General features: G+C 30.6%; 7 protein-coding genes and 1 pseudogene across 8 annotated transcripts in view; 1 reads left to right on the top strand and 7 right to left on the bottom strand.

Moving 5' to 3' along the window:
• Positions 1-2717: 2717 nt before the first annotated feature.
• LOC149885389 (uncharacterized) lies at positions 2718-4911 on the bottom strand. Its single transcript, XM_090094679.1, has 4 exons — positions 4561-4911; positions 4000-4234; positions 3624-3752; positions 2718-3365 (listed from the first exon to the last, which is right to left on the bottom strand). The coding sequence occupies exons 1-4, from the start codon at positions 4750-4752 to the stop codon at positions 3001-3003; spliced, it is 921 nt and encodes a 306-aa protein (XP_089950805.1). The 5' UTR covers positions 4753-4911; the 3' UTR covers positions 2718-3000.
• Positions 4912-9143: 4232 nt separating this feature from the next.
• On the bottom strand, positions 9144-13118 carry LOC149885388 (uncharacterized). Its single transcript, XM_090096410.1, has 5 exons — positions 12893-13118; positions 10822-11295; positions 10411-10655; positions 10077-10236; positions 9144-9379 (listed from the first exon to the last, which is right to left on the bottom strand). Exons 1-5 carry the CDS (start codon positions 13116-13118, stop codon positions 9195-9197), a joined length of 1290 nt encoding a protein of 429 aa, XP_089952536.1. The 3' UTR covers positions 9144-9194.
• Positions 13119-20288: 7170 nt separating this feature from the next.
• LOC145185376 (general transcription factor II-I repeat domain-containing protein 2B-like) lies at positions 20289-21778 on the bottom strand. Its single transcript, XM_090094678.1, has 3 exons — positions 21629-21778; positions 20872-21375; positions 20289-20801 (listed from the first exon to the last, which is right to left on the bottom strand). The coding sequence occupies exons 1-3, from the start codon at positions 21776-21778 to the stop codon at positions 20289-20291; spliced, it is 1167 nt and encodes a 388-aa protein (XP_089950804.1).
• A 9551-nt stretch (positions 21779-31329) lies between these two features.
• On the bottom strand, positions 31330-32010 carry LOC149885387 (uncharacterized). Its single transcript, XM_090096556.1, has one exon. It carries the CDS (start codon positions 32008-32010, stop codon positions 31378-31380), a length of 633 nt encoding a protein of 210 aa, XP_089952682.1. The 3' UTR covers positions 31330-31377.
• A 1711-nt stretch (positions 32011-33721) lies between these two features.
• On the top strand, positions 33722-36108 carry LOC149885386 (uncharacterized). Its single transcript, XM_090094677.1, has one exon. The coding sequence runs from the start codon at positions 34102-34104 to the stop codon at positions 36106-36108; it is 2007 nt and encodes a 668-aa protein (XP_089950803.1). The 5' UTR covers positions 33722-34101.
• A 2008-nt stretch (positions 36109-38116) lies between these two features.
• On the bottom strand, positions 38117-40648 carry LOC149885385 (zinc finger MYM-type protein 1-like; annotated as a pseudogene). The gene is made up of 2 exons (XR_016455056.1): positions 38404-40648; positions 38117-38210 (listed from the first exon to the last, which is right to left on the bottom strand). The product of XR_016455056.1 is annotated as a zinc finger MYM-type protein 1-like (transcript).
• A 16396-nt stretch (positions 40649-57044) lies between these two features.
• On the bottom strand, positions 57045-60044 carry LOC149885384 (uncharacterized). The gene is made up of 7 exons (XM_090094676.1): positions 59510-60044; positions 59339-59420; positions 58856-58977; positions 58479-58563; positions 58169-58318; positions 57655-57933; positions 57045-57173 (listed from the first exon to the last, which is right to left on the bottom strand). Exons 1-7 carry the CDS (start codon positions 59956-59958, stop codon positions 57045-57047), a joined length of 1296 nt encoding a protein of 431 aa, XP_089950802.1. The 5' UTR covers positions 59959-60044.
• Positions 60045-60200: 156 nt separating this feature from the next.
• Positions 60201-60948, bottom strand: part of LOC149885383 (uncharacterized) — a 3095-nt gene continuing 2347 nt past the window's right edge. The window contains exons 2-3 of the mRNA XM_090096284.1: positions 60733-60948; positions 60201-60652 (exon numbers count right to left, since the gene is read on the bottom strand). The exon at positions 60733-60948 is cut by the window's right edge and continues 1571 nt beyond it. Coding sequence (XP_089952410.1) covers positions 60279-60652; positions 60733-60948 — 590 coding nt within the window. The 3' untranslated portion in view covers positions 60201-60278. The remainder of the gene's footprint in view (positions 60653-60732) is intronic.

Here is a 60948-nt window from a genome sequence, read left to right as displayed (position 1 = left end):
TATTGGGAATATTTTTAAAAAAGTGTTATTCCATTATTGGGAATATTTTTTAAAAAGTACTTCATATAAATGATATGTATTATCTTATGTTCACTAAGGTGCGCCATCTGTATTAAATTGAAAAATGCCTAATTTACCGTGCTATTAACACAAACTACAGATACGTCATGACAATCTGATACTTCACCATAATCTTAACATAACTTCACCATAATCTTAACATAAATTTCATTTAATAATAGAATTACATTTTTTATTTCAATTGTTCGAAAAGTTTAAAAAAATCTTTTGTGGAAAATATCTTTATGAGTAGATTTCTATTTTGATTCTAGTCTTGTCAATCTCGTAATACAAGTAAGTTCAAAGTCTTCCCTAAGACGCTCATATATAGCACGTGACATTGCAAAGTGCTCATATGCTCTTTTCATTGTTTCATCAGAATATGTTTTCGGTAACAAGTTTATTTCTCGGCTCATTTAAGTGTTATGGTCAATTAAACAGTTCTTTATTTATAAGTCTTTCTTCTGGGACCTTTGTTTCTGAATCGTCCTCATCCCAAAAGATAGCTATGGCAAGTTTTCTAGTAGCCTTTATGAAAATGCCAAAAAAATTAAACTTATGGACTTCATCGACGAAGAAGTCGTTTTTTCGACTTTTAAAGAAAAATATTGGTTTATCATGACTTCGTCCTAGTGACTTTTCAAAGTTCTTTTGTAAAGGAAAAGAATTTCAGGTAATATTATGTTAATAAGAAGTTCAAGTTGTTAACTTTTATGATTTATTTAACATTTTGTCATCTCCCCTTTGAATCGAAGTGCAGCATGTTCGACGAATCTTTGATTTTATTTCCTTTTAAACATTTTCTATTGACTTAAGATTTGGCTGTAGCGGGGCCACTCCAAAACTTTAAATCTTTTGCTCAAGAATCGTGCCATTGATTCTTTTGATGTATAGCAGCGTTTCGATCGTTTTCAATGAATGGCAAGACTTCTTAGTGACAATAATTTGTCTTAGATAGATTTAGGAGTTTTTTTGTAAAATGGTATAATCTTTGATTTTTTCCCTTATGTAAGAAATGTAGCAACCTTGAAAATCATGCACTTAAAAAAGATGCACACTCACTTTTTTGTTCAATGGTTTTTCCACTTTAACAAAAAGTATCTTCCTTAGGATGTGATATTAACTGCGGTAAAGGCTCTTTATAACTCATACATAGCTAAGATTTTATGGTAGTAGCTGACGAACATGAAAATTTATTAGCATTATTTTAATTCATTTGTAGCACTTTTAAAGAACAAAGTTTCCTGAATACTTAAATTTTTTATAAGGACAAGTTTAAAATACTTTATCCTCTATTTGCTTTGTTAAATCTGCAGCATTGCTCACTATTTTGATTAAAATATAGTTTCTACTTGCTGTTGCTCTTTTATGTTACAAAGGATTGGCCAGCCTATCTTTATCAATATCATTTGCATCTTTAGAGACAAGAAAAAGCAGCAGTATTACTTTTCCAGATTAGAGTTGCTGATACATGACAGAGTATATTGGACTTATTAGCCTTCTTCCAAAAGGAATCAAACTTTATTAAAATCCATTTAAGGATTGAAATGAAAAGGTAACAAACAAATTTACATCTGGAATTTACGGATTTGTACCATTAATTTGGGCCACCTTAGCCCTGACAAAGTATTCATAGCATCTCGTTTGACTAATTGATGCAAAAGAAACTGCATGGCAGAACCGTACTTTTGCTTGGTTTTATGGAGTTTTACACTATCTATTTAGAGCAAAAATGAATAAAATATCGAAGAAAGAGCTTTTTAAGACTGAAAAAAAAAGTATAAAATAGCATTTATGCTATCTTAACTAATGTAAAAGTTATTGCGACATAAAGTTTAGCAAAGAAATTTTATAATTTTATTTTCTGATTTAGGAGTAGAATTTAACAATTAATTCTCATTGGTAAATTATGAATCCCCTAGGAAGTCAATACTTGAAAGCTTTTACATTTGAAATTGTAAATCATTGATCTCATAGGGCCCAACAAAAATCTCTCTGCAGCCCATTTTTGGATGGTAGATCACTGATTGTGAACCTGTGCTCTATTTAATGAATAATTCAATGTAATATTTTATGTTTTATTTCATACTTTCATAAGAACAAACAGCAAATTTGACAAATTTTCAATTTCAAAATTAGATTGACAGAAATAGTTCAGTTTAATGCATCACTTTATGAGAATCTTCACTAGATTAAAAAAAAAGAATTTATAAAGTTGCTTGGAGAAATTAAGTAACTCTTGAGTCTTGGCTTGCAGGTTTCACTCTTCTATGACAATACATATTTGCATTTCGTTTAGGAATTAGTTTCTTTGACTCTGTCTAAAGTTGAAATTAAGCTGACTGGAATTGAAGAACTTAGAGGGAATCAAAGCTTGAACAATGTTCGCTGAAAAATTTAAAAAAAAATGACACAAAGAAGAATGAGTATAGTTAGTAAGATGAAGGTCCAGATAGAGCTGTTTGCTTAAATTTAAAAGGGCCAATGTGAGGCACTAGACCTTGAACACATGTCCATGTGAGGACCCTGGTCCTTGCCATTGCAAGAAACCATGTAGCAGTATGGTATTTTTTTACAAAAAATGATTTTGGTGTGTCATCAGTTGAGTACAAAACAAAGAAAACTATGCACACTAAAATATATCATGATTTGTTGTTGTGAAGAAGGAAGATCTATAATTGTTTTAAATTTAAATTACATTTGCTTCGACTGTTTAGCACATTGCATACTACTCATTTGAGAGCACATGCCTGACCAACTGAACCAATATTATTACCATTAATGCTAAATGTAAAATAATATTTGCATTTGTGGTATCTTTAGTTGCATTGAGGTAAAGAATCAATTCATTTTTGTTGGTATACACAGTTTCAGTCCAGACCAAATAAACTGAAACAATCCCATTTTATAGAATTTACTAGCTTGAATGGGTCAATAACCTTATTGTAACAATATGCAAACCATTTTAGTACTAAAAACACTCACTGTTTCTCCTGAGTCTCTGTCTTGAACATGAAGGACAACATCTCCAGAAAGGGAAAAGGTGGCTCTTCGAAAAAATTCAGCTCTTGCTGTAGCTTCTTCAGCCCTCATGTTGGCCTCATTCACTTGAGCTTTGATGAGCTCCACCTTTGCCTCATAGAGTTCAGCTTCAGCTCTCATCAGTCTAAGCCTGGCAGGTCCTTCTTCAAGCTCATATTGTGCTTTCTTCAGTTTGACTTCTTTGTAGCCATTCTCAAACCAAAGAGGAGTGCTTCCAGCTGACTTTTGTTTCTTCCCTTGAGGTTGGTTTTCATCCTGACCCACTGAAAATAAGAAAGTTTTGAGTTGTACCAATCCTGTGATAGTTTGATGAACTGTAATCTTTTACTTATTAAAATAAAATATAGACTTTCTCCTTTTGTCTTCAAATCATGAATGTAACAAATTGTTCTACACAATAGAAATGTTGGACATTCTTTTGAGATTTTATGTCAGATTTGGAAGCATTAAAATTCATACTCATGAGGAAGGTTTGATCTATTTCAGACTAAATCACATGGATTTATTTGAAGTTCTTTTACCTGCTGTCCTGTTAACTTCCAAAGGCTGTTCCTGAGGATCAAAGAAAGCTCTTGAGACACTGGGCACTGGTGATGATGACCTAACATTTCGGTTTCCAACTGGCAAGAGAGGAGCACGAAAAACACTACCTAAAAGTTGTAAAAAAGAAAAGGTATTTTAGTTTCCTAGGTCCAGCTTTTGTGAATAAATTCTTGTTTTACACAAAGTTGTTGATATTAAAGACAAAAGCATGTCTGCATTGCTATGAACATATAATTGGCATTTACTAATATTACAAATGAATGCACTACTGTTTAAAAATCTTCAAATAGTTCCTTTTGTTCAGTTACTTTTGAGAAAACAATAGAACTAATTGCCCATAAAATATTTTTTTACCTGTGATACTCAATGTACTGGTGTCCAAGTCAGGAAGTTGAGGTGGATCATTCTCTGCACTTGGCATCACTGGGAGGTCATTGGGCTGGTTTAGTCCTTTGACAACTGCTGAATCTCTTCCAATGATGTCAAGGACCATATTATCAACAGGAGTTAGGGACAACGCAGAAGCTCCAGTCTGCCTAGCAGCAGTCAACTTGTTGATTGCAGTTCGCCGCATTCCATCCCAGACACTCTATAATCAGATTAGTACCATTAATGCAGTACCTTAATTGAACCTTAGAGTATGCATTACTCTTTGGAGTGTTAAACAAAGAGTGAGATCTAAGCCAAATGGGCAAATAGTATGGCTAATATGGCTAAAAATACCTAAAATGCGCTATAAGAATTTTGGTTTCATTTCATTGCCCAGTACCTGCATGTTTACATATTTATGGCTTCTAATCTGTTAAAATCTATTCAATTGTGCTTGTTAAGTACTTGCTGTGATTACAGTGCCACAAAATGGCAAATGAAAATTAATGTAAGGTAAAATCAATTTCTTCACAAAAATAGACTTACAGTTCGCAGATGATCTTCACTTTTAAGAGGGATTCCCTTTGTCAAGCACTGGTTGTAGATATCCTTCCATGCTAGGGCTTTTGACTTCTTGGTAATGCCTTTTTCCTTGTCAAAAGGCAACAAAATTTGGTCCTTCTTAAGCTTAATCAGCTCAGCAATGTCTTCCTTCTGTTCCAGTGTAATCTGCACCATTTTGATAAATTTGAACTCAAACTTTTACTTCCTTTTTTATTTTAGCTTTTTAAACTTTTCTTTTGTTTACATAAAGAACCAATGGTTTCTATTTTTAAATTTGTAGATTTCTATGGCTCAAAATTTCCATTGCTTCGGCCGAAAATGTTCCAGTGTAAAAAAAAAGTTTTATGTACATGTATATTTTTTTCCTAGAGCCGTAAGCCGGATTCCGGCTAACGGCTCTAAATACGGCGAAATGGTTTCGGCTGTAGTTTACAGCTGTAGAGTTTTTATAACATTGTGCCTTAGTCTTTTTCTAAAACTTCTCATTCAAGTTCATGAATTTCATGACAATAGCTAGCACTCCATTTTTTAATAAAATCTGATAAGCCTTTCGTTGTATTAAGAGTAACTGTGCAATGATAAATAATATGTGATAAATTTTCTACCCAAGAAACTGTCTTTATATCAAAATCTCAATAAACTTAGCCAGAGAACCGAAATATGATTTCAAAGTTCCTTGTAGGAGGCCCATACCAATTTAACCCCTTCCAGAAGCCAAGACCAAGGTAACCACGTTTCTTTGAGAAATTGTAGGTTAAACAGTAGATCAAACGATGTAAGAGAAAGACATACACAGTTTAGAATAGAACTTGATTCTCATTTTGGCTAGCAGGATTTTCTTATTTCCATCTTCATAACCTAATAAATGGTTTTCAAAGGCATTTAAGAATAAACCAACAGAACTTTCAACTATTTCATCAGAAAATTCTTAATCAGATTTATTATCTGATTCAGGCATGTAGTCTGTAACAGTTTCTGAGTTTTTGTCAGAATCTGAAATTGTTTTGCTTTCAAAATGCTTGTATTCTTGTATGACAAGTACAAATACCAAGTGGTTTTACACAGACTCAAAATTTGTCATGCAAACATTTTATTGTTTTCTTGGTATATCTGTTTTATTGTAAACTTTTTTAATCCAGGTTTTGTTTACATCAACTTTAAACCTTTACCTAATACATATTAGACAATTTTCTTAAAAAATAATTTACAAATTGAAATCTGCATACATTTATGCAAAAAGGTATTTAATTACAATTACTAACTCATTTTGAACTTAAGAAATAACGTTAGGAACATCTCTTTAAGTAACTACTTAAAATTCATTATAAATTTTATAGCTTCATACGAGACATATACGAAAACAAAATATTTTATTTTAAATAACAGCTTTTTTGCTTTTTCTTGTCCACCAGCATTGAAAAGATTGTGTATTAAGAAGGCTAAAGTATTAATATTACCTTATATTTTGCAGTAATGATTAATTAGTAACAATTGGTTGACAAGTATTTTAATTTTCAGGGTAATTTTATATTTAATGCATAAAAAAGCTATGCAAAGTGAATTTAACTTCACCAGAAAAAGTTTTCTAAAGTAATTGAGATGCATTATATAAATTTATATAGAGATTAATTTTGGAATACTGAAATTTAGAAAGCTTTTATTTATCCACCAACTTAGTTAAGTCCTTAATATACAAATATAGTTAAACAATTAAAATTGTTTGTTTGAAGAATACCACTTGATTTAACTTTAAAAATGGTTAAATATATAGGCAAATACATTTTTAACTTACGCTATAGGCGCAGCAACTTTATCAAATATTTGCTTATTTAAAACGTAAATTAAATTTTGTATAAAAAGCTATTTTGTATAAAAGCTGTTTTTCTAAAGAATAAAATAAGGGTAATGTTTTGAGTCTTATTACCGAAATACCATTTAAATCTCTTAAAGCTCTTTTCTCTTAAAATCCTCTTTTTAAATCTCTTAAAACTCTTTTCTCTTAAAATCCTCTTTTAAAATCTCTTAAAACTCTTTCTCTTAAAATCCTCTTTTAAAATCTCTTAAAACTCTTTCTTTTAAAATCCTCTTTTTAAATCTCTTAAAACTCTTTTCTCTTAAAATCCTCTTTTTAAATCACTTAAAACTCTTTTCACTTAAAATCCTCTTTTTAAATCTCTTAAAACTCTTTTCTCTTCCTCTCTTTCTCCCCTTTTCTCTCTTTCCTTTTTTTTTTTTTTTTTTTTTTTTAGCTTTTTATAGTTTTCGGTTATTTATGGTTTCGTTACTTATCTTTATTTATTTGATAGACTAAATGATTCTCCGTGTGTACGTCTTTTCTTGGTTGTTGCTTTTTTACTTTCCTTTTCGCTTTATCATGTATTTATACTAGCAAAAAGCAACCCGTAATACGGGTTATGGTCGGCTATTTAATATATAGTGGCCGTTTTCCACAATTTAAAGTTGCGAAACCTTAACTAATACCCTTTTAGAAAAACGCCTTAAAATTGAAAAAATCACACCATCTGTAAAAATAAAATCAAACTATGCGGAGGTATAATAATTTACCAAATATTTAACATTAGTTTAGTAATTTACAATTTACATAAGTGTTATCAATGTAAAGCAAAGCAATTTGCGTCTACATTACTTAGTTCAACATTACGTTCTTAGTTACTGATCACAAAATAACAACGCGTTAACATGCTTTAAATAGACGAAAAAGTAAAGCTGAAATATTGTTGAATTTTTATTAATCAAATTAATGTAAAACGAAAGTAATTTATACATGAGTTATTTATTATTTGGTATACACTTGTTACATGTGTTTTTAAAAGATGATAGCCTTTAAAAAGTTACATGTATACAATTTCATAAATTTATTATAAATAACTAAGCATTCGAGTACAAATACGTTTCAAACAAAAAAAAAGTTATTTTACAATCAATCATCTCTAAAACAAATTTAAAACAATGTAAACTTTCATTTTTTACATTGCATTAATCTGTCATACGATAAGCCTAAATAAAAAATTGTATCAGATAAGTAGACGTAGAAAGAAAAAACAAACAAAAAAACTGGCACACGATATACCTGAGTTTCGGTGACTTGTTTTTATACTTAATACTTAAACTGTCATGATGCAGTTTGTCGGTGTTGTTTTATGAAGTTATTAGATGTTGGCTTTTAGTACTCTTTAGTTTAATTTATAAGACATTACAATAGATTTGATTAAAAGCAAAATAAAAAATGCTTCAAGGAGCCTAAGTATAAACAGATAATAAGATAAAATCAAATTGAGATATAAATAAATTGCATTTATATAGCTAAACATTTTGTTATTGCTTATAAAAAATTTTAAAAGCAAAGAGTTCAGTGAATTAAAATACCAATCAATTATTTTTAGCAATAGATTGTTTATACCCCGGTATGGATGAGGCCTCCATTTAAACGATGGCTCATCCAAACCGCCATTTCTGCACCACTTATTGAAGGACCTCTCCGAGAGAGGCCCTGGGTGTTGGGAGCGATAGCGCTCGTAATTCTCATACGTTAACGGCTCTAAAATTACAAATAGTAGGATATAATAAAAATTAAAAATATTTGCTATTTTATTTAATCAAATATAAAGCATAACCTCAACATTTTCACAGGATTAAGAAAATACTAAAAACATTTTAATTAAAAAAAAAAGAGTAAATTAAAAAGGGTTAAAGTTATGAAAAATTTAATTTTAATAAAAATATGAGTAAAATGCGATCAGTTTAAAAATGTCATATTTATATTTATATTATATTAATAATTTCTCCAGAAAAAATATATTAGATGAAGTTTTAAAATTCAATTTTCAGTACAAATAAACAAATTCCTGTTAACAAACATCTAATAGTAAAAACACTGACTCAACTGTGTCTTCGCTTATGTGCCTAATAATAAAAGCACTTAAATGTACAGACGTTAAAATATCTACTTAACTTTTTAAAAATAAACTCATTTAACTAATGTAACTGATGCCTTTATTATTAGCTCTTTCTTTATCAACTGAAGAAAATAAATCTTAAACTTACTTGATATAATATGATAAAAAGCTGTTATATTGAGAATTTTAAGTTTTTTCTCTTTATTACTGACAATTTTAAGTACCCTAGTAGCAAGCAATATTGGAGCTATATTGGCCCATTATTGGCATCAACATTGGCGCGTTATTGAGTACAATATTGGCACAATATTGAAAAGGGCTACATTGTGCGATATTGCGCCAATATTGATTTATAATATTGTACCAATATTGGCTAAATATTGGTACAATATTGCCTAAATAGCTTAATTTATTAGTGTTCTCAAACATGCGCCAATATTGATCTAAGTATATTTAGATCAATATTGGCACATTAGACCCATATATGGGTCTAATGTTGTTGCTTGTAGTAAAAACATTCGCGCAAACATTCATGAATAATAATGCATCAATTGGTGCATTATTACGTTGACACTTTATTAACACTTTTTTTTATTATTACAATTTCACAATGTTCTTTTAATTATTGACAAGCGAGAAAAATAAACATTTAAATATATATCAATTATTAGACAAAACAAGAATCACAAGCACAATTAATCAATTATTAAAATCAATGTCTATATGTTCATTGTCGATACATTGTCTATCTGGATTAATCGTTGGCACCTTTGAGAAACGATTTTTTCGACCTCCATTCCTATCTCCAGCTTGTGCAAGAAAACAGCTCATCCGATCTCTGATTTCTTTATCTGTACATTTATTAAATTTCTGTTGTACAGCAGCTGTAAGGCAAAAATATTTTATTGGTTATTATTTAACATACTATATATAGTATTTTTCTTTAGCTATTCAATATCTCAATTAACTAAAATATAAACAATAACTTTAGTTACTCTTTACAGCTAAAGAAACATAATGTCTCAAATCTTCAGCTTTAATATTCTCTGAGATTAATGACTATATCTATAATCTATTTATTAAATATTACAAAATTCGATAAAAATTCTACAGTACAATAAATTATAAATTAGATCAAACTATTGTTTTTACAAATCTTTTTCAAAATTTAGATTTTAGCTAATTAGATTATTTTTCTATTCTTCACTTGCCCAAGGCCGAGGGGGCCGCTTCAGTCGAAGAGGCTACTCTTTTTTTTTTCTCTCTTCATCTAAAAAAGAGGTTTAAAAGTTGCAATTTATATTTCTAGAAACAAGTTTTAGATCAGTAAAGATAAATTTTCAAAATAAATCAGAGATTTGTGATTAATCTCAAAAATCTGAAGTTTTGGAAAAGTGTAAAAATTGCCTCCCTTCCCATACAAATAATATAAAATAAACAATATGCAATAATACAATAAATAATTATTATACAATAAATAGTAGATATTAAAACTTTAAATGCAATCATAACTTTTTAAATTTAAGTACCATAAAAATAATAAAAAAATAGGTGGTTAATTTAATAAACACAACATTTTACCTATCACACACTTATATAGCACTAAGCTTATAAAAGACTTTTTGTTCTTTCGGCCTTGCATAGAGTATTGCAGGCTAACCTCTTTTGACAATAAAGAAGCCATCACATTCGAAGTCATCTTTTTATAATCTTCCCCACCGACTAATACCAATCTGAGAATCTAATAGCCAATATGCACAAATAGATTTATTATATAAAACATTTTACTAAATTTTACTAAATTATATTCCACAATAAATTTAGCTGACCTCAAAGCAAATACTAGTTGTATGATTACAAACTGTGTTCACGTTAATGTATATTATATGTGAATATATGAGAATATATAACTTACAAGAGAATTCATTTTGTCTTTATCAGACAATAGCTGCTCTGTGGCCAGCAAATCATCATTTGTTTCAATAGGAATTTCCCATCTTATAATTGGCATTGTTTGACCAGCTGCTGATGATCTAGTAGTACTTGAAGATGATAACGCAATAGTTATCATTCGTTGCTCCATAGAGTTCAATCTTTGGTTAACCTGCTTGATTTCATATTGCATGCTGGAAATCAAGCGCAGACACTTTCCTTGAAAAGCTGCAAATGTAAAATTGATATCATGAATATAATATGGTAACTATAATTCTAATTTCATATTGATTGATTTCTTAATTGCTTTTTTAACATTATGCCATAAAAATATATATAAACAATATACAATAAAACTATAATAAAATAGTAAAAAAAATACACAAATTATTACCAAAAACTGACTTGCAAAGGTCATCTATTGTATTTATGGGTAATGGGAGAGGGATGTAGTCTTCACTACTTTCAGGCTCTTCGAAATTGTTCAATTGAGGAGATGTATTTTTAATTATTGAATCTGACTTCTTAATGCATGCATTAGTAGAGCTGCTTGCAATAAATGTTGGTTCGTAGTTTTCACTTGCCGCAATCGAAGAAATGCTGCGTTCTTCCTGGCTTGTCTGAAAACTTTTCGAACTACCTGATTTTAGATTCTTTGGTTTTCGAAAGATTTTACTCATGGGAATCGCTTCTTTAAATGAAGGCGACATATTGATGTTTTCACAGTCATGAAACTCATTAAAATTTTTTGAAGATTTTCTTTGTCGCTTTTTTAGAGGAGCAATATCAAATTCATTGCTTTCGTCACTTTCTATATTTGAAGTATAAAGAAGCTGTTCTGCTTTTTCATTTGCTCCTAATAATGTATCTACAAAAAAAGTTATATAAAAATATGTAAATAATACCTGCTTAAATAGATAATAATTGCTTAAATAAATTACTAATCTAATACAGTACTACCACTTATATTTTATATTTTTCATTGTCATGCTAATGTCATGCTAAAAGCATTGTCATGCTTTTATTTATTTTTAATATATTCACCTCATGAGTATAGTCAGTAGGGTTCTTATGAGCCCTTATTGTTTTTATACACCTCTATAAATTCTATAGCTACAAGCACAAACCTTGACAAACAAAATGGAAACAAACAAATGGAGCAAATTTGTTTCTCTGCATTTCACAGTAATCTCCTAGATGATATTCATCCTAGTGGTAGTATTGCAATGAAAGTACGCAGACCTGATCTGCATACCAAATTAACATCAGGACTTAACTTCTCCATAATGTCATTTAAATGACATTATGGAAAACCATCCAAACCACAAAAGGATGTAAAACTTAAAATAAACTAAAACATATAATAGGTTTTTTATATACAATATAATAGGTTTTTTAAAAGTAATAAAAATATTTGGAAAACACTTTATATTTTCTTTCTAATGATATGATAATTATCTTTACCTTTTTTGTTTATTTTTCCTTTTTTTTATTATAAATTTTATTTTCATGTTTACTGGTTTATGTGTGTTTTGTATGTTATATGTCTATATGCTTATTATTAGTCATATTATTCCCTTCAATATAATATTATATTCAATACAATATAATATTGTATTCAATACTATATTAAATATAGTCATACAAGCCCTTCTGAAAATAAGTTTGCAGAGCTTTATCAGAAACATTGTTCCACGTCTCTAAAAACAATACTGAAAAGATGCATGCGCAGAATAAATCTATATTTCTCGAAATTGCCTTTTAAACTACCTAGCATTTTAAGGTGCTTTACCTAGCCTTTAGAAGGTACTAATTCAAAAAACTATGTTGTTATATATATTTGAGCCAGTTTTACCTCGGCATGATGCTGCACTGCATAAACCATAATATTTTGGCCCCTTGCTCTAATCATGAGAGGGAAATAAGTTTACAAAATACTTTTTAACTATTATTAACTAAATTAAAATTCATGTACAAATTTAAAATTTCATGCACTAATCTTTAAGTGTTTGAAAATTATGACTATATAAAGTTTGAACGCCCTTTAATTTTAGAGGTCATTAAACTATGGTGGGTCATATTATTTAGTAATATGAAAAATAAAAATAATTTATAGTAATAAAAAAACAAAAACAAAAGAAAAACGTATGTATAAAAATAGTTAATATTATATCATAATAATTATGATATGATATTAACTATTTTTATATATACATTTTTTTTGTTTTTTTTTATATATAAAAAATATTTTATATATATAAAAATAGTTAATATTATATCATAATAATTATGATATAATATTAACTATTTTTATATATAAATTTTTTTTTTTTTGTTATTATTACTATAAATTATTATGATTTTGTAATAATAATAATTATTTATATTATTGTAAAAAATGATTATAGAAAAATAAATATCTTGTTATTGTTGTTATGTTATTGATTACCATTACATATGCTTACTAGAATTTCCCAGCAATCTAACAGGCAGTTTCTCCCATAGACTTTCATTAGGCATCACACAGTCAGATATGAGTTTTCCAACATGTGACATAGACTTGAGGTGACTTGGCCACCAAACTTCGTATGAACTAAGTAACCAACAAGTTGGCACAACTTCCATGAAACCTTTTTCATTTTCTTCAAAGGACACAATAGAATATTTCTTTTGAGAGTTGAGTTTCAGCATGTTCAACTATTACATAAAAACATACAAATTTTAAAAGTGGTAAAGGAAACAATTGACTAAGTTATAAATTAGTAAATAATAAATAAGAATAGCCTCTTTATGTGTAGTGGCTCCATCAGTTTTGGGGAGGTGAATTCAATAAAAACAAATTAAAAATAAAAATAGAATGCCTATATTTACTTTATGAACCCTCTTTAGTACATATTTTTTTACAATATATACACATAAACAAGAATCCCCTAGTGGGTAATTATTTACAAAAATAACTGATGACAATTTTATAACTATAACTTAAGACAATTTTCATACTATTTATAATCATCAATAAGTAATAACAGTACAGTGTGCTGTTTTATGCAATGATAATTAACAGTAATCTTAGTGATCAATGGCTGATCCATGAAGTAGAGGATAAACTACAAAATAATCTTGTTTCTGAAGAACCATACATTTTGTTTTTATTGCATTTAACTGTATGAAAACTAATTTTGAGGATAGCTGTGAAACCTTAAATACATTAAAAGTATTGGACGGACAAGGATATAAATAAAAGTTCATGTGTGTATTAAAATAATGACCAATTAAAATAATTCTGTTGTTCCTACATTTAACAACATTTTTAACCACAAATAATTTTCCAGAATCTAAGAGCACACAGTTGTTACAGGCATCTAGAGTTAGTGTAAAACCACAGTACACAAGTTTTTCATATTGAACGCAATCCATTCCTAAAGTAGGACCTTTAAAGTGCACTTTAGACACTATAGGCTCATAACTACATGGTTTATTAAAGGTATAAGATGTTGTACCTACTTCAGATAATCTTCTGCAAACTTGTTGCAGTGGCAAATTTCCATTCCTGAGTAATTTTTTTAGTCCTCCTAAGGCATTTTCAAAAGGAAACGCACTAAAGTTATGTAATGGTCCATATTTTCTTACATCATCACATATGTGTGTAAGACTATGCAATGTATAATTTACGGAACTTTCACCATACAGTTCAGGTAACTTTTGGACAAATTTATTTAAAAGTTTCTCAGCATAATCTATATAAGTGCTACAATACTCAGAACTTATCAAAATAGACACTGCCACATGTAGTAACATGAAGTGGTGATATAGTCGTGATTGTAGACGTCCTCTCAACACTAATGGCCCTAAATAGCAAAGAAAAAGTCTAAACTCTACTGCCTTCCATCGATCAATATGTTTCAGACTTCTTGGCTTACGTGCAAATTCAAGGCAAACATGTTTTGCTAAAGTTTGTAAATCAATGGAAATATTTTCTGCAATTTGAGCACTTATTTTAATATTTCTATTACCTCGTAGCCAGTGCATAAGCAACCTTTGCATAGCACCAAGACATATCAAGTGCATGTATTCTAGGGGCACATTAGAAACTAATCCAACATTAAGTGGCAATAAGGGTGACTCTGTGTCTTGTTTATGATGCTGCTTTTGTAACTGAGAAGCAAATGATTGATCTGTGCGCTTCTTGGCATTTAACTCTGGAAAGACAATTTTATGTTCCACATACTTTCCTTTTTGCACACATCTTTCACAACCGTAATATGCTGTATGTCCTTTAGTACATTTTATAAAAGCACGAGCTGGTGCATCGCAAATAAAACTATGAATATTTATAGAAAATTGACATCCATTTACATTAATGCCATTCTCTTTAACTGTTAACAATTCAACAACAAATCTTTTAAAGAATTCAGCAGCAGAAGCTGGCTTGCTAGTACCAGCAAAGATAGAAACTACTAACGGCTTGGAAAACATTTGTCCTACTTTAGCAATGAACAAAATTGGCCAGAACTGCTTTGCAGAACTTTTATATAAAGGCAACCCATCAATGTTTATAAGCATTTCAACTATTTTAGAAGTATAAGATGCTGGATGATAACTTGCCAATAATATTTCAAGCTGGTTTTTAATACCTATATGTAAGTAATTGCCATTGTTACCAAAAATATCGTTCATATCTCCAATGCCAGAACATGGTTTTGTTTGTAATAATGTTCTAGCATCTTTAGGTAACGCATGATATGGAGACAAAATTTTTAATAGATCGGTTAAGCTGTTTTGACAAATATTGTGCTTTAATGCCCATTGAACAAGTGATTCTTTAATGCATGGTGTTCTTTTTGTTTCTTCATTTTCATCACTAGATTCTGATGAAAAATATATTATATTTTTATCAATGTGTAGCTGATCATCAGAAAATGATGAAAAATAATCAAATTCTTTATTAGTAATGTCATTTACACTTATCTCATCTTATTTACTATCCCATGTATTATATTTCTCATTGTTAATCACATTAAAAGTACCATCTATCACTTTATTGGTTGTAGTTTCACTTGTTACATTAACCCGTGTAGCCAGGTTATCTAGACTAATAGCATTTTCAATATCCTGAAAATGTCGTTTAACAGCTCTTGTAACAGATTTATATTTTGACCAGCGATTTGAGTTACTTGCATTCATAGCTAGTTACAAACCGGAAAAATAAAAAATAAACTAATAACAAAAATAATAGAAACATATATATATATATATATATATATATATATATACTTTTTCAAATAACCTGAAATTTTTACCGAATGTGCTCTATATTATAATTATTCAAAATCCATTTCACAAAATTTTTAAAACTCACCAGTCAATTAATTTTTATTGTTTTTTTGAAAAGACTTCCGTGCAAAAGTTTAGAAACAGTTTAATTTGGATTATTACTTATTTCTATAAAGCTGAAATATTTACTAAAACTTTCAAAATTTACAATTTTTTAATAAAATAGTTTCAATAAAAAAGTAAGTATTTGGTGGCATATCCATTTGCCTTTAAAACAGCATAACAGCGACGAGGCATCGAATCAACTAAATTAATAAGAACATCCTGAGGAATATTATACCAACATTCTTTAATCAAACCAAATAAACTGTCTTTGTTGGTTGGTTTTCTACTAACTAATTGCCTGTCAATGTACTCCCAAAGATGCTCAATGGGATTGAGATCTGGGGCTCTGTGAAGGCCATTCAAGAACACTGACATTTTTTGATTGAAAATATTCCTTAACAGATCTGGCACAATGCTTTGGGTCATTATCTTGTTAAAAGATCCAATTGCGATTCATTTTGTCCTTTGCATGGGGCAGCATAATGTTCTTCATTATGTCTAAATAAGCTCTTTGGTCCATAATACCTTCTATGCGATGAATGGGACCCAGGTTGTCACGACTAAAACACCCCCAAACCTTAACATTTCCTCCTCCATGTTTAACAGTAGGTAACTGATATTTTGGATTGAATCTGTCTCCTATTGAACGTCTGACATATCTAATTCCGTCACTACTGAATAGCATAAACTTTGATTCATCGGAGAAAAGGACTTTTGACCAATCATTAACTGTCCAGCTGAGATGATCTCTCGCAAATTTTATTCTGGTTCTTAAATTTCTCGCAGATATAAGAGGTTTCTTAACTGGACGGAGATCATACAGATTATTTTGTCGTAATCGATGTTTAGTTGTATCAACGCCTCAGTTTGTGACATGAAACTGATGCATAATTGAATTAAGTTCGATAGCAGTCATGTGAGGATTATTCTTGCAAAACCTTACTAATAATCCATAAGCCTTTTCAGTTGTAACTTTAGATCTTCCAGGGCGAGGCTTGCTTTCAATAGTTTTGCGCTGACGAAACCTTTTCATAATGTGACATATTCCTGGTTTAGAAACATTGTAAAGTTCAGAAATCCTTTTGTAAGTCATTTTTTTCCCCACAGCTTTTATAATTAGTTTCTTTATTTCATCTGAAACTTCCTTAGCCTTTCCCATGCTTTTAAAATATCACTACTTAATTGAATTATAAAACTTCACAAATAATTTCTCAGTTAGTTATACTTAATTGCTTTTGAAATATCTGAAGTTAATTCAAACAATAAATTTCAGAAAAATTTGACCTTTTGTAATGCTTTTGGTTACAAAAAACTGATATAATTGCGGGTTATTATACTGTTTCTAAACTTTTGCACGGAAGCCTTTTAAAAAAAAACAATAAAAATTATTTGACCGGTGAGTTTTAAAAATTTTGTGAAATGGGTTTTGAATTGTTATAATATAGAGCACATTCGGTAAAAATTTCAGGTTATTTGAGAAAGTTTGTGAAAAGTTATGCGTTATAAACTGAAAAAAAGTAGGTGTTTCTAAACTTTTGCACGCTACTGTATATATATATATATATATATATATATATATATATATATATATATATATATATATATATATATATATATATGAACATATATAAATAATTTGTATATTATGTGTAAATTATGTTAGTGTGTTCTAAAATTAGAGTGCTCAAAGAACAGAGCAGTAATAAATTAGTAAAATGAATACAAATTATATTATAATATTTATCTAATTACTAATTAATTCTATATATATTAGTTAAAACTTTAAAAGAAAAGCTAAATAGGTGTTTTTAAAAAACATCTGTATAGCTTTTCTCTTAAAATACAATTTATTAAAAAAATAAATACGAATCTTTTTTACTAATAACAAGTGTTAATTAGAGACAAGGCCTTGTCGCTAAACGTTGGTCTAACGTTAGCAGGAATTATTTTAATTTTACAATGTCATAGGTTTATTTATACATGTCGCTAATAAACCCATGCCATTAAGAAAATTGTAACACTAAATTAAAATAATAAACTCTTTTAAATAAATCTAATTGAGAAAAATGTGAAATATTGTGATGTCTTCAAAAGGCGAAGTGAATAAAAAAAATTATTGCTTTTACTCAGTAATTGGTCAGCTTTACGTAAATAATAATTTTAGCAATTTTGGTTAAGTTTTTATTCACGTTAAGCTGAGCAATTTCTGAGTCAATTGCTTAACTTTACGTGAATGAAAATTTGTGCTTAACTGCTAAAGTTTTTGTTCACGTAAAACTGACCAATTACTGAGTAAAAGCATTGAGCAATTACTGAGTTAAATTGCTTTTTTTTATTTACCCGACCTAATTAGGTCGGGTAATGCGAATTCGCACATTTCAATACTTTAAAGTATTGAAATGTGCGAATTCGCATTTTGCAATATCGGTTTTTTAATAACGAGCCAATATTGGCTTTATATTGCCTAAGTTGGCCAATGTAACTAATATATTACCAATATTGGCACAATATTGCAAATCTTGGCCATTATTAGCCAATCTAAACTATATCGGAGCAATATAGCGCCAATATTGCTTGCTACTAGGGTAGGACCTAAGTTCTTGACCTTATTGTAAAAATTACAAAAACCTGCTAATTTACTTTAATGTCAACAACCTTATTTTAAAAAACATTTTAGTTACTTTATAAAAAAGTAAATCCTTTAAAACTTACTACCTCTCACTTCATTGTTGTCAGCTAAACAGAAAAACAAACAAACAATTGATAGTGAATTATCACTTTGTTAGTAGTTCAATTAGATTAAATTTATCTTTGATCTATTCAATCTGCTCTAACTGTCTACAATCTTTTCATTAGCAAACTTTGGAAACTTCCAAAGGTTGTAAATTCCTGATGGATTTTTTGCAGGCTCCCATATCTAAAAGAAAAGTTAAAAAGTTAATTAACAAAAAAAATTTATATAAAAAAGTGATATGTTAAAAGAAAGAAAGTAAATTTAAAAAATGCGATAAAGAACTAAATTTCAATTTATTAGTTAATTACCTCATTAGAGCTAGAAATAACAGATTCTGAATCAGATTCTGATAATACTTGTTGTAATGATTATTCCATACTTTTATATTCAGTTTTATGTTTCTGTAAAGATCCTTTTCTATGTTCTTTTTTTCTATGATCCTTTTCTAATGTTCATTTTATTTTAAAAAAAGCTTTTATTTTATTTAGCTATCATTAAAAAATAACATACTACTTTTTTATCTGGACTAGATGCGCTTAAAAAAAGAGTATCAGGACAATTATCTTGACTACATTTGATATTTTTATCATTACAATGCACAACTTTAAGATCACATGTGCAGGAACTGATATCAAAAAGCCTATCCTAATACTTTGCATTTTCTTCGGTTAATTAACCTGGATATCTTTAGACGTACTCCGACTTTTTTTTCTACACAATAAATGGACATTAATGGTAGCCGAGTGTTAACTTTTTTCCAAATCATGATTACTTTTTCAGCTATCAGTTTTACAATTACGCTAAAGCAATAACTTGGATAAGTATTGCTAAGAAAATAAAAATCTTGAATAATCTGTTTGTTAGTGGGTGGCTCTGTATTTGCAAGAGGGTTAGAACCACCACCAAACTTGCTTTTTGTGCAATTTCGTGTTTTACGCCTGTTTGTAAACATTCTTTTTCGTCCTACAAAACTTCCTTTTTCCCACACAATTATAACATTTGTTTATTTTGCGTAAGTGCGGCAATCTTTAATTTGCATACAAATGTTAGTGGTAAAGATGGCGTTGCAAAAAAAATTTTAAATAAATCAATATTTAAAATCATTTTAGCTCAACTTAGACTTTATTAAAACAAAAAAAAATTTACCCAACCTCATTTTTTTCACCTATTAATCAAATCTCTTTATTACCAAACCTCTGATTCCAAAATCGACTTGCCCTAATATACAGTTCTATGAATAAGTTTTAGCCCACCATAAGTTTATAATTATTTTTGATTTTATCGTAAAAATATGAAGGACTTATGAAGTAAAAAGAAAATCAGGTTTAAAGGCACATATATTATAAACAAAAATACCTAGAAATAATTTGATAAAACATGATACAAAAGGAAAGAACAATTAATACTTCGCATGTCCGCTTTTTGCGTTGATCACAGAAGCGAATCTCCTGGGTATTGATTCATATAAACTTGTAATGAAATTTTGTGGAATATTGTCCCACTCTCTTTTTAATATTCGAAAACATTCTTCGACATTTTTGGGGTTATATTTAGCCTTTTTTTTATTCAAATAATCCCAAACATATTCAATAATGTTCAAATCTGGACTTTGAGGAGGCCATTAATTCGTTTCAAAATCAACTTGAGGGCCACAAACATAAAATACCCAAAATAAAAATTATTAAATTTGAAGTTTTTATTTAAATTTAAATAAACAGTTACACTCATAGTTAAGGTTCAAAGTGAAGTTATACAAAAGTTCGATCAATGTGAAACTTGACACTGTTTTTTTTTTTGCATAAACGATCTATGTCTCTTTTTATATTTGATGATGCAATTCGAAGGATATTAGTAAGGTGTTCATCTCTCAATATATTTCTCTGTTCTGTTTTTACATGCTTCATTTTTGAGAATAACTGTTCGCAGTTGTATGTACTTCCAAAAAGTGAAAAATATTTAATAGCATGTCTGCACAAATGAGGAAAAACTTCAATGCTAATGTATTTTTTATAAAATTCTAACAATTCTACTTCTTTGTAGGCTTCTTTAAGATCTTTATAGTTTTGCAGTTCTATTAATTCCATTTGAAATTCATTTCTAACTGTCTCAGCTTTAATGGAAAATGGATGTGCAAATAAGTCTAACTCATTTTTTCCCTTTTTAAAGTCACTCAATCTTGTGTCAAATTCATCAATTAATTTTGAAATAAGAGTACAATATCTTTCAGAGTCAATTGTATTAATATTTCTTTCTGATAATGCCTTGAAATGGACAAGTACTTTAGAACTTAATTGTTGTTTCAGAAGTTTTAATTAAAACAAATGTTTCTACATTTTCAAACAATTTACTAATAAGTTGATCTTTACCCTGCAACTTAAGATTTAATTCCATTAACATCTGAGTCATGTCAATCAAAAATGCCAAATCATTCAGACAGTCAATATTTTCAAGCAAGCTTGTGTCTTTCCCTTTAATTTTTCGAAACAGCACTATTTCAGGTAATAGTATCCAAAATCTTTTCAGAGTAGCAGCTCGACTAAGCCATCTAACCTGGCTGAAATAAATTACATCTTCAGCTTCACTACTAGAACCTTCAAGTAATTGTTTGAACTGTCTGTGATTAAGGCCAGGACTTCTTATAAAGTTAACAGTATGAATAACAAGTTCCATAACATTCTTCATCTCCAATACTTTTGCACATAACTGCTCTTGGTGTATAATGCAGTGATATGAAATAATTTCATGATTAATGGATTTCTTAAGTAATGCAATAAATCCAATATTTTTTCCTGTTAGTGCACTTGCTCCATCTGTAGTTACACCACAGTTTCTTTTCTGGTAATTCAAATTTCACAAATGCTTTTTTCACTTCATAGAGAATATCTTCTCCTCTTGTTGTATCCTTCATATGATTAATATCTAACAGTTCTTCAATTACTTCAAAGTTACTAGTTATACCTCTAATAAAAATGGCTAGCTGAGCAGTATCACCTCTGTCTGTTGATTCATCCAGTGCCAGACTATAGGCTTCACATTTATTTAATTTTTCTTTTAATGATAATTCAATATTTTTTGATAGATCTTCAACTCTTCTAGCAATAGTCTGGTGTGAGAGACTAAGATCTTCAACAGTAGGTGTTTTTTCAGGACATATCTCTTTACAAAATATTTTTAAACAGTTTTTTAATAAATTTCCAGTACAAAAAGGTTTACCACTTTTTGCAATAGCTTCTGCCATTAAAAAACTTATTTTGGTAGCACTGTAAGAGCTAATCACTATAGTTTTCATCACTGATTGTTGTGCAAGAAAAGTTTTCTTTAACAATTCAATCTTATCAATTCGAAATTGGCCTTTAAATTTGTCATACCTTACAGCATGTTTTGTAGTGTAGTGCCTGTTCACATAATAACTTTTACACACGGCAATTTTCTCCAAACAAATTAGACATCACCCCTGAATAATTTTTGGATAATGGACTTTGAGCTGACCCGAGAGCGCCACCTATCTAGGGTGAAAGTAAGCATTGTCCCACACCCAGGAATGTCAATTTTGAAATCAAGTAATGACGTCCGCGGAAATAAATTGGATTTGAAGTCAAAAATCATACTAAAAAAGGACTAGCAGGTGTAACATACAAAAATGCCTATAAATTTTTTTTGGTAGTTTAGATATTACCCAAAATGGGCATGTATACTACCCATATGTGTGCCAAAATGTGTATAAAAGTTCACGCCAAAATATTGCTTACTTTTGAAAATATGGCAATTCCAGTTTTCAAAAACCTCACTTTTTGCCAATGTCACCATGTAAAGTTACCATCCATTGAGCCACTATCTAAGTTATCCAACAGGCAACACTACACTTTAGCCCTACAGGTTGTGGGCAACAACTTTTGTAACAAAAAGTTTTTTCTAAGACTTAGTGGTAGAGAACTATGTCAAGAAAACTTATCAAGTTAAGGGATTTTCCTTTATTAATATAACTCTTAAATCTTAATAAAAAAAATGAGTTTAGCACCATAGTTGTCCTTTTTTTTAAAAAAGTGCATAAAATAAAAGTTGTAGGGCTTAAAAAATTAGAGGGGGTCATTTTTATACAGTTTCCATTAATTTTGTGTTCCACTTGGAGAAATTTTGACAACCTGTGATGCATTTCTAGTTTGGTAAACAAATCTTACTGTCTTACAAATATATGATTGATTTTTCTAGTCAGCTTGAAAAAAAAAAAAGATTCTGGGCTTATAAAGTTATATTGAAAACTTTCCAAATAGTTTATTTCTTTAAATAAGTTTCAAAATACTAAGAGAACAAAATATGGTTTCCGCAAAAAAAAATGATTGATGAAAAATTTCTACAATTCATAAAGACCAAACCAAAAATGATTCTTAATTGATTCAAAAATTTTGTTTAAAGATGTTTACTGTTTTAATCAACAAGGCAGTTTGTCAGTTTTTCCGGGTAATTAGGGTGGATGGTGGATCGCTTGAAGCGCTGCCAATGTTGGCCGAAATCTTGATGGGCTGCTTCGACGGCTTGTTCACTGAAGCGACCAAGGCAGGAGTTTTGGCGATCAATAAAGTCACTGATGTGGTGAAACACAACATGTAACTTTGGAGTTATATGGCAGTTTGGAAGTGCAAGGAAGGATATCTTGAATTGTTGGATCTTTTCAAAATAATCGAAACTCAGTTCTGATCCAAAACAAGCTCGAACAACGCTGTCAAACTTCCGAAGTGTATCCACAAAGCCAAGAACTTGGAATGCTGAGTTAGCTTCTGCTAGTTGTTGAAGACGGTCCACATTTTTTAGCAATTTTCGGCACTCATTTCCTTCAAACTGCCCACCATGGTAAGGACTGAGCAATGTTGAGGGAAGATGGCCATACCTCAGCTTCAGGCCACACACCTTTAAGCATTTTGTAAAGGAGGTTGACAACACCTAGAAGAAGGTGCAACTCAGGGGGAGGAATGATGTCCAAGATGAGTTTGTCATTTGGTCCATTGATGATCGGATGACATTGCCAGTCAATTTAGCTTTGGCATGCACTCCACCAGACCGCCTGAAAGATTCGAAACTTTTCCTAAAGGAGCCCAAAGTTCGAAATGTTCCTGCATTTTCAAGGTTGTTTGCATCAATGTCACACCAGGCACAGGGGTGTGAGCTGGAGTGAGCCTGTAGGCCGCAGAGAATGTTGGCCAATTTCAGATCGCATGCGATGAAAAGATTCACAGCATCGCAACCAACAAGTGCTCATACTTGGTGAACACTTTCATATGTTTCTGGAATTTCTTCAACAACAGCTAGTAGCATCTGACGTTTCACTCCAGTGTCTTTGGCAACTCGCTGCGTCAAGGATCTTTTAGCAGGTGAACTTCTAGATTCCTTATTTACTGCAGAGCTCTTCTCAACAATCGTAAGACAAAATTTCATAAACCCCTTGCCTCCATCAATGCCAAGCTTGACCAGGGGCTCAGAAGAAATATTCCGAGAGGTAAGAACTCTGTTGAGAAGATCCGACAAGCACTTACAGTGAGCAACTGTAAAATCTCTAGAGTCCCCTTTAGTGCTTGACCCCTTGATTTGTGTGTGTGTGAAGAACTCACTGAGCTGTTGTCCAACAGCTAGGAACTTTGATGCAAAGTTAGGCTCAACTAGTTTTCCAACTGATGCTTGGTTAACTGTACTGACCAATCTCTTGATGCCAACATTGGACAATCCAGTATTCAGTTTAACATTCACAAGGTCTTGAGTAGTCAAAAACGAAGAAGCAGGTTTTGAGGAAACTCCACTTGGGCCTTAAAATGGAATTTCTTTTTTTTTAAAGGATTAGAATATTTTAGATAACTTACTTCTAAATACAGTTTTTGTTGCTGAAAACTAAAGCCTCTATTTAGTTCCTTGAAAAACTAAAATTCTGATGATATTTGCAAGTAAAAAAACAATCAATTATGGTGAATTTTGAACAATAATAACTTGATGTGAGCTCTGTACTATATATAGTAATAAATTTTTAATTACCTGGCGTAATGGGAAATGCATGACCTCCAGAAGCCTTAGAAAGACGAACAGTCCCATGGGGTGAGGCTTCCTTGTTTGTGATCACAGTGGCAGAAATCTGTTCGACAGCCATTGCATCTCGGGCTGCCAAACCCTTATGGTTCTCTCTAAAGGTAAACTGGTTGCAGGTGTGTGCTAAACCTTTACCAATTGGACTAAGGCAATCATTGCATCTCAAAGGAGTGTTTTTTTCTTCAGCTTTTGTCTCATCGAGTGGATGCTTTTCATTCATTTGTAATCGTCCAATTTTACACAAGAGGCAATCACAGACATGACCTCGTGTTTCTGTTCTGACAGAAATAGTTGTCAAGTCAAACAGAGGGGGAAGAGTGATATCTTGCCCTTCACCTTTACGCCTCATCATTGTTCTACAGGCTTCACAAATACCTTTAAGCATAAAAAGTGATTTTCATAAGTCAGAGAAATATTGCTGTACCTCAATGGTTTTGCTAGTAAAGCTGTGGTTTTTATGAGAACAGGCAGTTTAAATAAATCAATTAAAAGCAAGCAAGCTTTTTAATTTCATTGCAATACCACAATAAAACTGATTTCCCTATATACATGCAATTAAAATCAACCCTACATTACCTTGAGGAATGTGAGAATCATCTTTATCAAAACTGACTCCATAGATTTTGCTGATTTGCTCCCACATAAATGCTGTCAGTTGTCTTGAGCACTTTTTAAGACAAATCAGGCAAACAATTTTCTGATTTTCCTCATGAGTTCTGGCGTGGTTCGGCATTTTGATTGGCTGAGAGAAATATTTTTTTTAATTTTACATAAAAGAAAGTTTCAAGGAAATACCTAATCTATCAATCTTTGCATAATTATAAATATTTTAGTGCAACTTTTAAACATTCTGTTAGCCCCTAAGGGATTTTTATTTGATGAAAAAGTTTTTTTTCACTTACTTATAGTATACAATACAAACAATTAAATATACTAATCTTTGATTTATATGGATAACTAATGTACTTAAAGTAATTGTGAAGTGTACAAATTTGGGTTAAACTTAAGTGCTTAACAGAGCAATAAGATTGGAAGTAATAAAACTGGACCAAAACTAAGTCCTTCAAAAAAATTTATAAAATAAAATATGTTTCTTTGTTATCCCGTAAACTGCTGTCAAAATTTCTAACCTTTATCTTGAAAATTGCCGGTGATTTAAGCGAAATACTTTGACAACTGAATTTACGGCAAAACAATGCAAGTCTTAGTGAACAACAACTTGGAGTCACCTTCAATATAAAACAACATTACAAAATTGACTAAAAAATATGAAAGTATCACTGTTCATTTTAATGTTAAATTTCAAATGTTTCTTACCTTTTTACTTAATAAGTTCTTTGAGAATAATGTGAAAATTTTCAAGGAAAACAAAAGTGTAAACAGAGATCAACTTGTTAAGAACACAAGTTAATTTTTCAATTTTCATGGTTTTGCAAAATTTTCAATAATGCCTAAAATTTTTTTTATAGAATTAAAATGGATGTTAAAGCCATTTTAAATACTTTTTTACTTTCATGAAGTTCTGTTAAAAATCGTAGCTAGGTAAATCTTGAAAATGCCGTTGGCAATTTAAAACAATGGAGATAAATTTTATAACATTAGTCATTTCAATAGTTGATTGAAATTTTACTTAATAAGATTACTGAACTTAAATAACTGTCCAAAATTCCTAAGCAGTTCCGAATTTAACTTTTTTTTCAAGCTGACTAGAAAAATCAATCATATATTTGTAAGACAGTAAGATTTGTTTACCAAACTAGAAATGCATCACAGGTTGTCAAAATTTCTCCAAGTGGAACACAAAATTAATGGAAACTGTATAAAAATGACCCCCTCTAATTTTTTAAGCCCTACAACTTTTATTTTATGCACTTTTTTAAAAAAAAGGACAACTATGGTGCTAAACTCATTTTTTTTATTAAGATTTAAGAGTTATATTAATAAAGGAAAATCCCTTAACTTGATAAGTTTTCTTGACATAGTTCTCTACCACTAAGTCTTAGAAAAAACTTTTTGTTACAAAAGTTGTTGCCCACAACCTGTAGGGCTAAAGTGTAGTGTTGCCTGTTGGATAACTTAGATAGTGGCTCAATGGATGGTAACTTTACATGGTGACATTGGCAAAAAGTGAGGTTTTTGAAAACTGGAATTGCCATATTTTCAAAAGTAAGCAATATTTTGGCGTGAACTTTTATACACATTTTGGCACACATATGGGTAGTATACATGCCCATTTTGGGTAATATCTAAACTACCAAAAAAAATTTATAGGCATTTTTGTATGTTACACCTGCTAGTCCTTTTTTAGTATGATTTTTGACTTCAAATCCAATTTATTTCCGCGGACGTCATTACTTGATTTCAAAATTGACATTCCTGGGTGTGGGACAATGTTTACTTTCACCCTAGATAGGTGGCGCTCTCGGGTCAGCTCAAAGTCCAATATCCAAAAATTATTTAGGGGTGACATAATAGAATTACTTTGTGCATGTACAAAATAGTCAGTTGTCCAAGAAGGATTAAATACACGACCCCCATGACCGCTTTCAGTATCACATCTACGTCTTTTAGCTGAAGCCATCTTTATTAAATATATAAAAATAATGTTTTTTCTTTAGCGCGCGTTTTATTATTTCAAATGCGGATTTATATAGTGAAAGTATAATCGAAATCGAATGTATAGTTCGAATTATAAATATATAAGTAATATGCTGTTGCTGTAGAACTTATTTTATTATTGTTATTTGAAATTTTTATTAAAATAAAAATTCAAAATTAATGGACCGTGATATGCGGGCTAAGCCATAGGCTGACGAGGGCCACCTTCTGGCCCGCGGGCCACGCGTTGGACAACCCTGGTGTAAAGTACAGGGTTTAACATTCCTTGCGTCCTATTATTTTGCTGTTTTATATATCTAAGTCTTTTTTCTTTATTGTCACGACCTAGTAAAGGCTTTCGAACTGTAACACACCCTCTTTACCCAGCTTTTAGCAAATGTCGTCGATTGCAAGATGAGAAAGCATTTGTCCCAGTCGCAGCCTGAAAAAAAATGCAAGAGCAAACTAAAACCAAATGAGCTGATACGAATCGGGTTTAGATCAGCATACAATAAAGATAAACACTTAAAATATCTGAATACAAAAATCTATGTAAAATTTTGATAAATATTGCTTCTTTTTTTTTCTTAAAATAGTGTTTAGTATTGTTTGAAGTTAGACGTTATTTTATATGAAAAAATAATCGGAAGCAATTATTTAAATCTGTTAAAAAAACGCGAGTTTTAATAAGTGGGCTAAAAGTTATTCACAGTACTGTGAATATATATATACACAGTATTGTGTATATACAGTATTGGACAAAACATTTGCAATCAAATAATGCTAATTTAGTTTCTTTATATAAAAGTGCCTCATTTTTTCAATTAAGAGAAATAATTATTTAACTGTTTAGAGACAAAGTTCTTCAAGTTTTATTCATCACAAAGTTCAATATTTGCACACGAAAATTAATAAATTAATCGAAAGTATTAAAAAAAAGTTGATTTCCTTCTGTACAAAACAAGTGCAACTCGACAAAATGTTGACCAAGGTGTATTTCGCTAGATTTCGTGGCGAATCCTTTGTTGTCGATCACAGCCTTACATCTTCGAGGCATAGATTCGATCAGGTGATCAATAAAACTTTGTGGAATCGCTGCCCAGGCCTTTCGGATTTGTTCAAACAGTTGATCCTTATTACAAACACCTTCACGATTAATTCTGCGGCTGACGATCTCCCACAGGTTCTCGATAGGGTTGAGATCCGGAGATTGCGGCGGCCAATCCATCACCGATAGGCGGTTGTCTTGAAACCACTGCTTGACTACTTTTGCAGTGTGTTTCGGATCGTTGCCTTGCTGAAAAACAAATTTTATTGGTATATTCCATTCAGCATGAGGTAACATAACATCTTTCAGGATATTTTTATACATGAAACGGTCCATTATTCCATCGTTTCGATGTATTGGACCTAGAGCGTTAGCAGAAAAACACCCCCAGACCATTGCATTGTCTCCACCATGCTTCACGGTCTTATGGCAGTAACATAAATCGAGGCGTTTTCCGGCCGGTCGACGTACACGGCAAATGCCATCGCTCCCAATGATGTTGAACTTCGATTCATCACTGAACAGGACAGTTCGCCATTTCTGCACATTCCAGTCAATATGAGATGTAGCAAACAGGAGTCTTTTCTTCTGGTTTTTTAGTGAAATCAGCGGTTTCTTTGCAGGGGGTCGAGAAAACAATCCGGCTTCAACAGCACGTCGTCTGATTGTTCGGTCCGATACAGGCAGCTCTAATTGCTTTTGTATTTCGATTGATGATATCCAGGGATCCTTCTTGACGGATCTGACCATCATAGAATCCTTTCTAGAAGTGAAGGAACGCGGTCCTCCACCTTTGTTATCTGCTGCCAACTTCCCCATAGAACAATATTTGGAACATAGTCTTGATACAGTCCATTTTTTCACGCGATATTTATCACAAATACGTTTTTGTGACATTCCACTCACGTAATCGCCAATAATTTTCTTTCTTAGTTCCAATTCAAGACTGTCGGGAGCCATTTTTGCACTTGAAGTCATAAAAATAATAAAAATAAATAATCACGCTTCTCAAGGCTTACCGTTTTACATTTACCTTGTGATGATACAATAATGCTCTGTGGAACACAAATTCTTGGTTGGATGTGGACTGTATTGATATAATGAAACACTTGTTGTATTTCACTTCTTGTATTGATGTTCTTCGATAAAACACTTTGATGAAACTCACTTCGAGAAACTGTCTTGATAATACTGACTGATTGACTTCCATATACTGACTGAATTACATGTCGATTTGCATGTCTCTTATATAGTAAAATGAGCCTGTGTGAACCTGTTCTGGAAGATTCTAGCATAGTCTTTATAATTATACCCTGGTCTGAAAACTATTGTTTTATTCTTTTGTTTTCCGAGTTTTTTAAAAAAGTCACGTGATCAATGTAGCTGCAAAACAAATATTTAAATGGCCAACGCCTTAAGCTACTCTCACAAAATACACTAAAAATTTTAGTTCATTTCTTAAATAGCGACGATTTTGAAGAAGAAATTGAAATAGAAATTGAAGACACAGGTTCAGAGGTAAAAATCATATATCAGGAGTAAATTTAAATTTTCTTTTTTTTTACAGTTTTAAACTAATTAAGTGTGTTAAAAATACTTATGTTAAATTACTTTCTTATGTAATGAGTATTATGTTACTTTTCTTTAGATTTCTGAACAATTTAAATCAGCTTTGTCTTCAATGTTCAAAGTCATATAAAACTAAAGGAGGTCTCAAAAGACACATACGATCAAAACATATAACTAATGAAGATGAAATTTCTTGTATCAGCATTGAAGATATTGATTCATTAATTACACATGCCAAAAAAAAGATATTAAATACATCCTATTATCCCAATGATTTAACGGAACCTATTAAAATATATAATTTTGTTATTAAAACTGATCACTTTTATGCTGAAACTAAAAAGTCAGGGCATTCTTTAAATCTTGTGCAAATCTGTAATCTTTGCTAACTTCACGCAAGAAAATAAAGCTACCATCAAACACAACAACAGTTCTATCTCATCAGTCATCACTGGGAATAATTCTGTTTTAAATGATTTAAGATTATTGGCATTAATCGAGCTTTTCTTAAATACTGATCTCTACTCAAACCTTCCAACTTTTCAATCTGCTTTTTTAACAATGGAAATCTTTTTCCTTGTTTAAAAAACATTCTGCCGTTGTCAGCAAGTTATGTTTGTAATTTAATTAAATTAACAATTTGTAATTTAAGCTGAAGATGCTAGTTTCAATAATTTAGCGAAAATTTCTTAGATAAAATAGGAAAATTAGTATTAAGAGAATTCGTATTTATTGATGTTCATATATTAATTTTATGCAACTCTCATATAAGATGTCGTCATTTAAAATTTATTTCACAGCTAAATACGGAGCTGAACTTTATAAAAAAACATAAAAAATTACATCAGCCAGCTGGCGGCTATCCCAGATATCACCTATTAATGTAATAGTTTTGGCTTTTCTAAGGCAGTTAGTGATTGTTTTTTTTTATCTTTTCAACTACCATAGGAACTATATTATTAACAAAAGACTTCTCGCATGGTAAATGAATTTTATGACGCTCTAAAAGTCTTTTTAGATGAATGTTACCTAGCTCTTGTGTTGCCATATTGGATGACATTACATATTTAGTTAGATCCATAATATTGTCATCTAACAACGAGTCACCAAGACTTATATCATCATAAGCCTTTTTCCAAGCCATAAAACCGTCTTTGCCCTTACATTGTGTGGAATTAAAATGCTTAAAAGAATTACCACTTTTACCTAGTGGTTCATGTAATACCTTATAGCAATAAATGCAGGTAAAATGTAATTTTTCTTTCTTTCCGGGCTTAAAATCGATTTCGGTTTGGCAATGAAAAAAGTATAAAACCGAACTGTAAGTTTTTTCAGTGTCACCAAATTTGAAAATTTTACGCGGAAATTTATTGTTTTTCAAGTTATGTTTAATTTCATTAATCTCTTTAACATATCGTTTAATACTTATATTTGTTAATAAAGCATTGCTTATGCTTTCGCTGCACGATGGTTGACTATTTTCAATCGACAATAGGGCTAAGGCACGATTACTTCTGTCAGAATTTATTTGTTTATTTACAGACTGATTTTTTCTATCTTCTGTATTTATACTTTTTTCTTTTTTTTTTTCTCAAACTCTTTACATTAGAGTCCCCAGCTATTTGTTCATTATCACTTGCTCTTGATGGACTTTCATGAAATATTTGGTACATTGAAGACAATAACTTCTTTATGTTCCAGCCTGTAGCTTCGGCACCAGTTTGTAAGGCTCCATTTAAAGTATGCAAACCACAGGTACCAATATCAATGAGCGTACTTAATTCATTGGTCTGACGTTCTTCATTGAGCATTGTCAAAAATCGTTTATTAACATTAGGAACATCTATAGATACCTGGAGCATTTTTTCATCATTCAAACCAATCATGCAGGATTTAAACATATTTAGAATATCTGGGGCTGGAGCTTTTCCCATAAATTCTGAAGTATAATATCTAGTACAAACGGTATTACTCTCCTCATTCCAATACCGCACATGCAAGTCCGTTTGACCTTTCTTTACAACTTTATTGTAAGACTCATCAAAAAGACATACAAAGTTATCCAGCTTGTTAAGATCTCCTAATAGAATTTTTTTTAAATATGGGGCAAGACCGTGAGTAACTATATAGCCAGATTTTGTTCGACAAGAGGAAATAATGTTGGCAATTTTGATATCTAGAAACATTGATGCAAATTGTTAAGACTTATTCTCATTTGATCTAAAATAATATTTGCATTGAACAATATCTAAACACCAAATCAACTCTGCTTTTAAAACTGTTTCCTTTTGAAACATATCTGAAATGTTATGTTGTTCAAAGTGGCCAGCCCCTTTGTACATGGAAATCAAAAAGAAAAAAAAAATCTAAACAACGATTTTTAAACCAAAAAATTAAAAATAACTAAACATGTTATTTAAAAAAAAGATTAGCTAAAAGTTAAGGATATATTTCAAATAATATATAAGAACCACAATTTTAAAAAAATATGCAGCAAAAAAAACTACTATATTATTTTGTAGAACCACATTTCTCTTGTAATCATTGATTTACTCTCTTTGGTATCGAATTTACAAGACTTGATATATTGTTGATATCTGATATTGTTGCTTTCTCCTTTAAATATACCGATTGCGGAAAGAAGGTATTATCAATATTCTAAAATTTCAATATACTTATCAAAATTAATTTGACCTTCAAATAATTGATAGCATACAACGTCTGTATATTTCATGGAGGCCCAAATGCATATATGTGCTACTACTTGGTTCGCTTTAATGTAAAATTGAATATGCAATATTTAACTTTTTTTCAAATTGTTTTTTTGACGATGAGATAGTCTTTGGTCTCAAAGAAAAATAGATTCGTAACATGTTTTTTCATTGATTGTCCACCGTAATTTTGGAGTTTCATGCTGTATTTTTTTATAGCTCATTTTGAAACTTTTTTATTGTTTTAATTTAAGTTTTTGTTAGTAATATTTCAAACAACAATAACAAAAGTTTAGAGTTAGTAAATGCAGATGAAAATAAAAGCAAAATTATTAAAGAAAATCATCAAATAAAGCAGCAAGCCTCAACTTTCGGCCAACATTAAAAAAATGAAAATTATAAAGTAGATGTTTTAAAATTATATATATTTTGTAATACAAAGTAAATTTTAAGGAAACAACATGTCAATTAAATAGTAAAGACTTTACTTATTAATTAGCACTAATAAAATATTGAAAAAATTAAACAGTTTTCAAAATAATTTCAATCAAACAGGTGCTTTAAAAAAAAAGGAGAAAGTGGGCTTTCTCTATATATAAATATACATTTATATATATATTAGGGTGCATCACAAAATAACAATTTAGGAATATTGATTTTGTCTGACACCTAATTGTGTTCTATATATTAAAAAGCAATGACTTTCAAAAACTTAAGAATAAGAAATATTTTTAGAGGTCCCCCAACACCCTTGAATATTTGACCAGTCCCTAATAATTAACAAAATATATAGTTTTTCAAAAGTAGGTCGTGTTGGGTCTCAAATTAAGCAAAATTTTTAAAAAATTTCAAAAATAATCATCATTTTTTTAAAAAAAAAAAGTCTTATATTTCACTGCTATGTATATATAAAACTTAAAAAAATGCATCTTTTTCATTTTTCCTTTAAAAATGTCATATTTATTGCAGTAAAGTCTAATGCGAATTTTTTTTAATAACATGATGATTATTTTTTAAATTTTTATAAAATATCACTTAATTTGAGACCCAACATGACCTACTTTTGAAAAGCAATTTTTTGAAATCATTAGGGACCGGTCAAATATTCAGGGGTTTTGAGTAGGCCGGATCATAAAAATTAATTTTTTTTAGAATTTGTGAAAAGTGGCGTGATATAGTGTTGTTTAATATTTACAAAAAAAAAATTTCTAAAGAATTGATTATACTTTGCATTTTTAAGTTTTAAGGTTTTATATGCTAAGTATATTTACTTTAGTACATGCATTAACTGAAACATGCATTTAACCCTAATACTAGATATAATCCCAAGGTTATGAAATTGAACCAAACCTATACCTACCTAACTAAATTAACCCTAATGATATGATTAACTCCAACGCTATTATAACTTTATATTATTATATTATTATTATTATATTATTCTATTTTTATATGATTGTTTATTAGTTTCTGCTTTCATCAACGGATTGCAGAATTTATCCGTCTCATCTTGTATTTTTAGAAATTAACTGAAATTCTGATATGTTATAAAATTGTAAAACAATAATGATTTCAAGATCTAAAGCTTCAAAGAATCGTCATATACTTTTTGGAGAAGGTCGTGAATTACCCAATTTTTGCTTGCCAACCCACAAGCAAGTAGGCAAAGCATACTTGTCTGAGAAGAATTATAAAACTGAACCACTACGGTCTGTTTGTAAGAGACTAGCAGAGAAACTTTCTCAGATATGGATTAAAGCATCAGTTCCTACTATAAGTCTTCGAGGCATAGAATTACAGCTGGAGAAGTACATAGGCAATGTTCAGAAAGTGATTCGATCAAAGTCTGCAACAGTCAAACAAGATGAAATAGAAAAAGATCTTGACACATTGTTTGACATTTGTTCGTGTAAATGCAAAGAACTTTCGTCTTGTTGCTGTCCAATGGTTCTGAAGGTGCCAGCAATTGAGCATGACTTCCTAACTGATCAACGCACTATACGTGTTGGCAGAATAGCTGGAATCGACAAGAAGGAATCCGCACGTGCTGAGAGGCGTTTAAAACGAAAATCTGTTTCATTATCAAAGGAAGAGACTGCAGTTAAGTGTGCCAGAGTCGTTGAAGCATCTGATAATGAATCAGATAATGAAACAGACAACAATTCTGACACCGAAACTTATTCCCCTTCCGTATCAGATGTCGATACCGAAGTCACATCTACTCGTCTGAAAAACCGTTGTTTAAAAAATATTGCTCTACAAGCAGATGGTTTTGGCATATCAGATAGAGCAGTTGCCGCGATTGTATCAGCAACTCTGGTTGATTTTGGAATAGAACATATGGGGCCAGTGGATCGGAATAAAATTCGCAGAGAACGAAAACTACTGAGAACATCCTGTAAAAATGCTGATTGTAGAATTACTGGATTGTATTTTGATGGAAGGAAAGATCAGACTTTAAAACTTGAGGGGGATAGGCAGACTGTGATTTCTGAGGAACATATTTCCATTTTATCAGAGCCAAATTCAAAGTATGTTGATCATTGTACGCCAACAAGTGGATCAGCCAAATCCATTGCAGATTCAATAATTGATACTGTTGACTGCACGAACCTTGTTTGTATTGGTTCTGATTCAACTAACGTTAATACTGGTTTAAACAATGGAGTTATACGCAGAATGGAAATTGAACTTGGTCGACCACTGCACTGGTCCATTTGTCTTTTACATCTGAACGAGCTTCCTTTGCGACATCTTTTTCACTCCTTAGATGGTGCAACAACTGGACCCCATTCATTTAATGGACCAATTGGCAAGTCTATTTCAATGTCTGTTAAGAAACCCATAGTCAGCTTTGCCATACTTGTTGGTGAACCTATTATATGCAATAAGCAGTTGTTAAGCAGTGATCAACTGTACTTTTTCGAAATTGTTAATGCGGTGAAGACAGGTGTTCTACCAGATAGATTTAATTCTAGAACACCTGGGCGACTAAACCATGCAAGGTGGTTGACACTAGCAAACCGTGTTCTACGCCTCTATATATCTACTGAAGATCCATCAAATGAACTAATACTTTTGGCTAAATTTATTGTGAATTCATATGCGGTTGTTTGGATTGACATTAAGAAACATTCAAACTGCTGGAATGCTGCTCCACACTATTATAAAATGATAGAAACATCACGATTTCTTCCTGTGCGTTATCGAATAATTGTTCAGCAAGTTTTGAAGCGCAATAGCTACCCGGCTCATATCGAGAGCATTATTCTGGCTATGCTCAAAGACAACCGTCAAGTGATCCGTAAGCTTGCGTTGAAGAGATTTCTTCGTGCTCGTGAAGATGACATACCAAATCGAAAATTTCAACTCCCTGAGATACGATTTCAAGCGACTAGTTATGAAGAACTGATTGACTGGCAAACACAGCCCCGCTTGGAACCTGTTCTGACAAAACATATTCCAACTGCACAAATATTGGCATGGCTTTCGTCAGTTGAAGACATAGTTATTGACATTGAGCCATTTCCATGTCACAATCAAAGTGTTGAACGTGTGATTAAAATTGACTGAATCAGCATCTAAAGTTTATGGTCACGAAAATCGTGATGGCTATATTCGCGTTCAACTGGAGCGCCGCAAGTTGATGCCTCACTTTGACACAAAATCTGAATTTAAGAACATTTAAGTATAGTTTCTAATCAACGTTTGCTGATGATATATTGTTTTGACTGTTCAAATAATTTGAATTTTATTATAAATTCAATCAATAAATTATGTAACAAATGGGCGTTTTTAAGTTAATTTATTTGAAAACTTCAAAGGTAAAAATACAAAGTATAGCAAAGTAGTAGCGAAAAACGGTTTGCAGCATTGCATTCAGCGTATTTGAGAGCCAATTACAGGAAATTCCCGAAGAAATTTTCCAAATTTTTTTAAGTTATGATCCGGCCTAGTGTTGAGGGATCTCTAAAAAATATTGGAAGTTAGTGTTTTTTTAATATATAGAACTCAATTAGGTGTCAGACAAAATCAATTTTTTTAAATTACTGTTTTGTAATGCACCCTAATATATATATCTATCTATATATATATATATATATATATATATATATATATATATATATATATATATATATATATATATATATATATAAGTAATTGATAAAAGTGCTAAAATGTCCACTTTTCGGAAAAATATTTATCTAGTTGGAGTGATGAAAAATCAAATCTGCGGTAGTAAATAACCATGTAAACGAGATGTTTTGAGTGTACTTTTTTATAACATGAGAGTGGTAAATTTAAATCTTAATGACAGCAGTGCTTTAGTTATTGATAAAGTGGTCGTTTTTTGGAAAAAAGCAAAAATCCCAGTTCAAAACCGTTCAAACTGTATTTCGAAATTAAAATCTTTGTACGATTATGTCAGAAATTTAGAAAAATCTAAAAATAGAGATACTGAACGGCAGAGAGAAAAAGAAAATGATTTTAAAGAAGATTTAGACAACCTTTTCGATATTGCCACCTTAAATGCGTTAAATGAGATTAAAATCGCCGAAGATAGAGAATTTTTAATTATGTAAAGGGAGAAAGGTAGAGTCGGTTGTATTTTGGGAGTAGATATCAAATTATTACGTAAGGAAAAGCGGAAAGAAGAACGCACAGCTGCAGAGTTGAAAAGAAAAGAAGATTTGTTGGAAAATTCTAGTTGTTCGATTGCATATTTTGAAATGGAAGATAAAGAAAACGAAGATTCACAGAAAAAAGTGATAAATCAATTACTTCTTTTTGTTTTTAATAAGGTTCTACAATCCAAAGACACTTTAAACTTATATTCAAAAAATATAGCTAAAATTTCATTAGTGAATTGTCGCGTACAGTTGTTTTTAAGTGACCATTCCTTAATTTTTGAGCATAACACTAGATCATATTCTATTTTATTATCAGATATCACATACAGGGGCAGATTAGGCTTTTGAAAAGGCCCGGGAAATGCTATCATGAAAAAGGCCCACCAAGTGACCTTTTTTTTTAAATCGTATTCGCTTGTAACTCCTCACTTTTAAATACTTTTGTAACACTATTGAACAATAAGGACTTGTATACACTTGTTTAAAATCAATAAAGATGTCATTTAAGTACATGTGTTATATTTGTATTATAAATTCATATTTAAATCACAAAAACTAAAAATCATAAAAACAGTAGCTTTTTTAATTCACCACTCGATTTAGCAAGTTCGTCAATAATTTCATCGTTGGTTATGTTACTCAATATGTCCTTTTCAATGCACATCATCAACAGTGAGTCCTAGTGATCTTCTGTCAACTGACTTCGCAATCTTGTTTTGACACATTTCAACTTGCTGAAACTCCTCTCACAAACCACTTGGGTAATTGAAATTGTGAGCATGAATTTGTAAGCCCTGTACAGCATGCAGTAGCTCTTGCCGAAAAGATTATATTTTCGAAGGACATGGTAGCAACAGTAAATGCACGAGCGACACTTCTTTAGAGGGCCGCATTTATGGTTGGTGGCGTCATCTTCATTTTCAACCTCATCCTCATCAATCGTGATTTGATCAGAACAATCGTAACTCTCTTCCAATGTTTTTTTTAAAACTGGCCACTTTTTTGCAAAGTCCAACAGCTCAAGTAACAGCTGCGCTTCTTCGCCTAAAATATAAAAAGATAAAGATAATCTTATAAATATTGAAAATAAAGAACAAAAGAGATAACCTTATCAAATGCTAATTAAAAATTTACCAATTTGGAAATTTACCAATTTGGAAAACAAAAATACTTAAGCAATTACTAATAAAATTTAACAAGAAACCAATCAATTATATTTATAAGTAAATTTACACACCTGTTGCCGAAATATGACATGAGATTTTCTGAAGGGCTTTTTTTGGAATATTACATTCCAATAACTCAGAAAATCCGTTGGGGTCAAAACAACTCATATCAGAGTACAGTTCACCGTGCGATGCAAACCGAGTCGACAGACTTCTTAACACTGTGTCTAGAATACCATTGTGGACCTCTACTTCAAACTTTTTTAAAGAATCTGTAAGTGGATCATCATTTGCTAATTCTCCTGCCATTACTTTTCTTATTCTTTTGCGTACCATTGGCAAATCTGTCTGTATAACACAATCACATTCTTTCTCGTCAAGAATGGTTGCGGACACATTAATGAAATGGTCTGCAGCCACCTTAACTTGATCAAAATTGCGTGATTGAGTCTGAATTTCTGAAATAGTTACTTTAACCATCTCAAACGCCTTTATGAAATTCAATCCAGACGTCTGTAGGTATTTGGACAGTGGTGTGGTTGATTCCATTATTCTTAGATATACAAATCCCGTCAGTACAGTCTTATACTTCAATAAGGACGTTAATAGACACTGCGCATCATAGCGTGCTTCAACACTTAATTTAGTGGAAGAGACTGCTATTTCCAGTACTTGAACGACGTCTGTGTATAATGCTCCTTCATCGTCGCGAAACGTACCAAAAAACCTTTGAAGGGCATCGTGTTTGGACCCCCATCTAGTAACACCGATAACACTTAGTCGTTTGTGAATGTGATTTTCTTTCATGTGATCAGTCCAAAGGTCCATTCTCAAGTAGGACTCACTAAAAAACATAGCAGCCTTTTGAAGTATACCAAAAAGTGTCATTGAAGCTTCATTACTGCTGGTGGCGTCACATACGACCAGATTTAAAACATGCGCATAGCACCATGTGTGAATGTGTCCAGGAGACGCTTTTTCTAAGAATGTAGTAAATCCATTGTATGCCCCGGCCATATTAGACGCGCCATCAGAACTATCTGACACGCATTTAACAATATCAATGCCATTTTGTTCCAAAACATTTGACATCAATTTGCGCAGATCACTGGCTTTTCCAGAATGTGAATCGACAGCACCAATAAGTCGCTCCTCAACTTTGTCGGTAACGTATCGCAGGACTATCGCACATTTATCCGCTTGTGTTACATCTTGAGTTGTGTCAAGTTGAACTGAGAATATTCCCGCTTGTTGTACTTCTTCAGCAATGGCACTTTTCATTAATTTAGCGATTCCTAATATAATTTGGTTTACAGTGGATTTGGAAATGAAAGTATTTCTGTTACCTCTATTCCTTTTATCCTGTTTATCATTCAGCATGCCTTTGTCGATAATTTCCTTCAAATGCGCTTTTAGAATTTCATCGTACTTCGCAACAAGAATCACGATTTCAAGAAATGTTCCATGATCCACTCTGTCGTTAGCCAAAACATTGACGGCTTCGCAACCAGCCTTACCTCGATATGGCATACCACGTTTACCAATCAGTTTGACAATTGACACTACTCTGTCCACGATCAATCTACGATGTAAAACTTGCTGTTTTCGTAGACTATATTGCTGACCTTGTACCATATCTAGAATGGTTCGATTAGCAGAGAAATGTAGATAAGCCTCGACACATTCTTGGTGTCTCTGACGATTCGTGTTCCACAATACGTTGATGAATATGAGTCCAACTGTTAAAACCTGTTACAAACGGACTTGGTTTCTGCTTCTCATTTTCATGTGAAACAAACACTGCAAAACAGGCACTCTTCTTTTTCTGAAAATGAAAGAAACATACGCTGCATACCATCTTCAGGACGGTAATATACCATTTTTGAATTAAAGTGACGTGTTTCAGGCTGATGTGGGTGATATTTATAGAAAGTTGTCAGTTCATTCAGGTATGGCTTATTAAACCAATCATTCACTCGGGTAGTAGTTTTTTCGTTATCACCAGTAGGTTCAACCATGCTTGAAAAAGCTGTGATGTTTAGAATGAGGATTGGTTGGGTCATTTCATTAGTGTCAGTATGAACGCCATCTTCATCATCAAGGTTTGTTTGAGTCTCTTTAGCAACGTGAGATTGAACCTCATCATCAGGCTCAGCATCAGCATGGTGTTGCAGGGTATTTGAATTCAGTTTAGAAAACATGGATAGTAGATTTTTAGTTGTTTTAGCATCTTCTCGCAGAAGCTTTATGTTTTTCTCACGTAACTTTTCATGTCCACTTTTTCGCTTAGACATCACACCTGTAAAAAAATAAAAAAATAAACATTTGTATTAGCCTTTTAACTACTATGATTATTTTTAAATAAGTGTTATGAATGGAAGACCTGCGACTGTATTGTTATTTGTGTGAAGTTTGTTAATCTGATTATTTTTAAAGAATATAACTTAAAATTTTAGAATATACTAATTTTAATATTTTTTAAAATAAACCTACATTTTATTAAACCTACATTATTATTACCTACATTATTATTAAACCTACATATTTATTAAAATAAACCTACATCTTCATTAATAATAAATCATTCATATTTATTTTTATAAACTGTGTAGGGGTTTCTTGTTAATAATATACATCCTATATAAAATATAAATAGATTACTTTTAATTTTTAAATAGTAAAATACCATATTAATAAAAAACCAATATTTATATAAATACCTAATTACTTTTTTTGTTAGATATTTTATATTATATTTACAATATTGTTTTGATTTAGAAAATGTTTATTGAAATAATAAATTATAAAAGAAGCGTTACATTAAATTAAAAATTCTATATAAAATATGTATAATAAATTATTTAACGCGTTTTTATTTAACTCGTTTTATTTAAACAATAATCTTTAGTGAAAACAAAGTTGAATAAAGCAAAATCTGAAGTAAATTTCAACTCACAATTTTTTATTACTATTCTAGAAATTTATTAAAAAAATTAAAGAAAATACGTTTTAAAATATTATAAAATTTTAAAATGTTGTATTGCTGACGGCCCACCGGGAAATGTCCCGGTGTCCCGGTGGCCTAATCCGCTCCTGATCACATATCTAGAGTAAGAAACACTGTTACTACTTTCCTCAAGTGCTGAATTTTGAGATAAATTATGATACTTAAGATCATCACTCTGAGATTTTGGTAACTTAAACTCGTCAAAATTAGATTCAATGAAATTATTATTAAATTCTGTTTCTACTTCAACAGTCGGATAATTATCGCTTTGGGCAATTAAAAAATTTTGATGATTATTTCCAAACTTTTCTAGAACTGCATTTCTTTTTTTTCTCCATATACTAAAATAGCAGTTTTTATCACATTTACGTTTCATAAATATATAGTTAAAAAACTGAATTCATTTAAAATTAAAAATTAAATAAATAAAATAAATAAAAATTAAATATAAATAAAAATGAAAGAGCATATTATAAAACATGCTCTTTAAAAATACCTTGAATTTGGTTGAGATTGTTTTATCTTGCAACTTTTTCTTTGCTACTCATTACTAAGAACATATGCACAAAAATCTTCGTATTACATTATATCTATAAATTACAGTAACAAATATAAAAACTACAAATTAGAAATTAATAGTTAGAAATGTACTAAATTGTTGTTAAAATTGAATAATTTTATTTTAATACTTTATAACTGCTTTATATATATATATATATATATATATATATATATATATATATATATATATATATATATATATATATATATATATATATATATATATATATATATATATATATATATATATATATATATATATATATATATATATATATATATATATATATATATATATATATATTTTCTTACATATATCATTTTTTTCAGACAAAAATAAACAACAACAAAATAAGATTTGTTTTTGTCAATATATTTTCCTACTAACTTTTAAAAGGTGAAATGAATTTTTTTGTGTAAGTCTACTAAATTTACAGTCATTTTAGAAATTTTTATTCCTTAATAATTGATACTGCATTATGAAGAATTCTCATTAGCTAAAAACATGTAATCGCTCAATAATTTTATAGAATTATTATCCTGTATATGTCATGAGGGGAAAAAAATGTTTTTATTTGTGCAAAAGTTGTAGAACTGTTTCTAGCAGGAGTAGAAACAGTCTGGCTAAAATAGCTACATACATAAATAATAAAAATGAAAAAAAAAGTTTTATAATTCAAACTTACCTTGTTATAGGTTCTGACTATTTCCTTGTATCTAGGATTGCTTCCTTGTTGCTTATACTTGAGGATGGTAGTTTAACTTTAGCTATGGTAGCTTAGTATATACATGCATACATATATAGATACAAACATAGATACATACATGCATATATATATATATATATATATATATATATATTTATATATATATAACTCTAATTAGTAAAATCTCATCCACTATAAGCTGGAGATGCTTTATGCAATAATTTATACTATGTGAAAAACCTCAAAAATTAACTTTACAAATCATATAAACAAAAATAGCTTATTTATTAATTGTTTTCAATTCAAATATACCTTGTATAAGTTTATGATCATTTCCTTGTAACTAGAATTTCTTCCTTGTTGCTCATAATTGAAAACAGTAGTTCCTTATTATATATATATATATATATATATGTGTGTGTGTGTTTGTGTGTGTGTAAATGTGTGTGTATGCTAACATAATCTTTGTTGTTCAATTTTGTCTAATGTTACGCATGCGCAGTTAGGCGTTTACAGTTTTCAAAAAGCGTTTTTTAAAGGTTTTTCTAAGGTCCCGCAAAATTATAAATCGAATAACAAAAAAAGTTTTATCAAAACGTTTATCAAACGTTTTTAAAACGTTTTACAAATATATTCGTCGTCCAACCGACCATTAAACGTTTACTAAACGTTTGCAAAACGTTCCTGTGCCCTCTGGGGTACAGCATAAACAGGCATATTTTCCAGAATGTGTAGACACACCCAGTACAGCGTTAACACATTTTAAGTCATAAGCTATTTAATAGTTTACTTCATCCTGCTTAAGTTTGATTCATGTTGTGTTTTTTTATTTTTCAATCTACTGGCAATTGTACTAAAATCATTCAGAAACAGCCATTTTAAATAAAAACCGTTTAACATTTATTTTTCTATATAGTTTGATCGATAATTCAAATTTTTAAATTTTGTTTTGATCTCCACTGCCTTTTAACTTGACTAACAAAAACAATAATTTCTGAGTTACTATTTGTAATATTTTATGTTTGTATTGTATATAGCTATATAATTTGTTTTCGTATTTTTTTTGTATAATTTGTTAGCGTATCCAGATTTTAGCTACAGTTGAGGACATTCATGAATCCAGTTGGATTCATGAATGTTCCTCAACTGTAGCTAAAATCTGGATACGCTAAACTCCACTATCTTGATACTTTGAAGAACAGGAATGCAGATTTTCAGGATCAAACACATTACATGCAACCTTTAGAAAACCTCCTCCATCCACAGCTATATTCACAAATGCTTTTAAAGGGTTTAGTTTCCTTTCATTTATAATATGCATTACAAATTTACTTGTTTTTTTTAACAAAAACCAAATTACAGTCTCTTTTTGACACTCCCTTTCCTTTAAACTCAAGTAAATCTGCAGTGTAAAAGGATTTAACATATGACTGAAGTTTTTCAAGTTTCCCAAACATATTTTTGGTAATGTAATTTGGTCCGAATGAACTCTTTTGACTGGAAACCAAGACCTCAGTTCCTGCTTTAGAATGTTCTAAAACAGTCTATAAAGTCAGCAGCATCTGAAAAGGCATCATATTTGCAGATTTGTTTCTTTCTGATTTCAAATCTGAGATTCCTACGGTAATCTAAATTGGGTTACCACTAGTTGATAGATTGAATTTTTCCCCTTGTATTAAATTTTCTTTTTCCATTTTATTCTTGATAATATTTGAAGTCAACTGTTCTGCCTGTAAAGCTCCAATACTGAAGGCCAAATCAGTTAGGCTCACAACTGCCTCACTTTTACAGCAGATTTGAGGTCTTCTAGCACCTTAAAAAAAAATTGACACGAATTTATAAAAAAGGAAATTCACATAAAAAATAAGAACAATAATCAAATAATTGAAGATTATCTCTATCTTTTTTTAAGTTGTGTAAAGCATTACATTATGTTTGTAAATATGGCGAGATATAAGAATTATCTAGCTAATTTAGAAAGTTAAAAAAAAAATAGGTTTATTAAAAAGTTTATAATTTAAAAGTGAATAAAGAGTAAACTAAAGAATTAAAAAAGCTTATTACATTTTCTGTTGCAAACAATGTATATATTACATACTTTCATACATACATACATGCATACATACATACAAGTTTTCTATAGAAAAACTTATCTTTTTCTTAAGGCACTTTAGCGAGTATCTTCTCAGTATCAAAATCTTTAAATGTCTCTTTAGCTTCTTTATTTTAATTGATAATACTTATCACATTTAATGTACCAACAGTATGGTGGCCAGATGTATTGTACAGGGTGAGGCAAAATTAATTCCTCCATTTGGTTTGCTTACAATTTTGAAATAAAAGATTTTTTTTTTTTTTTTTTCAAATATTATGTTTATTTAGCATTTAATTTTTTTGTTTGTCAATTTGCAAAAATGATATCAACTAAATGTCCGCTTTTAGCGGCTCTACACAAATCTGCTCTTTTTATTGAATTTTTCGTTACTTTTTTGGGTATTTCAACCGCTATGTTTTCTATTTCTTGTCGAATATTGTTTTTCGGTTGATCAAGAGTTTGTGGTTTATTCACGTACCCCTTTTCTTTTTAATAACCCCATAAATAGAAGTCTAGAGCTGTTAAATCAGGTGATCTTGAAGGCCAATTCAAGTCACCAAAACGAGAAATTAATCTACCTGGAAAAAGGTCTTACAAAATCCGTGTTGTTTCTTTGGCTGTTTGTGGTGTGACACCATCCCGTTAAAACCACATATTGTCCAGGTTTGTTCTTCCATTTGTGGCAATAAAAAGTCTCGGATCATTTGTCAATAATTATCACCAGTAACAGTTGTTATTTGTCCATTTTCGTCTTTAAAAAAAATAAGATCCAATGACATTTTTGGCATGAATAGCGCACCAAACTGTTATTTTTTGTGGATGCAATGATGTTTTATGAATGATTTGTGGGCTTTCACTTCCCCAGAATCAAGAATTTTGTTTATTGACATAGCCACAGAGATAAAAATGTGCTTCGTCACTCTTCATTTTTTCACTAAATTTATCAATTTTTCTTGCAATATTCAAAATGACATTACTGTACTTCAAACGCTGATTATGGTCTCTGGGCAATAGCTTTTGCACTAACTGGATTTTGTAAGGAAAAGGTGTGAATTTTTTTTCAAAATTCGTCGAAGAGAGCGCTGAGAAATATTTAATTGTTGAGCACGTGTTCTTGTTGATGTTTTTGTTGGCTCTGCAACACTTTTACGAACCCGAGCGATATTTTTTTTAGAGCGGGCGGTTCTTGGTCTTCCTGAATGGTTAGAGTCTAAAGTTGTTCCATACTGTTCAAATCGATTTGATAAAGCATGAATTGTATTCTTAACAGGTGCTGATTGATTACGATGTCTTTTTCGATATTCTCCTTGAGTTAACACAACTGACTTCTTTTCTTTTATAAAAATAGTCATGATTTCTTCACGTTGTTGTGGATTGAATCAATTAATAATTAATTTTGTACTATTCCACTTTACAACTGTAAAAAAAGAAAATAATGACAGTTAATATCAAAATAAAAAATAACAGCTCTTTCAAATAGGGGAGTTAATTTTGCCTCACCCTGTAGGATATTTATGTTTATTATCATTTTTAATTTTTCTGATCTGCATGAAATTCATTTAGTAATACAACTTTACATTTTCTTAAACGGAGCAATTTATCGTATATTTGCTTAGGAGATCAAAGTTTTAGAATCTCATTTTTTGAAACAATTTCACAAATTAAAGGTTGAGTTAATGTTATCATGTTAGAAATGTTAAATAATTTATGCAACTCGTTTATTTCATCCGTAGTCCTACTTTTTTCGTGTGAATTGAAAACGAATTAGTTTTAAGAAAATTTTATTCCTCATCACCTTTACTTAATTTACTGGTTTTAGAACATAATAACTGTTAACATTCAGGAATTTGATTTTCTTCAAAATCTAAAGTTTTTTTTTCAACGTTAACAAATTTTGATGATGGTTTAGAGCAAACTTTTGAGCTTCGACTTTTTATTTTGGATTCGACATAAATGTCTTCAAGTAAAGTTTCAGTAACTTTTTCAAAAGCCTCACAATTGTCTTGTTGCTTTTGTTTAAGTAACACCATCTTTGAATTGTTGTTTCGTTATGTTTAATTAAGGTTGCTTACTTGCTTTTACATTTAGGATGATTAGCATAAAAAAGGAAGCAGACATTTTCGAATCACTGTTGCACTGTAGGGGAGACCGGGGCTAGTTGCACCAAAATTTAAAAAACTGCATTTATCTCCTTAAACCTTAATATTTTTTAAATTTGTTTTTCAGGGTTACAAAATAGATTTTTGTGACATATTAACACAATATTGATAAATATAATATAAAACTTAGTTATTCCGCAATTATGAAACAAAAATAAAAAAAAAGATGTTGCAACTTACCCCGCATCGGGGTAAGTTACAACAGTGAACGGGGAAAGTTGCAACACAGTACTCTAAAAGTATAAGCCTTGCAGAGTTTACAAAAAAATTACTAGTTAATATAAAATTTCTATTTGGCAACAAATATTTTATAATTACAATAAAGGAAGGTAATATTTTCCTTGAGCTGCAATACATTTATTATGCTAGACTTCACATATACCTGACTTGTTTAGTAAACTAAAAACTGTTTTTGAAAAAAAAATTCTCTTAGTCTAATATATAAACAACTAAGTTTAAAAAAAGACAAGAAGAGTATTTGGGATATTTAAGTTCTGTTTTTTTCTGTTTTTAGGATATAAAAACACAATCACATTTTGTTTAAAAAACAATTTTTTTAATGCAAAAAATTTCATTAATTCCATTTTAATTCAACTTTAATGTTTTTGTTTCTTTTGTTGAGGTAGAAGCATTAGAATTTCTCTTTCTAGAAGCAACATTTTTTTCAGCTATAAATTGCTGTTTTACTTGAGTATCTGTAAGAATTTCTGCATACTTTCTTTTTGATCTAGTGAGTATTTCTTTCCTATGATGTGCTTTTGGTAGAGGTCTTACAGTCTCTGAGGAGAATTATAATGATGCCGGAGATGAAATTGCAACTGAGATTGAAGTTGATACACTAATACCAATACCTGCTTTATATTGAGTTACTGGAAGATTAGTAACAAATGATGGAGCAAAATCTGCATCTGAAAATGTATCTTTATCATAGGGAATATTGCTGCCACTCTTAAACCAAATGTTATGTTTTGTTGTGTAAAAGAATGCTGTAAGGCTATTTTTTAAATTCCTGGCAAACCATATATACTTGTTGTTTTTCCTGGCCATTCTTTCATACATGAGTCTTGTGCATTAGCTACGCATTTTTTGAATGGTCCAAACACAGATCTTTCTAGAGGTTACAATGTTGTGAATATTTCTTTGTTTTTAACTGACTAAGGAAGATCGACTCAACGCCTTTTTTGTAACTTGTTTATATATATTCTTTTTAAGAAAACAGCGTTATTTATACTAAATCTGACATAGTTGACAATTATTCGTAACTAAAAATAAGATAATAATTACCAACTTCATACCATATATTAATTACTGTAAATATACTTGACGTCATCGCGTGGTTTAATAAATGTTTATGACAACAACTTATGTGAGCAATGAGGAGGGAAGGAAAGCAAAAATATGCCATTATCTTTACACAATTTCACTAATTGAACAGATAAATGAGAGTTAGGTTTGTCTAAAAGTAATAGCACAGGGCTTTCTTTTGTGGGCTTGACATGCCGAATAAAGTGGTTTAAGTAAGTAACAAAGCACTCCTCATTCATCCTGCTTGACCCATTCGAAGCACCAATGCATTCATTTGGTCCATCACGAATAAAGTGATCAAAAAATTTCTTTTTCGGAAATAGAAAAATTAGAGCCACACTATTGCCACATGCATTAACAGCTAACACCATTGTCACTAGTGTCCCTTGTTCTTGAGGTGTTAATGCTCCAACTTGCTTAATACCTTTACGAGCAATTATCTTATTTGGTTTTTGCACAGTGGTAATACCAGTCTCATCAGCATTGTAAATATTAGATTCAGAAAAATGATGTCTATCTAAAACATCTCATAATTTTTGAAGAAATACACCTACATTAGCACGATTAAAACTAGTTGCTCGTGCAAGACTTGTTGTTTCTGGAGTTCTGATGGAAAATCCTGAATGTGGAAAACATTGAATAAAAGATACACTAACCACCCTCTCCCCCACCCCCTCAAATTTCCTCATCCATCACCACACGCAGAATCTTATTAAGCAGGTGAAACTGTCAAGAAATGAACAACAGTTATTCAGTCTTACGGCGACACCATTTTTTTTTACCAATGAAACACTGGTTGTGTCAGCCACTATCATCTTCACAATATTCCGTAAATTATATTCCTCAAGAATTGTCGAAATTCTATCAGTAATAGTTTCTGCTTTTCCATCTTTCAAACACAGTGCAGTTAATTTCGTTTCTGTTTTTTCATTTTTCAATACTACAACTTAGTATTCGTTTTCATTAAGGCGCTTTCCATCAAAATTTTTGAGACCAATGTTCAGGAATTAAGTTTTTTGATAACCTCTTTCTTCAGTTTAGAAAATTCCTTAAATACTGACTTATAAACTCCGGCTTGACTGGGTGTTGGAATTTTAACACTATTGAGTATCGATTGTTTGAAAATTTTGGCAGCTTTTCTTATTGATAATCTTGTTGATGTCATTAAGTTGACGGCAACTTTACTCTTGTTATGTTTCCTTTTTAGTAGCAAGTATATTCGTCATCATTATCATCATTGTTTTACATTCACTTTCTATAGGTTCAGACTTATCCGACTCCTTATCGCTATCATTAGATGAGAGATCGTATGATACTGATGTAGATGGTTTGTCAGGTAGTTTTGTTCTCTTTGAAGGATGAATTGCCTGCTTCTTTACAGGTGCCTTAAACAACTTTTCCTCTACTTTCTACTTGTAGATAATAGAGTTGTTTATCTTCAGCTGACAACCATACTCCGTTAGCTCTTGTGATATCAAGTTTTAACTCACATGAAAGTTTTGGTTGTATTACTTGATCGGATACATAAGGAAAATTTAATTTATTTTTCCATATACTTTGAACGTCTTTAGGAATGTTCCCTATTCTTTTCTTTCGTCCTTTGATTTCAGCTCCAAGAAACTTGTAATGCCCTACATGCCTTTTAAGTGATATTTTGCATTTTTCTTCGAGTGAAGATTCTTGTGAACGCACAGCGCTCCTTCTTTTATGCATTTGCTGAAATTTCAGAAGATATATGGCCCAAATGTTTTAGTTCTTCTCCACATTGCTAAAACTTTTCTTGTGCGACATTGTCTTTAAAGTTAAAAAAGTTCTAAATCAAAATTAAATAAATACTATTTGCTTTCAATGTTTTATGTAACTTATGTGAGTTGTGCAATACGCATATATTTACCTATTTCAGTATCGCATATGCGATAAGTCCAGTAACAGTATTTAATAATCACCCAATGATATCCGCTTAATTAGTTTGTCAGTCCCAATTAAAAGGTTATCTCTGTCTCTACATCACTTTCTTAACCTTATCAAATAGTCATTTCTAAAACGCAGCAGTGGTAATAACATTACTAAGTGGTATTAGTTTTACTATTGTATTCTGTAGCGATACTAAATTTTGATTTCGGGGTGAACACCACAAAGGTTAAATACAAATGTTTGTGATATATATAACTTTGTTTCTTTTTTTTTTTTGTTTTTTTTGATATATTAAAAGTTTTTATTTGCCATTTATTGTTTTTTTCACTTAAAAAACCTTTGTCATTTTTAAAAGCGGCAAAGTTTTTTCATATTGTATATAAGAATTTATATTAAGATATTGAAACAATTCTATTATTACAGGATATTACATTATTGCAACTTATTATTTTATCAGTTATAATGTTTATTTGCACTAAAAATTCCTATTTTTAAAAGGAGAGATACAAATTATTCGTGGAATTTACATTCTTGTTTGCTATTCTTTAAAATTATTTTTATACTTAAAACTTGATTACTCGAAACAATCCGAATTGAAAATTGAATTGTTATATGCTTCTTGTAAACTCTTATTATATGATATTGTCGTGACCGCGCAAGTAATATAATTTCGAATTTTAAAGTGGATAAAATTTTTTTTGTTTTATTTATTATTTTCTTTTTTTTTTTCAAATAAAATTCCATGTAAATCCCAATAGAAACCCACTTAAAATATCCCATGTGAATAAATATCATACGGTTATGCATGTAAACCATGTCGGATTTCCCATATCCCAGCTAACAAAAAACGTTAAAGAAACGTTCGTAAAACGTTAGAAACGGTCGGGCATGTTCGTAGAACGTTTCCAACGTTCTTCGAACGTACTTGAACGATTTGTGTTAGCTGGGACGGGTTTAAAGTTACAAATTTCCATACGGATACCACATGGGAATATCCGTCCCACATGAATCCCACATGGAACCCACGTGGGGTACGGTTTTATTTTTCACTGGGCTTCTACATTTTGCATCTACTATATATTACTTACATGCACACTACATTCTCTTATATTAGATCTAGAATCAGACGTTTTTTTTTGAAAAAATAAATTTCTTAATGATATCTATGCATTTGTTACAGAAATTGAGAATGGAAGCATTTCAAACGACTTACACTGCCAGCAGTGTGTGAAAAAATACAAATCAGAGAAAGGACTCTAACGTCACATAACAACACATCAGTCTTAGATTGACTCTTCAACACTGCTAACAAATACAACAACTGATTATAAGCGTGAGTGCATTGCAGACGAATTCATAACTTTCATTAAAAAAAGCATTAAGTTTGTGGAAAACGATCTTTGCTACCCTTCATATATTAGAGATGAGCTTTCAAGGTACATTTTCTCTGAAGGTGATGCAAAGCATTCATTCGATCTAATAAAGGAAGTTATTGAAAGTTTTAATAGTGAAGCAGAAGTTTTTTATCCACAATTTTACAAAGTTGCTGGTCAGAGAGGTTTTATGAGAAATCTCACAGATAAAATCTCAATTCTTGTGGGATATGACCTTTCAATTCATTTTGACCTTTGAAAGGTCATATCCCACAAGAAATGGCTCACTTGACTAAGTCTAAATATGTTACCTCAGTTTTAGTTATTCATGATGAAATTAAGTTTACAGATAAAGAAAAAAATTAAATTAAATATTTGGGTGGGTATGTATTAAGTACTTTTTATTGAAGGATACGATATTCAAAATGTTGGAAAACAAGATTTTGTCAAGAAACACTCTCAATTTTGTTGGCTGGAAAAGTTGTAGAAAATGATTCTAATTATTTTGATGAGTATAATCATGATACTAATAAAAAATTTACCAGTTTAAAAAATCGAGGTGGTCTTTGGTCTATATCTTCTGATGCTTTGTCACTATTTAAAGTAGCACAAATAGCTTTCAGAAAATCAACAAAGTTTTAAGTAAAAATATTGACTGCAGTAAAATGACTGCAGAGTTGCTTCAAGATGTTGGGGTTTTATCTCACTTCTCAAAAAGTTGCAATGCTTCTTACAACAAAGTATCTAAAGAAATGTCTGTCAATCTACTAGACTATCTTTAAACTCCTTATATTCGCGTTCGCTCATTTTCCTACTCAAAGGACCTCGTAAACTTGCATAAAATCAATTCTAAGAATAAAAGAACAATTTCGTTAAGAAAAGAAATCAAGAAAGGAACTTTAAACTCCACTGAAAAGTTTACATTTCAAATAGACATTAGAAAAGGTTATTTTCATAGCTACCAATGTCAATAAATACATGTTCTGGCATAGGAACTATAATGCAGCATGATGGAGAGATGCAATTATTAATAAAGTGAAAACCGAATGAAATTAAATAAGTTTTTATTTTGAGTAGCAAATGTTATATAATTAAAAACAAGTAGTTTAACAGTTATTTAGTTTTATTGTTTTATTAACCCTTTGCAATAAAACTGCTCGCATTGTTGAAAGTGTTGTTACTGGTTTGACTGGTGCTTTAAATCCTAAGAGTGTTTTAAGTGCTGGTACTTCTGTAAAGAACATTGTTAGTAATGTTAAAATCCCTAGTATTAGCGATGGTAGACGTTTATTGAAGGAATTGGTTTTACCCAAAAATCAAATGGGTTCATATGAGCGTATTGCTTTGAAAGAACTTGGTAAACGCAGACCTACTAATGTATTGGAAGATATGTTGTATGGTGAATCTGATTGGAGTGGTTCATCTACTAGTTTGAGTTCTTTGAGTTCAAATAGTTCTAGGTTATCTAATTCTAGTATGTCTTCTAATGGTAGTTTTAAATGGAATTATCATTCTGATTATCAACCTGTTCCTTCTACTGATTTACCGGATTATTTGCGATTGAAAAGAACTAAATTTGAGCCATTGTATAAACCACAGGATATTCCTGTTTTGAAAGCTGGAGATGTTTCTAGAAAGGTTGGTCGGTATGAGTTAATGAAACCTAATATAATTCCAATTGATTATAATTTTTTACCTAATATGGGTACCAAGGTGTATGCTGGGATTGATACTGCTATAAAAGCTTTGGATGATAATTTTTTTTCTTTTAACCCTGCGTTTCTAAATGGTGTTGAGGATAGAAAGAAAGTATCTTCAGAAGTTAAAAAGAAACTTCGTTCATCCAAGCGGAAGAAAAGGGTGGTCTCATCGAGGTTTTCATTCAACTAATGGCGGAGCAACCACCGAATCGGGAGCCATCCGCGTCACCAGATTTCGTTATAGAAAGGGGATTTGATCCTTCTCATGGATATTATGATGAATTTACAATTGAGAAGAGTTTATATTTTTATTGTAGTGTTACTTCTGGTACCGTTAATGATATTTATTATTTTCCTGTTTCGTATCCTAATTTGTGGGCTGATATAGATCAATATTTTCCTGTTGCTGATGGTGTATTTTATGTTGATAAGAAGGTTTCTTGTGATGTATTAGATGTTCGTGTTGAAAATCAATTAAAAACCTCTCAAAATACTGTTGTTCCTTTGGAGATGTCTAATATTGGTATTCGATTTTTTGATGTTGAAGGTGATCAAATGATAACTGATAATGTTTATCCGTTATTTGATGTTGCTGATTGGAAAAAAATTCAGGATATGAAACTTAAAAGTAACGATAAAAAGCCTTCTCCATTACCTACATTGAAATTGTATGAGGACTCTATTTTTTTTGATGATAAAGATGGTAAACCTGTTAACACTAGATTTTCAAATGTTATTAGTACTAAAGATCCTAGATTTAGGGAAAGGAATAATGTTGCTGAAAAGTCAATTTATTATTCTGAGTGGATTAATGATATTGGTTTACGTAAACCTATTAAGTTGTTGTTTAATGATCCAAATTCTGTTCGTAAATTTAAATTGGTTAATACTCAGGGAAATTCTTGTGGGCAGTTTGTTCAATCTGATCAGAGTTTGGCTATTCAAAAGAAGGAGGGATTTTTTGATGAGAATTGGAATGTTTTGAATACTTATCCTGTAGATTATCGGTTTGGACATATTGAAATGGCTCATCATGGATTAAAAAATTTAGTTGCTCGTAGTGTTATTAGTGTTAATGATAATAGACGTAAAGATATATTGTATCCTGTTGGTTTACATCGTTGTTATTGGCAAGATGTTGCTGAAAAAGAATATGCTGCTGGTAATTTGGATTGTGTTTTTGCTGCTATTACTCCTTATTGTACTGATTCTAAGGAGCCTTTTGGAAATGAGCAGTGCTTTGATACATTTTTGCAACCTTATTCTGAGTTTGATAGAAGTGCTGTTTTGTGGAAGAATAGACAAAATTATGATTGTATTGCTGGTGATACCTTTGTAGAGAGTACTTGTAATACCTATTGGAATAATTTACCTAATGTGATGCCTTTTTCTGGTAATAAAAATTGCAAAATGTTAATGTTTTGTGTTGATCCAGCTTATACCGAGGGTGAAATTTTACCTACTACTGTTAGAGGAAGAATTAGGTTAACTCATACTATACAAGTTTATAAAAGAGAATGGGTATTTGATCGTATGAAATTGAATCCTCCTGATCCTAATTATACTAGGGCTAAACAAGTGCAATGTAAATTTGGTTCTGATTCGACTTTTATTACAACTACTATGCCTACACCGTTTGTTAAAGGAAATCCTCAATTGACATTTTTGAATTGTTATCAGAAAGTGTTTTTACCTGCTTTTTCAACTATGTTTATTGGTGTTGTTAATGAAGATGTTTGTGATGAGGAACCAATTAATAAACGTTTTAAACTTTAAAATTGTATTTCATTTAAATGTTTTTTGAATACATCTGATGATATTACATTATTTTGTTTTCTTGCTTTTGATAAAATGAATAATAATTCGGGATTAAGCTTTGCGTATTCACCCAATTCATCCTCTTTTATCCAGTCAAACAAAGGTTTGCCTAAAAAGAGGATTACACAGCGATTTTCAAAGGCCTTATACTCATTGGCATGCCATTTGAGTATATCTTCTTTGGTATCGCTGTTCATTGTGATGATTACGGGATGTGGATCAACTGGCAGAGGATCTTTGTATTTTATGTCCGTGGTTAGTGTTGGAGCCCCTTCCAAAAGTTGCTTCATTAACTGTACCACCCCAGCATGTTCAAAAACGAATTCATCGCATCTGTAGACGATACAATTAACTAAGTTTTGTAATAAAAATTGGGAAGGGTTTTGTGTCATCGGACAGTTCCAGTAACCTACTTCATACGGTTTGAATCCCGCATAAAGTAAGTTAGCGAAAAAGGATTTTCCTCCGTCAGAAGTTCCACATAAGATTAATCCCTTTTTTTTGAAATTTTTATTAAATAAAAAGCGTGATAATAGTGTTATAAGTCTATTTACAGTGATACAATTTTGTTGTGCAATATTGCGCAAAATATAAATGACCGCGCCAAGTCTGCTCTTGTCTGTGCATTCTACTATACGTGTTAAAATAACATTTGAATCTCCGAATTGTAGATAATTTTGTCTAAATATTGTTTTTTTTAAAGGATCTAATTCTCCAGAAGACATGTTTCGTTCAAGGAGTCTTAGATTATTATCTTCTTTTAATTTAAAGTCATACTGCCTGCTATTCATTATTTTGTGATTAACTAAGTAATCAATGAATAGCTCTCTAGCTTGACTTCGTTTAGATTTACGTTCTGTGCGTATAACATTAATAGGTAAAGGTGCATCTTTTAATATTAAAGTTTTGTTTATATGTTCAAATAATTCTTTCAAAGTACTTAAGCACATTATGGTAGTAATTGCTGCCGTTAATGTGCTTAATTTCAACTGAAAACAAACATGTCTCACAGGATGAGCCGTACCTTCTACTGTTATTGACGTTACATCCTCTGCATCCAAATCTTCGTGATTTGAATAATCGTCGTCGGATATTGAGGGATTGATTATCGAAATTTCGCTCTGTGGCATTAAGTACGGGTACCGCCAGGAGGTAGTGGGTATGTTTTGCTCCGTCGAATCTACTGGGCTTGCCATCTCCATATTCGCATTTAATGTGCGTTCTTGTTTTAATTGGTAAGTATGTTGTTGTGTTTGTACTGTGGTCATACCATATGGCTTCGTTTGGTTCCCCTTTAATTGTGGCGTGCAGAAGATCAAAGCCTCTGCTAAGTCCTGAATTAAATATAAATAACTCCTATATTAGTGTAAGTATATGTTTATATAATATTCATAATAAATATGTATATATATATGTCTTACTGATTTGTCTAGTTCAATATCTTGAGCGTCCATTATTCGTTGTAATGTTTTTGTAGATTCTTCTTCTTCATTTAACATTTCATCTTCTTCTTCTTCTTCATCTGAAATCTCGATTATATTTTTTTGTTTTTTAGGTGTTTCCATTTCTTGTGCCATAGCTGAGGTGCATTGGTGTTCATTGTCTGGTTGTAGCAAATCGTCTAATTCGCTATCTGTAAGAGGTTTTAATGCTTGCGCTTCTTTTGCGTATTGGTTGGCTTCTTTAGCATCATCCACTGTGTAAGACAGTTGCATTAAAATATCGTAAGCTTCAGCTTGTCCATGGCTGCTATTTAATTTTCTTTTTAATTCATTTATATGTTTTTCTTTAGCTGTTGATATTTCCTTTGGTAGTCCTTTATTTAAAGCTTTTTTAACTGTTTTAGTTTTAGGCATTTTGATAGAGTTTCTAGCTTCTTGTTGTTCGGAGCGTGGTTAGCTGAGTTATGACTTTTTTAATGTTTTTTTCAATTTATATTAACGGATTAATGGATTAAATTAATCCTTTTTTCTATTGGTGGAAAACCGGTTTAAACCAGATAATACGAAATATTTACAAATTCTTCCCGCTCCACCCGACCGACCATCCGGGCCGCCGAGCCACTATGAGATCTCATAGTAATTCGGCGGCCCGGATGGTCGGTCGGGTGGAGCGGGAAGAATTTGTAAATATAAAGGGAATAGAAAATTTATCAACTGTAACTGCAAAATCTCCATTTTCATAGTGAAGACGAATCATATTCTATAAATAAATAAATAAATCAAATAGATCAAAATAAGTTATTTTTGATGTTAATCAAAAAAAAAAAGAAGACAAAACAATTTTCACTAGTATAGTTTCATAAAAGATATATGCATTTAAAAACAACTTATACTTTATATTAACTTGTTTATTAATTACGCAAATAATACACTAAAAACAATAAATAATACAATAAATTATGCAATAATAATTATGCAATAAAACAGTTATAGAATGGAGTTTCAAGGCATAACAATAACTTTAAACTAAATAATCATTATTATTAATTTTACATTAAATGATTTAAGAAATTTTGAAAAAATTAAAATTGCTGTTGTGTAGATTCATCATCATGTAGTACATCAAAGCTTGTGTTTTGGAGTTAGAGTTGAGAGAGGGTTGTAACAATAACTAAAAAATGTAGCTCCATAGGCCTTGTAAAGGGAATTCAAAAAAACTTTAACTTTAAAGTTAAACTTACCTTATCAGTAAATTCTACAAGTTTTTGATAACATCTAGCCACAATAAATTGAAATCCAATTGTATGTGAATCGGAAGAAGACATTGTAGGATTTACCATCTTTACCAGATTAAGAACAGATGAATATCTCTTTAAAAATGGGGCCCATTTCATACAAATATTTCTTAGCGAATCTTTCACCAAAACTTGAACCTCTTCAAAGTCTAGTCCATTATCCTTGTACGGTGAGCTCTCATTTAACTGATACACTTGGAGCATTCTCTTGCTTTCATTATATACCTAAAAAAATATAATTTTTCACAGTTACCACTAATAAAATGAGGATACCAATAAGGATTTTAAGGAGATTTAAGGTGAAATTTCCCCAATTTTTAAGAATATTTAACCCTGAACAGGAAAGTTTTCATTAAAAGATAAGGACAACTAAGGAGAAAGTCATTACTTTTTACACATTATCTTTGTTTTCAAATAGATAGAAAAACGTCAAAAACAAATTAGGTAAAGAAATTCTTACATTTTTAGCTGATAAAAAGTAGGACTTAAATAATTCTAACTCTGTCAAAAATCCAACAGTTTCTCTTGCATTATTACGTTGCATGAAAGTTGTTTCCATTACAACCTCTTGTTCAAGTGAGGTTTGAACATTGTTTGAAATTGTAACAAGCTAAAGTGTTTTATTAAAATATGTAATAAACATTTATACAATCAAAAATATGATAATTTATAAAACAGATATAAAGCTAATATGTGGTACCCAATTTTTTGTGACAATCTAGGAATTGCAATTTAAAAAGGTTGGAGCAAATAGATAATTGTAAACTTACATATGCCTCATTTACAATGTCTGATACTTCATTAATATTGGTTATAAGTCTTAATGGTTCATTGATATCACTGTCACTTACTGCTCTAAAATAGATTAGGACACAATAGAAATATATAATATGATCATAAAATAAAAAAAAACTATTAAATTGAACAAGCATTGATCATCCATATCACATTTTAAAAATCCGGAAAACTGACTGCGTAAAATATCTGGAAAAATCCGGAATATATTTTCCATTATTTTCTTCTTAATCTTGCTTTGAAAGTAAACAAAGAAAATCAGGAGAAATTAATGAAAACTGACTAACTTTTCATCTTTTTATAGATATTTAGTTTAATACATAATAATCAAGTATATTTATATAAAAAAAACCTCTTCATTGCCTTTGACACAGTAGCTTTTGCATATTTCTTTCGCTTTTCAATGACAGAAGCACAATTCATTTTTCTTCTATAATTTTTGAACCTGTCAATAATTCTTTGGTGGAAGCATTTCTAGTAGTAAAAAAAATAAATTAACGTTTTTCTTTTCTAGTCAATTTAATCGTGTATTGCTTTGTGTAGTTTCCATTATTACTTAAAATGATATTAAAATATAAAAAACTTTATTATTTATAATTCAATTTATAATTTATAATTTCATTAAAATTTTATTCATAATAAATTAAAAATCACATGTTAAGTTTTTTAGATTTAATCAATTTATTTAAAAGTCATAACACAACTGTAATAAAATGTTTTTATAATAGTTATAATAAAACTTTACATTTTTTCAGCAAGGATAAAATATTTTTAAACAACAAAATATTATAATTTAATTTATTGAATTCAACCACTACACCACAGATTAACTCACTGAATATTGAACAGCTTTGAACTCTGGATACTTTTCTTGAATAACCATCACCAGCTCATTTAATTGATTTCCATTTATATATCTATGATATTGAAACAAACTAATTTAGTTTAAGAACTTAGAATTAAAATATTTAGATAAAAAGTCTATATAATACAACTAAAAACACACGGATTTTGTTGATCAACATATTCCAATACTTTATGAAAAATGATCCCAACCCAGTGGTTCATAAATTGACCATCTGCTACAATTGATTTGGCATCAAGTATCCCACATGTAAGCCTTGCTTCCACAATTGCATCTGTTGGGATTTCAAATTTCAAACCTGGCCATTGTTTTAAAGAAATACTTTCATTTCCCACAACTTCTTCTGATGATTTATTTAATGCTAAACTTGACACTTGACGTTCCAAAAAAACTAGTTTCAAATTATTATTTTTAACTAAAAAATCGAGGGTTTCTCCATCATCTATTTCTGCACCAGAACCATCATACAATTGTAGCAAATTACTGGACGAACATGGGAACTTATTGCCACATTTTGACAGCAAATCAGAATATGATGTGTATAGAATAACTTTAATTGTGTCACCTTTTTGTACATTAATTGATTGCATCTGCAAATATCGATGATAATATATAACGCAAAAAGTAAATTATTTTGTTATTGTATATAATTAACTAATTAGTATTAAATTAGCATATAATTAATACTATCATTAATATTAATTATCATTAATATAAGATATAAACATCATGACCTACCTGCTGGCTTTATAAGAGGGTAATAGGGAGGACGCAGAAGTTTGCCAGGGCCCTGGGTTTTTTCAAGGGCCCAAAGAAAAAAAGTGACATTACATAGTTACTAGTTTTGTTTAATTTTGAATAAAATAAATTATAAACATAAAAGGCAGAAATAACAACTCATGAAAAATATTCATATGATAAATAATCGGACAATAAACTCTTTTTCTTTTATTTCAACAGATTTAGATGCACTTGATTTAAGAGAAAAAATGTCAAGTAAAGAAAATGAGTTTTTATGATGCTCTACAACATATGAGTTAACCAAAGGAAAAAATGATATTGCTATTTCTTGGCACATTGCATACCAAACATTGTTAATAGACATCAAATAATTTATTTTAACAGCTTTTTCTTCGCTTAGAATCAAATAAGAAGATACTGTCAACTGTTTTCCCTGGACTGTTAATTTTTCTATATGAAAAATTGTGTTCAAATATGGTTTAAACGGTTCAAGAAGTACTTCTTGAGCATGACGAAGAGATATCTTTGCATATGAGATAGATCCTGAAAAATAAAATATTTGTATAATATTGCATGAAAATAAACAAATATGTGATTATTCAATTACTATGATTGCAGCTTACCTGGAACAATATCATTAGTCCTTTCAAGTAGACGTCTACAAGTTTCATGCATTTGAAACCTTTTTGAAAATGAATATATAGGGTTTTTGAATTGATGACTAACTCTGACTAGCTTTTTAAAAATCTGATGCCGTTGTTCAAAACGCATGCACCAGAAAGTTTTCATTGTTCCCATGTAGCTTGAAAGGTCAGGATAGTGAGTGATGAAATGAAGCT

Source organism: Hydra viridissima, unplaced genomic scaffold (assembly GCF_058129835.1).
Source record: "Hydra viridissima isolate aposymbiotic clone 2 unplaced genomic scaffold, HvirCarnegie_v1 scaffold_8, whole genome shotgun sequence".
Lineage (NCBI taxonomy): Eukaryota > Metazoa > Cnidaria > Hydrozoa > Anthoathecata > Hydridae > Hydra > Hydra viridissima.
The sequence above is the reverse complement of the archived record's forward strand: the minus strand, read 5'-3'. Positions and strand labels throughout refer to the sequence as shown.

Excerpts from the sequence above, each read along its gene's own strand:
- LOC149885389 (XM_090094679.1), bottom strand. The coding sequence starts at position 4,752 with ATGGTGCAGATTACACTGGAACAGAAGGAAGACATTGCTGAGCTGATT. Across the intron at positions 3,753-3,999 it reads CAGTACATTGAGTATCACAG|GTAGTGTTTTTCGTGCTCCT; the intron begins GTAAAAAAATAT and ends TACAACTTTTAG. Across the intron at positions 3,366-3,623 it reads GGAAGTTAACAGGACAGCAG|TGGGTCAGGATGAAAACCAA; the intron begins GTAAAAGAACTT and ends TCTTATTTTCAG.
- LOC149885388 (XM_090096410.1), bottom strand. The coding sequence starts at position 13,118 with ATGCTGAAACTCAACTCTCAAAAGAAATATTCTATTGTGTCCTTTGAA. Across the intron at positions 10,656-10,821 it reads CCTTTGCAAGTCAGTTTTTG|CTTTTCAAGGAAAGTGTCTG; the intron begins GTAATAATTTGT and ends TTACATTTGCAG. Across the intron at positions 9,380-10,076 it reads GCTATATAAGTGTGTGATAG|CTGCTGTACAACAGAAATTT; the intron begins GTAAAATGTTGT and ends TTTGCCTTACAG.
- LOC145185376 (XM_090094678.1), bottom strand. The coding sequence starts at position 21,778 with ATGGCAGAAGCTATTGCAAAAAGTGGTAAACCTTTTTGTACTGGAAAT. Across the intron at positions 21,376-21,628 it reads ACCAGACTATTGCTAGAAGA|AAAAGAAACTGTGGTGTAAC; the intron begins GTTGAAGATCTA and ends TTGAATTACCAG. Across the intron at positions 20,802-20,871 it reads TTAGTAAATTGTTTGAAAAT|GCATTATCAGAAAGAAATAT; the intron begins GTAGAAACATTT and ends GTCCATTTCAAG.
- LOC149885387 (XM_090096556.1), bottom strand. The coding sequence starts at position 32,010 with ATGTTTCTAGATATCAAAATTGCCAACATTATTTCCTCTTGTCGAACA.
- LOC149885386 (XM_090094677.1), top strand. The coding sequence starts at position 34,102 with ATGATTTCAAGATCTAAAGCTTCAAAGAATCGTCATATACTTTTTGGA.
- LOC149885384 (XM_090094676.1), bottom strand. The coding sequence starts at position 59,958 with ATGCAATCAATTAATGTACAAAAAGGTGACACAATTAAAGTTATTCTA. Across the intron at positions 58,319-58,478 it reads ACATTGTAAATGAGGCATAT|CTTGTTACAATTTCAAACAA; the intron begins GTAAGTTTACAA and ends AAAACACTTTAG. Across the intron at positions 57,174-57,654 it reads TTGTAGAATTTACTGATAAG|AATATGATTCGTCTTCACTA; the intron begins GTAAGTTTAACT and ends ATTTATTTATAG.